Source organism: Oenanthe melanoleuca, chromosome 4 (assembly GCF_029582105.1).
Source record: "Oenanthe melanoleuca isolate GR-GAL-2019-014 chromosome 4, OMel1.0, whole genome shotgun sequence".
In the NCBI taxonomy this organism is placed as follows: domain Eukaryota; kingdom Metazoa; phylum Chordata; class Aves; order Passeriformes; family Muscicapidae; genus Oenanthe; species Oenanthe melanoleuca.
The window spans coordinates 46,118,585-46,185,385 of NC_079337.1; the positions used below are offsets into that span (position 1 = coordinate 46,118,585).

Sequence of the window (66,801 nt, forward strand, 5' to 3'; positions counted from 1 at the left end):
ACTCTGGTTTTGCCCAACATCATCTAAAAAATCTGTGAAAAATGTATGTGTTCTTTGTGCAGGATGTACAACTGAGTTCCACATCCAAACAGAGATTATTTAGGTGGTAAGCTGTGAAATTTTTCATCCTGTTTTCACAAAGAAAAATTTATGCATTTTCCACTTTTATCTAAGGGAATATTAAAGCTCTTGAAAGAGCCATGGCTTTATTCACAGTCTTTTGAAGATGTAGGAAAGATTAGTGTAAAAGCGTCTCAAAGGAATATGTTTTAAGGTAGCAGGTGTTCTGAGTACTAAACTTATTCAGTGATTTCTATTTGAATTAGACTGCAACATGGTGAAGAGCCTTGTTACAGGTGTTTCCTGTTAAATTGAAGTGTGCTGAGAAATTTAAGGAGTTGAACCATACTAAATTCAGACTGAAACCAGAATTAGACTGGATGCCTTTTTTATTTTTAAAGCTTTAATGTATGTTGGATGGTTAAACAGATTTTTCTCCTGCATTCTTCAATTGCATGGCATTGGTATCAGGCATTTGAAGATGTTTCAGGTTATATTTTAGTAACTACTTACACTAGAATATTCTCACATTGAGAATCACATTTCATATTTCCTATTTATGTTATCCCACCTCACAGAAGTTCTTGCTATTGTAACAAGGAAAGAAGAAATATGATTAATGCAGGCATCCAGAAAGGACCCAGAGATAGTAATGGAAAAATTTTTCCAAGTACTGGGGAAGGCAAGAAGACATGTCACTGCTCAGCTTGTAAGCTGCTAAGCCAGCTCCTTCTGAACTGATGATATAGACTGGGTCAGTTGCTGAACACCAAAAATGATGTTTCATACAATTAATGCATTTTTGTACCTGTCAAATATTGAGTTTTGTGTTTCTTCAGTAAATAATTTGTTTTTACTGGGACATTAGGTCAGATTTTTAGAATTTTTTTCTAATGTGCAATTACAACTCAATGTGAAATGAAACAAAAAAAAGCCAGATGATTAAATAGAACCAAGCTGTTACATTTGATGCTTTGGAAAGATGAGTATCATCTGTCACTGTATAAAAAAATGTTATGAAAATATGTGCTCTCCTCAGACTGCATGCCCTGAATAAACACAAAGGAAAAATACCTAGCATGATTAAAAATTATCTGTATTGGTAGGAAATTCATAGTGAAGTAAAGTAGGAACCCATTAAATAATCTTGACTGAAGATAAGCAGGATTTGAAGCTATGATTTTCACTGAAAGATATATTTCTATCAATACAATGAAATTCCAGCAATTTATTCTGGGAGATTACGATATCTTGCAAAATAGTTATGCTTACAAATGTACTTCATGTTATCTAAGCATTTTGCAATTGTGTTTTACCAGGGTATGATGCTACAGTCTTTCTATGTACCAAGTTCTTACTCCATGCAAAAGGGTTTTAAACTTAATGTTTTATAGAATTGGACATACTTTGAATATTGATGGAAACTGGTAGTTTCCTATTAATCATTTTGTTTCTCTCATAAATAGATGCATTATTTAGGTAGCTATTTTGATTATATTTTGATTATATAATAATGGTTATACACATATTAGAACATGCATTGGTAATTGGCATGTTATTTATTTTGTTCCATTTTCTCAATGCTTTCTTTTTTCCCCCTCTGGGTATTCTTTTCAGAATACCTGAGTAAACAACCCAAATGGATTCAAGAAGAAAAGATATGATGTGAAAGATGCAGAAATGGAGAAACAATGAAGTGGGTGATGGAAGTGAGGGACTAAAGCAGAGTTTAAATCTTTGTAAAGGAGGCAGGTGAGCCTGGCATTTATCCAGCTTATGGAAACAATGAGAAAAGCAACAAAACTCTGGGATGCTAAAAAATCTATCAAGCATAGTCCTTTTCATTAAGTTAGGAGAGAAATGTACACAGATCACACACTGGATTTGCTAGAAAAATAAAATGTAATTGTAAATAGGCCTTGGCAAGTTTGGAAGTAAAAGCTGAAATGGTGGATAATGATCAACCTGTTCCTAAGGAGTGCAGCATGCTGTCACCATGTCATTAACTGCATCCTCCTGGCCCTCTGAGGAGCCTGAAAGACAAAAGCAGCCAAAATAAGTGTGAAGTCTGAAACTTCACAAGTGGATTCTAACTGAAATTGCCATTGTCTGGCCAGATCCAACTGTTCAGCACTTCTTCCATGATGGACAGAAATTCAGGATGGGAAATTGAAGTCTTTCCTAGAAAGTCCTATTGCTGCCTAACATTTCAGGAGAGATCTGCCTGTATGCCAGTGGCATGGAATACATGAAAATGAAATGGCATGCTCCAAACCTGTGCTAAGAAAATAACACCCAAGAGTGAAAACTTGTTCTGAATGCAAAACCATCCTCAAACAGCAAAAAAAGCATATTTAAACAATGCAGACTGCAGAGCCCAGTATCATATAACTGGATTATGTGGGACAATATTTTCTTTAGACCAGAATTTCAAGAAACTTGAGAAGGAGCAGAGATCTTAACAAGTACTCAGTGTTGGCTCAATCTCATTCCCATGAAGATTGATGTAAGTTTTTCAGTAATATTAAAACAATTTAAGTGAATACTTTGAATATCTACCCAAAGTCCCTGGTGAGACAGAAGCAAGGATGACTAGTATCTTCTTTTCAATGTGTTCATATACTGAAGTGAATAACATTTTATTGATATAGGCTTCTACATTCAACATATTTTATCATTTTTTCAGGAGAGTAAATTTAAGTGGTAGTACATACTTGCTTAGACTTTCATTTGTTGCCTGAGCACATACTGCTGAAGTTGAACTGTCAACAGGAAAACATGAACTACTCCCATAAACCATTTCATACCCAAAGAACAGATGGTATTGAGAAGCAGCACCACAGCCTGCTGTTCCCAGAGATTTGATGAAGGTCCTGTAGCTCTCCATGGAAAGCAGTTTTATTTTGTTCACTTTATCCACTATGCCTATATTTCTATATTTTCAGAAACCTGCCCACAAGTTTAGTTAATTTAATTCAGACTTGAATTATTTTTACCCCCATTGCATGAATACTGGTCTAAGCTGGAAACCAGAGGCAAAAATCTCTTTATGTAATGAATAGTATTATTATCATTTTTTTCTAGCATTAAAGATTAATTATTCATGTGTCATGTGTATCCTATAATAAGTCAAATCATGCTTTTTGGGATACCTACTGCTATAATATAGAGCAACAATCAAAATTTCTGTACAACTGCCATTTTGAAACTGATTAACTATCACTGGAGAAACCTTATTCCAAATTCTTGGTTTGCATTTCTGGGGAAAGTGTGAAATATAGGAAAAACTGAGAATAGGGATCTTATACTCTGATTATCTGAATTTTACATCTCTTTCATAAGCAATGTCATTTATTCTACTGAAATTGGGAGCTTATTCTTGTCTTCAAAAAATATGAGACCTAGGGGAGTGGTTAACTTACACTTCAGAAGTCAGCAATGGAATAAGAATGCATTTTTTAGATCAATTTCCTTTAATTTCTCCCAGCTGGCATAGAGATTACCCATCTCTCTACAGATTAACTAACTCTTTATAATGTGCCTTTCTATATGTATATGAAAGGGATGTGAAATTACCATCAACATCTTTATAAGAGTAATTGTACCTGTGGGCACAAGATTTGATACAAGAGCCTTAGAAGGTATTTCATCTATTTTTATGAGTTGGGAATTTTTAAGGTTTTGTGGTTATATCAAAAACTTGAGATTCTTTTTTTCCTAATCCCCTGCTTTCAGTGGGATTATTTAAGCAATATCCTTAACATTTCAGTAATTAAGGAAGGAAGCATTTATAGTGATTTGCAGTGCAGCCTTTATGGATGAGGGAGCAGGAAAGCTATCTCTTTCTGACACTTCTGTGCTGAGTCTTTAGTTTCATTCAATGCTTTCTGTGAAATAGGCTTTAGAAATCAGCTGTAATTTCCCTGATGTACTATATCAGCTACCAGACAGAACTGCAAAGAATTGATCACATGAAAGTAAATGAACATTAAGAAAGTACAAGAATCCAGCTGGGATCTATCTATTATTTCTCTTGCACAACAGAATCTGTTCCATGTTACTTTTTTAATATATTTCTGGGACAGAATTTCTTTCTGTAATATCACAGTGAATAGTGCAGACTTTCTCCAAGAACTTCAAAAAAGAAAGAAAAGCCTTTTACATTCATCTTTTATGGAACATGAACAGAATGTACAGATCACAATTGCCAAAAATAGCATGTACTCTTGAAGAAATATGTAATTTTCATCCTACACATATGTCACTTTCAAACCAGAGAGAAAATCTTCATGAAAGAACACCAGATTGTTCCAACTGATGTCTTCTCAGAGAGCTGCATTTGAAGGGAAAACCTCAAACAACATTTACTTAACAACAACACCCTCGATAGCTAACAAATCTCGCCTGCACTAAGGAAGAGCAACAAGAAACAGAGTCTGATCATTATGAAATTACATGAGTACAAAACAGTGGGAAAGTTATTTTAAAAGGAGCTTGTGCTTTTCATATATTGGCTCCTTAACTTTCACTGGGAAAACAGATGGCCTATGTGACTGGTAGGAGGCAAAGGAAATGGAAGGCATATTGGAAAGGCTTGGAGAACAGCCAAAATAAAAACTGTAATTCTGATACCATAGAGTTGAAATGCAGTGCATACAGCAATCACTTTATAATATCTAGCTGGTGGCCTGCCTTAGCTTTAATTTCAAGACCTGGAACATTGTAAGCAATAGATCAAACCAGGTATGTGCTTTTGATAGGAACAGTGGATGGGCACTTTTCAGGTGACATTTGCTCCTTGACCTCAGTATCCAGCCCACTGACTTTCACACCAAGGTGAAACATCTTGGCTTGATGCAGAAGACACAACTTCTAAATACAGTATTCTTGTGAATATGTTAAATGTTGGTAGTAGGGCTGTACAGATGGTCCTCAGAAAAGAAACAATGGATAATCACCTGAGGCATTTACAGTCTAAAACAACCAATAAGATGACTCAGCAATCCATCTCACTGTGGCTCATTTTTGTTTATTTTGCTTTTCATATTCTGTTTTGAAATCTAATGAGTTTAAAAGACATGCATTCCAATGTATACCTATCTAATAGGTACCTGTTTCAAAGATAATCAGTTCACTGTATGTCTTCTATGAAGGGAACCATCTCTCTTACTGCTCAAGTTCTCTGTAGCTTTTCTGTAGACTGGGTAAAAAGGTCTGTAGGTATACGTGGATGAGTGTACCAAGCTGTCACTAGTACTTTGTGACTTACATAGGCTATAAAAAAATCATGAAACTCTGATCAAAAAATTATGAGGATTTATGCATCTTGTTTTTCAATACTATATTAATATCCCCTCTGCAATGTTAAGTCCAGTACCACTAAGAAAATAAGAGGGCTATTTCTTCTGTTCTATTAGTCAATCTGTGATTCTTCTCTAAATCATATTTTCTGGCTCTTAAAGAACACTATTAGTTCAAAAGCCTGCTTGCCTTCTTCCTCTGGACCAGAAAGACTCTAGGGTGAGCAGCAGTCATGCATTTACTCCAGAGATGATAAAGACTCAAATCCAGTAAACTTGGCTCTTGCTGTTACCATCAGTCACATATGTGAGGAAATATATTTATTTCACAAATACTTGGACGTCCCATAAAACAAAATGCAACTGATTGAATTTTTTTCCCAGGTACCAAAAGATGAAGTTCAATGAAGCCTTGCAAAATATATCCCTAATTCTAATCTATGTGCAATATCTTTATCCAAGACAGTTTAACTGTGCCTGAGGAACACAGATAAACAGTACTCCAGGTTGGATACATTTATTAATTCTTTCAGATATTTATCTGAGTTATCATAAAGCAACACAAACTCTTCAGCTTAATGCAGTTTTCCACTGGGAGACATCATTATGTTTTGACAAAAAGTACCTGGAATGAAGGAGCAATGTGTCACAGAAGGAATATAATGGATAAATAAATGGAATGAAATGTAATGTATGAGAAAATGTATGAGAAAAAAAATTGCAGGGGAGGAAGGTGATGAAGATATAAATATAAAACAAAGGTGAGTAAGAGAAATGAGTTGATTTTTCATGGTGGCAATTAGAAAGAATGAAAATGCTGTCAGTTTGGAATTAAGAAGAGATTTAATCTCACAGCTCAATTCTCAGATAAAATACAACCACCACTGCAAAGCACAATATTTGTTCAATGCACTAATTATTAAGGAGCGAAATAGAGATTCTAAGCAGCTTCTGAAGATTTTTTAATGAGCTTGAAGTTTTTGAGACATAACATCTGTTTTATTTGTTGCTAAAGGTAGCTGTGATTTTCATTTTGTTTTAAGCATGACGTTTTTGAGGATATATTTTCAGAAGTTTGCTAATACACAAAAGTAAATATAAGAGGCTAAACTTTAAGATGGATTTCCTTTCCATCATTTTGCAAGCTGGTAGTAAATTTGCTTACTCTAAAGTGTTTGCTAGTGTCTTCCACATCTTTCCCATTATGAATATGAGTAAGTGACTACTGGCAATATATAACTGTAGGCTGGAGCACATACAACCCAAAATCCAGTCTGAGCCCCTAGGTGTCCTCTGGGGCCTATTTGGGACACTAGGTTTTAAGCAAAACAAAATACAGAAAATGTGCATTTCAGGGGCATGGCATATGGCAAAGGACTTGGGCGTTTTTCCAGCATCCAGATTTCAGTTTGGATGTGGCCATTATGCTCTGAGGTGAAAGGATTTTATGTGTATGTTTGTAAAATAAATGGAGCAAGGATTGTATCCAAGGATGTTAGCTGATGTGTGCCATCATCCCCTGAAAGGGAATGCTTACCCCTCAGACCTGTGTGCCTTTCCTCTGCTCAAGATGATGAATCACAAGGCAGCAAGGTCTCACCTCTGCTGGGTTCTTTAGACCTTTCAGACAAGCAAAGGTACCTTTAGCACAGAGTTACCTAGAATTCATTAGAAACAAAACAACCAAGAGGGCAAGTATGGCATTACTCTCTAATATAGATGGGCAACATCTAGAACATTACCATTTAGTTGACAGTACTGGCAAAAGAAATAGATCAAATGATAAGGCAATTGGTCTGGAAACACAAGGCAGACAACTGATAAATGAACAGCAACAGCACGGGCCTGCAAAGAGCAGGCTTTTCCTCACAAGTCTGAATTACTTTTTTGTTCACACCCTGGAAAGAGGGACCAAGCAGAGACATGATACAAACCAGCCAGCAGAGATATGGAGCAAACTTCAGAACGACCCAACAAAGAGATTAGATAACATATCAGCAGATTACCAATATTTAAATGTTCATGGAGGTGTGTAGAGAAAGAAGCAATTTCACCTGCACAGATAGCTTTTGAGGTACAATACCCTGCTGTGTGAAGAAGTCAGTAGACCCTAAATTAACTTTAAAAAACCCTACCTCCAAACTAAGGTTTACTGAACATATTCTGTTGCTATGCACAACAGCTGTATTCAGCCTTTCTTCTTATTGTTCATATATCTACACCCAACCTCAGGATTTCATTTTGATATAATAAAGAGATCTTTTACAGTTAGAACAACTATTCACTAGAACAATCTCCCCAGGGATGTGATGGAGTCTCCATCAACGGGGATTTTCAACTGGACAGGGTGCTAGGTAATCATCTAGACTCCCTTGCCCACAAATGTTGAAATGGATGATTTTTTTGAGGCTTCTTCCAACCTGGGTGTTGGAAGATCTAAGATTCCAAGATCTTCTTACTCACATGCCTTTAATTAAATTTTACTTAAACTCAATTACCTCTAGCATAGGGAATGGTGTTTTCTGCTTAAAATTGTAATTATTCCCCAACTTTTCCTGACATCTCAAAGTTTATTAGAAAAGCAACTTTAGAATATGATTCTGTGAAAATAGACATCAACTGACTGTCACATATTTGACTTCAACACCTGCCTTGTTATTAATTTCTCTCAGCCTGAGAGAGCTTGGAGGAAATAATCCAGGTACTCCCTATTTAAATATCAATCATCTCATTGTCACCTCATTCAAAAGTCATTTCTTCAGAGTATTATCAATAATGTCTTCTGCTGGCTGTCCACTCTGTCCTGAGCACAGACTGGACTCAAAAAATGAGCAGGACTTGCTTCTGGGGAGAGGGCCAACAGAGCAGCAAGGCCACCCTTGCCATCATTCCCTGTCCCCTTTCCCATGTATGGCTCACTCCAGAGCTGGCACAGCAGGCTGCCTTTCAGCAAGGACAGAAGCAGCCTGCCCCCACACTGGACAGTGCAATCCCTGCCATGGCTTTGGAGCTTGGCCAGCTGCAGAGTGCAAAGCCTGTGCTGCCTGGTCTGAGCTCAGGCTTTTCCTCAGTCCCAAAACAAGGATGAGGCACCTGTTTATTCTGTGCAAGCACAGCTGTGGAGATTGATTGAGAGTGAGTTCAGTGTTAGCTTTACATCTTATTTCACCAAGTACAAAAATTTCTAATAGTTACCTGAGGTTTACTGAGCTTTGTTGAGTTACTTTTTCTCTCTGTTTGGCTCTTAAAGTGTGTCATGCTCTCCATTGAATTCCCCTGCTAACAGCTGTATCTAAAGTCACCTTACAGGTACTGGAATGGTGACTTTAGACACACATATTATCTGTATCTAAAAAACCAGGTTGGTATGTTTTAGGAGAAGGTCAGGGAGCTCTTATAGCTATATCTGAAAAAAAAAATGTTTAGACAGCACAAGATAAGCTGAGCTTTCCAGTTTCTAAGTGCAGATAAACAAGATGTCATAATAGCTGTCATGTGAAATACTACTTTTTACCTTATAAGTAAAACATCCAAACCTGGAGAGCCTTGTAATTTACTGGAAGTTTGGGTAAACAGTAAAAGAAAATAAAATCACTGGGAACATCACTTTTTCTTTACAGCTAGATCTTCTTTTGCAGCTTCTGTAGCTGCAGTGTGGCTGAGAACAGTTTCTACTCAGCTGCAGTGTCAACATCATCTTCTGGGTGCATGAGGAATATGTGCCTGGGTAACCCTGCACTGAGGACAGTAAAACATAAGTGGTACTACAAGCATAGCAAAGGGATTTTTAGTGCCATGAAGTTAGAAATATAAGAAAATATGGGTTTTATCATCTCTTTAGTCAAATCTTTCCTTTGAAGCCTTATGAAATCACAGTATACAAGGTCTTGTAAAATTTCTCTTCGTGAGTTTTTAATGGAGCAGTGAAAAATACAGTAACTACAATATTAAAGCAAGTGTGTAAAGGATGTACTTGACCTCTTCTTTACTAGTAATGAATCAGTATGAGTATTTAGGGCACAAGTGCAGAATCAGACAGACCAAAATCTTTTGCCCAGTTTCTCCCTAATGCCACCCTCAATGCCAGGCTACCTAACAGCCCCTTTCTGAATTTGCTGAATTTGCCTCCCTGACAGATGGCTGTCTGGGCATATGGAGAGAAGAAGATGGATAGCCTATGTTTCAAAAGGCAGTGATCAGCCTAGCAAAGAGCTCCATGCATCATCCAGGTTTTGCAGAAATGGCATAAATCCTTTTGTCCTCACTGCAACAAGACTGATCATGTGTCAGAGATCAATGAGGGGGTTCATCCAGGTAGTTTTACAGTTCATAGTTTCTGGGACAGTTCTGTTAGTTATTTGGAACTGATGCCTCAGGAAGGAGAAAAGGAGGAGGTTGGGCATTTGAGGTAGTTGTCTGATGATACAATTCCATATGCTGCAATCTCTTGCCATATAGTGAGGAAGAGAATGTCTGTCTAGATGATCTCAGAAGCATCAGCATTTTCAGATGAGCATTTTCAGAAGATTTTTTTCCTGTTTATTGCTAGCAATGCTAAGATAAAATGTGCTCTACAAACTGAAGATGGCATTCCTCACTAGAAAAAAATCTACATTTTTTCAAGTGCCCATTTGGCTCCTCCAGAGCATTTTCCATTTCTGAGAACAAGTATTATTGTGCAGTTAATTCTCTAGTACTGAAAGAATAAATGTGTCAGCCCTGTGAGCTGTCCTTGCTTGCAGAAAAGGTCTCAAGGAGTTCAGGTATGTTATAAATTTTTAAACAAGCAAGGTCATTCTCTCTTCCAGACACTGACCTGTCTCTTTCATAATCTGAACTGTGCCTTTGTGCTCAGCTTTATGTGCTACCTTCTGAGCTGGTTAAATCATGATTGCTTAGTTTCTTCCAAACCTTTTCTGTAGAAATGAATTAGCAGTGTCATCATTGTATGCAGTTGTTTTCTAGGATTTTTTTAACCTCTTTGCAAGAACACAATTACAATGCAGAAAGCTGGTACTAACTCATCAGTAGCAGGATTCTGAATGCCCAAATCACCTTTGGACAGCAGACTGCAAGCTGGTTTTTCAAGGGCAGAGCTACATTATCCACATTACCTCAATTCAGTCAAAATACTCAGGAGAGATAATAAGTTTCCCTGTTGGATGTGGCTGTGAGATAGACTTGTGAATGCTCTGCCCTTGATAGCACAATTAAGGGCACACCCCTGTGCAGTAAAATCAGGTCAGGATGACTCTGAGCTCACACATTTTCAGTCCTCCAGAAGTTGTCATTCAAGGCTGAGGCATTCAGACTCACAAGCTCAGATGCAGTGCTAGTTGAAAAATATTTATGCAGCACAAAACCAGCCTTAGTGACAAAGGATTTCTGTTTCCTCTTGGTTTTTCAGCATACAAGATATTCCAATAAGACTGGAAAGGACAATGTTCCCTCCTTACCTTGACAGTGCTGGTCAGGACTGGAATCCCAGCAGGGATCACAGTCTGCCTCACTAACTTCCCAGTGACACACCCTGTTCATCCCCCTTTTTCCTGATTGTAGGTTCTCCTATGCTGGCAGACTAGATGAAAAGGCCAGGATTGCCAGGCACACACACAAGCCTAGCAACAGTGGAAATAAAGACAGATAAATACTGTACATCTCTGTGTGATCCCAGGGCAATTTCTATATGGTTCTTCCAACACTAATGATCTGGGGCAAACTGCCCCTTTACAACCCCAGAAAGTTGCAACTATAATTTAACCCAAACAATGTAATTATCCACATAAAAACAGGAGCTTCAGGGTCTGTCTTTTGTCTGTTTATTTGTTTGTTTGTTTCTAAAAATTAACATAGTCACTCGAGCAATTCTCAACTTATGTACTCAAATAGAACAGAGCAAAGAATGCTGGGCACCAAGCTGTCCATTGTTTCCATCTGTGATTTGGGAAAAAGCAGTAGAACCTACATAATTTAAAATGTAATGTTTCCAAACACAGGAAGAGTGTGAAATCTTTTGGCATGGTTTGTCCTTTACAAAAAACCTTGATATTTAGCAATCTAAATACAACTTAGTAGGATGAGATTCAGTGCAAGTTAATCTCCTTCCCTTCTTCAACCATCCTGTCACTTTGTTGTGTGGAAAGGCTAAATGATTTGCTGTAGCAAGCTTTTCTTAACACTGCAGTAATTTGATAGCAGGGATAACCTCCAAGCCCTCTTGCTCTACAGAGACCACGTTCTTACAATCCATTATCTGTCAAACAATTTCTAAGTGCTGCCAAGCAGCTACTGCCTCATTTTGTCTAGCCAGCAGTCAGAAACAGACACCATGTGCATCTGTTCCAAGTACTGCATATAAGACAGCATCAGCTTTGCTGAACTGTTGCCATTAGTAAGTGAACCATGTCATGTCACATCATTTATTCAAGCCATCACATTAAAAAAAAAAATAAAGTTTCATACTTCTGTCTTGATAAATCAAATCTGTTAAGTTGAAAATCCAGGAAGTGAATCAGTAGCATTGAAACTTTATGGTTCCCAAATGAAATGCTTTGTTTTTCAAGGCCTCTAATGGGCATAGTAATTTATTTCACAGACTGTAATAGATTTACCAGCTAAATTAAAAGCACACATTGCTGGACTATGAATGACAATAAAAATATTGGCACTGAAACACTAAGGAAAGACATACTGTCTTCTTCTAGACAGCATCTGAACTCTGAATTGATATTGAGCTCTAAACAACTGAACTGAATTGTTCCTACACAACCAATCTATGTAGGAGTGTAGATCTTGTATGAACTTAAGAAAAAAAAGAAACCAGTTTCACTTTTAAAACAATACACTATTAAAGGATATAAATTTCTAAACCATTTCTCTGTGGTGATCAATAATAAGCTAATCATCCACATGCTTGCCAGTGCTAGAGAAAGCCAATGCAAGTCATTAGAGCAAGCACTTACCAGATGTCCAGGGCTACCTGCAGATACACCTACAGATTGCATAGTCAAGTTCATTCCAAAACTAAGATAAAAAAGCATTACCCTATGTTCAAAATCAACAGCATAAATCAATTCTTGACTCACAGAAATTCTGAAAGTCACACAATGCAGGGCAGCAGGAGTCCATTCCCTTATGGCACTTTCCTGACTTTGTGGTGCAGGATGAATTCCCATTGTTCAAATTACTGCCAGGTTCTCAAAAGTGCTTCTTCATGCTCACTCATGAGGGGATTAACCTATGTTTTATGACTTCTTAGATGACCCTTCCTTCACAGATTTGGCATGATTTTTTAAGTGATCTGATTTCTTTCCCTGCCAACTGGCATAACAACATGCCTGCTCAGTTACAAAAGATATATTGATAAAAAAATAAAACCTAAAAACAGGATTAAAGCCATCCACAAAATCAGTACTTGTAATAAAATATAAAGGTGATAAAATTAGAAATAAGTCATTGTTTTTCACACATATGCATCTATACAAATATTCTAATATTCTAATATCTAATATTCTATTCCATCCTAACTTTATCAATATATGCATTACCAGGCCTAGAAAGTTTACATTGGTAATATCTCAATACTTAGAATTATATTGCTTAATAAATAAGATGTTCAATTCTCCCTTTGTATGTCACAATTTTTTCAATCTCGAATTGCAGAGAACTAGAGGGATGTGAACTATCCCATTTTCCAAACTGAAGTTCAGATACAAGTGTGGCTCTGTCTTGAAGGTGTCTACTGCAACTAAAGCATCTCTCTTACAAGGAAAGGTTGAGGGAGCTTGGGCCTGCAGTCTGGAAAGAGGAGAGAGGACCTCATCAATATGCAGAAGTATCTGAAAAGTGGATGTCAGAGGATGGATCCAGGCTCTTCTCAGTGCTGCCAAGCAATAGGAAAGAAGCAATGGACAGAAACTGATGGACAGGAAGTTCCACCTGAGTATAAGGAAGAATTTCATTACTGTGCAGGTGACAGCACTGTGCCCAGAGAGGCTGTGGAGTCTCCCTCTCTGGAGATATTCAGGAACCATCTGAACACAACCCTGGGCCATGTGCTCTGGGATGAAGCTGCTTGAGCAGGGGGGGGTGGACCTGGTGCAGAAACAAGGACTCTCCAACCAGTCAAAGTTAGAAAGTGGTATGTTTATTACTGGGCAAACCTGGGAGAAATCTCCCACAGGGATGTGTGAAATACACACGGCTCTTGCCTTCTTTTACCCACAAAAGTCTTACATATTAAATAATTACCCAATACATCTATACATAGGCATTACCTAACCCTGTCCACCCCCAATTCATCATAAAATGAGCTCAAAGCCCTTTTACACGTGTGCAGTTCCTTCCTTCAAATGGGGCAGTGGGTGTTGGAAATGTTTGAAACAGGTCAGTGATCTTCTAGGAAGAAGTCAGGGAGTCTTCCTCACCTCCAGCTTTTCACCTTTGTCTTGTTGCTAGGCTCTCAGGCCCTTTGGCCATGTATGGTTCAAGTTCCCAGCCTGGTTCTGGCTGGTTTTGGGGCAAAGGTGCAGTTACACTTTTTTCACTTTAGCAATATCCTATCCACCCATCTTGACACAACAAAGTGATTTACTGTCTTAGCTCTACAGGCTCAGCCACTTTCTACATTGCTTCTACTTTAATCATTATATGTAGAGCTCCTATCCCTCAGCTAAGCTCTTAACACCTTGATTTTTGCTTCAGTGCCTCCCAGCCTGAACCATTCTGTGACTCTGCAAGAGCAGAGTGCTGCTACAAGATTCACTCAAGCCTGTAATGGTGACAGCACAAACTGGAATCTCCTGATTCTGCTAACATAAAAAAAGTATATGCTGCCCTACTGTGCATTGGTCAGAATTCAGCAGCTCACTGTTTTCTAACAAATTATTTTAAAAATATATATTTTTGTTGCCATATCTCACATTTTCTAATGCTGATGCTATCAGAAGAAAACTATGCAAACAAATTTAAGGTTGCAGGGGAAGAAGAGAAGTCATACCCTTCTTACTTCTTCTGGTAAAGAAATCCTTTAGTAGTGACAGTACTTTTAGAAGTCTAGAGAACTAAAGAAAAAATGCTAGCCTGTAATACTGTGAATAATAAAAGCCTCAGGTGCCACATAAGACAGAGAAAGCAGGGCCACACATGTGTGGTACTCTAAATACTAGTGTGACAGTATTATTTTTAGGATTTCACTCAAGTAGCATATGAGAGACTTTAAATTTAAATTGAATGCATTCAGCCAACACAGCCAGGGAGGGAAACCCAGAGAAGTAACTTTGAGATATGATTTGGGCCCCATTTATTACAGACTTGGTGAATTGAGGCTTTCTGTCTCCAAAAAGGCTGAGTGGGTACTACAGCAGGTACTATAGCAGGCAGGAAAAATGGATCTCTACAATCACTGTTTGCCTGGCTGCTGTTGAAACTAAAGAAGCAAGTATCAGTTTCATTAGTAATTTTCTGAACATAATCCCCAAATAAGATGTTTGTAGGCATTTGTATCACACAGCCCCACATGCAAATTCCATAAGAATTTTAGCAGGACCTGGGAGCTTAGCTACTCAGGACAGCCACAGCTTAATGCATTTTTAGGCCTAAAATAAAGAGATTTAGCAAATTTGAGATTATATTGCTCCTGTGGATCATTTGATTGATAAAAAATAAGAAAAAAAATTTCTTCTAGGTGCCAAAGCACTTTTCCTGTTTGAGTTCCTAAAATAAAGTTGCATCATTTTGTAAAGTACCAGGCAATAACAATTTTGCTAGTCTTATGGTAAGACAGAAATTCTTCTTTGCACATTTATTAAACTGTGTGCCATACCTTCCTCCTTGTAGAATTCCTAATTCAAAGGAAAGTGCTTCAAATTTAATGTTTTTTCCTCTCCTTTTTACATAGTCATTATATTCTAATATGTGACCTTAAATTTAACTTCTAGGCAGAAATTCTGGAAACAACTAATCTGATTTTTCAACTCTTCTACTCCATACATGTATACTTCTCCATTTTTCTCTGTCATTTACAACCCTACTGCTTTAGAAGTCTTACTTGAAGAAGGACTTTAAGATTATCTGAGCCTGGCAGCTGAGACTGATCTCTAAATCACATTCTGTGTTGTGTACCTGCCCTCAATGCCTGCAGCTGCAGCCACTGCCAAGTTCTCCCTCCTGCCCCTGGAAAAAACTGTTAAAACTGCCTCTGAAAACCTGTTAAAAGAGCAAAATAATACAGATTGGGTGAGCCAGGAAGCAGTAATGGTATTTTTTTTTGTTTTTTAACTTTCTAAATTGATCATTTACCAATCTGGGTACAATCAAGGAGATGAATCAGCCCAACTGAGGGAACCAACACCCTCTCAGAAGTGATGATGAAAAAGGCTTTGGAACTTCTTAAACCAAAAGAGCTGTAACATGGACCTGCAGTTTCTTTAATGCTTCTGTAGTACAGAATGAAACAGTGCCTGAGACAAAAATCATGGATAAAACAGTAATTTATATTCATAGGGTTTTATTATGTCTTTGTAGATGTGTGTCAGTCACTCACTGATCCCTATAAATTACATTTCAAAAAGCAGTTGGGCATGCAAATAGGTTCTCTAAGGGGAACTAGTATCAGAGCTTACAGATGGCATGAAGTGAAGCAAGTAAGGAAGCTATTACTAAAGAAATCACTACTTTTTAACTGCAATATTATCCACCTCTACAAGAAAAGATGTGTTAGATTGCTGTGGCTGAGGGCTGCAAAAAATGCAAAAGAGTAAATTGAACAATTTCTATTTTGAGATTTAAAGGTACATATTCTGGTAGCAGAATGACATCTCCCAGAAGTCTGAAAATGTGTTTTGTTTGTTATGCTGTATATACCATCAGATTAACCTGAACAGTCCCTTAAAAACACTGAAATGCCCTTATTTCCTGCTAAAAGGCAATTATCAGTATATACTGATGTGGAAAACCCCAAGTGAAAAGGATACAGTTGGCTAACTTAGGCAGCTAGAGCTGGTCCAAACTCATTTCACATTACTGCTACCCTCTTAGGACCTGTACCTGGAAGTGGAGATTCTTTCTCATCATTTTTCACAATTCTCTTTTTCACCCAGAACTTGTATGTTGTGCCTATCCTGTGATTAACAGTTCCCAGACATTTTCCTCCATGACATTGCTGTTTACAGGCCATTATTTTAAGGTGAGCCCAGATCACAACCTGGCTAACAAAAGAGGTCAGAGAGCCCAGTTTTTGATGCAGCACTGCTCACCCTGTGCTGTCAAAGTGTGAGCTTTACACAGCAATAACCTTAAAAGACCACATGAAATGGCTAGCTGCTCTCTAAAGGTCCTTCATAATACAAAATATTTCTGTGCAGTTTTCTTCTTCAGTGTGTGATGAAACAGTGTAGAAATGCCTGTGAGCTGAACTCAGGTGTCTGGCTTAGAAAGTGTTTCAAATTTAATGGCTTTACACTTTATTTAACTGCCAGAAAGTCCATGAAGTCTAGAGAGGAAGAATCCCAGTAACTGCACAAATCACTTTGAACTGAAGCCCCAAACTTTGTAATACACAATGGGGTCTGTGGCATGATCTCTCCAGCAGGGGAGAGGGAGTTATTAAGGCCTGAAGTTAAAACATAACTTCAATAACTCTGGAGAGAGTGAGTGTGTACAGTGCTTGTCAATGCTAACTGAACTATAATTTAGGATTGGCATAGCTGACAGACAGAATGGGAAGGGGTAACAGCAGCTATGCAATGTTTTTCTTGGCTTCTCAGCTGTATGCAGTCCCTGTAAGTAAAAAAAGTCTTCAGTTTTCTCCTTACTTGTTCATTTCATTCTCTTTCTCAAAAATCTTCTGAGGTCTTATTTTCCCACCCTTTCAAGCCTTCTAAAATGCTGCTGGTATGTTGGTGCTGCACTGAAACTAGACTTTCAAAGTTGTCCCCTACATTCTTAGTCCCATTTGTTCCTTTGCTTTCTTCCCTGCTTTATACAAACTGCCATCCACAGAATGCATTATTCCATTTTTCAGTTTGGCTCTCTCCCTGATGGGACATCTTCATCTTGAAAGTTTTTAAAAATTAATGCTTGTATAGTGTTTTGAAATATGTTTTTGCTCCATGCCTGGACCTTCATTAGCACAATGGTGGGATAGATGCATGTTGAACTAAAGTAGATTTAGTGCAGTGACTCAGTTCTATTGTAAGGTCACAACTGGATTTCATTAGAGACTAAGAGTAAAATTGCTGGCATATACTGTCATTGTTTGGTTCTTATTTAAGATTTTGAAAACAAAAATTAGCATTTAAAATGCCAAAAAATGTAAGTTACTAAGCCCGTGGCTACCAGAAATATCCACAGAGTAGGACTCAAGGAAGGGCAGCCTTTCTGGTTTACCCCTGGATTCCCACACCACGCTTGGCATTCTTCCCATACACAACTCTGTTGACATTAATAGCCAAGTAATTATGCCTTTGCACAGCAGTGTTACACTCAGATTGGATTTTCTCCAGCCACATTCAGGGCTGGCACCGAATCACTGCCACAGGGTGGCCATTCCTGAGGAAATCTCTGTTCAACATATCAGTATAACCCCTGTATTGAGAGGTGATGACACACCAGTGCTGAACCTTCCACTGACCTCAGAAACTTTCAATCTTCCTTCCTTTCCTTCCTTTCCTTCCTTCCTTCCTTCCTTCCTTCCTTCCTTCCTTCCTTCCTTCCTTCCTTCCTTCCTTCCTTCCTTCCTAGGTTTTCCTGGTAGAAAGGTAGTTAAAATAGTACCTTAATAAAGATTTCTGTCTTCTATTTCAGGCTTTGATTTTCTGTTCACATAAGATTAAGCAAGCTGTATGACTACATATTCAAACCATATGGAGTCCTTGCTCCAAGACACAAGTTTGCATAAAGCCATAACATTATTAATGACACTCGATTAAAAACTCTTGCCAGTGTTTCTATAACAATTCTGAGTCTCAGGGAGTACTCTCTAATCACAGCATTGTCCTGAGCACATGGGAGCAATTAAATATCTACATAAGATCAAAGTGAGGAAGACAGCAAAGGTGAGTTTTCCTAATTCTCAAGAGACTGAACAGACTGCAGAACACACCAGAAAGGAAAACAAGCTCTGGCTGGAGAGACATGAGTCAGAGGCTGAGTGTCTCTGAGCAAGGCACACAGATGACTGCTCTGCATTGCTTGTAACATGGAAACACATGATGTGAACCCAGGGCAGCTGCTGGCACACACTTCATTGCTGAAAAATGTGTAAGGAGAACATAAAGTCCCCAGATCAAAACAATTCTCACATAACTGAACACAGGTCACCCCCCTGCCTAATGCACCCTCTATGACACACTGCCAACGGTTTAGTACTCTACTCTTACTTTAAATATTGGATTTTTGGATTGTTTTTAAACAGAAAGGACTCCTCTAGAAGTACTAGAAGTAAATACATCGGAAGGAACAGAAGTTTAATCCAAGTGCAGCTTGGATTCATACATCATTTCTAGGGCACAGAAGAGTTAATATGTCAACTTCTTTATTTAGATAGGCAACCTGAAAGAAAATGATTGGTAGATTTCTGGGGAAAACTGGCACATATTACTTTCTCCTTGTTTTGCAGAAGTCAGTGGTCTACCAACTTGTTTTAGAACAAATCTCTGATCAGTTCTCCAATATGTACAGGTAATTCACATTTTTAGTTTTCAAGGATGATTCATTTCTATCAATATACTAGAAATACTATCATTTGCTTATTTCTAGATAGATCTTAAACTCAGTTTAATGCAGATTTTTAGCAAAGGAGTTAACTAAATTGCAAAGGCTGCCATCAGAAACCTCAGCTCTGCCCTTCAGAACAACACAGTTGATGAAAAGGCACTATCTGTGTAGAAATAAAACATTTGTCCCATCTTTTCAGTATTCAATCATGATCATCTTCTTCTTCACTGCTAGTGAAGTGGAAAGACCTGGAAATGGGTTCTGCTTCCTTTTTTGATGGTGTGAAGGAGTGATTTCATCTTATCTGAGTTTCACCCATTACTTTCCCTAGCTTTGTAGCTATCCTGAATCATTTCCTTCCATTTTCTGCTTTCACCAAGTTTAGAGAAATTGAAATGCTTTGAAGGATCAAACTTAAACACACTTGCACTGACACTTGCTGTTACAAAGCCTGGAAAAACAACTTTCCTCTCTATTTGGCACTCACAGAAAATTCTTTGTCAGGAAGAGCACTAAAGTTTCTTTCCCTTTCTTCCCCCCCTCTGGCTTTGTTTTCTTTCTAACATACACTTATTAATTCTTCAACAGTTGGAGAAGAACAAAAAACATTGTGGTTTTTCATCACAAGGTCAAAAGCCCTATATTTGTCCAATTCTTTGTAAGTGATTTGCAAGTAATTTTGTGACTGTAACTTTCTGTAGTTTAATCATAATTCTCTTGCAGAAATGTTGCAAGAACCAGAATGTTTCCAACAGAAGGCAGAAAAGGGATGGGGAAGAGAACCTGAATGCTGAGACTGTAGTTACCTCCCTCTGAGATATCCCATGCACTTTTCATTTCACACACAGCTCCTTCTTAGATGTTAAACTAAACCCAACATCCAAAGCTTGTGTGTTCTACTTTCTTTTTCTATGACTTTTGAGCAGTTTCTGCCTCTATCTTGTCTTTGTTAGATGGGTTTCAGAACCACTCAGAAAATTATACCAAATTATTATTGAACAGAAAAGGTGAAACATGATTAATATTCTGAACATGCAGCTAGCCAGAAAAATGGGAAAAGCAAGCTGTTTTCTTCCCTTACACAGAAGCAAGGAGAAAAAAGATCTATCAAGACTAAAAGGCTGTTTTGTCTAGGGATGGGAGAACTTAGAAGAAACATCAGAGTGGTCTTCAAAAAGAAGAAAGGCATCTGCAATGACAAAAGGAATCCTTGATGCCATGACCTCTGTGTAAGAAGCAAATGTAATTGCATCAAATTACACAAGCTGGAAATTTAGGTTAGACATTAGAACAGACATTACAATAGCAAGGATAATTGAGCACTGGAGGAGACTATGAAATAACCCACCAGAGAAAGTTTTAAAAAACAGTCTAGACAAGAAACAGCCTGGAAAGATACAGCTACAACTGAAGCTGAGTAATGGACTAAAATGCTCTATTTAAGATCAGTGCTTTTAATGACTCAGTGATTCTCTATAGACTTATGGCCTATTTATGCTCTCAATTATTCCCTGGAAAAAAACTAAACACCCAGAATTGATTAATCTGTATTTTATAGTAAAATAACAGATATGAAATTTTTCCTCCTGATCCAAAATGTAAGTGGGAAACCTTGATCCATGTTTTGCCTCTGGAGGTAGCAGCAAGCATCTCTACTCTTGCTGCTCACCTATGGCACCTACAGTGTTTTACAGTTTGCTGTGTTCTTCTGGCACAAAGACCTACCACCATGTTTTCCAGAATGTCTCATTTAGCCCAAAGTGGTTCAGAGTTGTTCCTAGAATGGAAATGAGGTAATTGGCAGAGACACCAGCAGAACTGTCAACAATTTAGCCATTTTATTAATGACTACACAAGTGCTTCATCCCATATTGTGCAACTGTACTTACAAGTGCTCAACTTCAATGACACCATAACAGAAAGGAGAGCCCAATACAATGGGAGAAGAAAAACAAGCTGTTCCTTTAAACATGATCAAATGATCTTGATTTCATGGTTGGGTTGCTGTTGTCATTGAAGGGATCCTTATCATGCTGCAAGTTATGTAAGCTAGCACTGGCAGCAGAAAACAGTGAACTAAAAATCTCTGAAAGAGAAACATGCAGAAAATTGTAGGTAGAAAAAGCATTTTAGGAGAACAAAACCCCCTATATTCACAAGAACAACATATGAATCTCTGGAATTCTTGCCTTGGTTCTCAGGAACTGCCAAGCACAGCTTTCTAATGTCTTGGTGTGCATTTTCTGGCTGGAACCAGAAAGTCAGCATTCAGAAGCTGCATCTCAGCTGTATCTCCTAAGTGCCCAGTTTGGTGGGCACACTCCTGTCTGCATTTTGCATTGCTGAGGGACTCTTGACCAGCGTTAACACATAGAAAAGTCCACCTGGCTACTTTTGACACCAAAAATGATGGGATTATCTCTGATAAAGCTGCAGAAAGGAGCATAGGATATTTTTGAGAGATTATCCCAGAGCATGTGTGCTCCAGGGAGACAGAGAAATGTGGGTGCAGCAGGTCAAGTCATGGTGAAAATCCTGAACTGCCTTGCACAGATCACCTGACATTTTGAGAGGAACTACCCACAACAGCCTCTGTAATTTCTTTCTTGACATTTTCCAAGGAAAAAAGAATTACTTTATGAATTAAAGATCTTATCTTAGAATTTCTGCTGCATCTCCAACACACAGTCAAAAAACCAATATTAACTTGGCCATACTTTCTAGGAGTCTGAGTAAGTTCCCATGAAAAATAACCCTCCAGCAACAGAGTGTCTGGAATGCTTTTGCCTTCCTACCTGCAAAGCAGCAAGAACAGTGGTGTGTGATTATGTGACTGTTTTCACTAGGCTATGCCTTCCCAGCTAGGTAAACACAGAAAAAAGATCAATTATGTCAATGTAATGGTCTCAAATGACTGTGACATATCGTGAATGATGTGTGCCTGGGTCAAGAAGAAAGTTTTTATTCTCATTGTCCAGTATTTGGCTTCCACAGAAATTCTCAAGTTCTGATCCTTTTTCTCTCCAACAGCTGTGAAAAAAAAAAAAACCAAAATAAAAAACAACAAAAAAAAACCCTCCACTCTTTTTTATTGCCGTACTTTACCTTTTCTTTTTACTTCAGAAATATCCTCCTAGGATGATGTGTGCATTCTACTTTTACTGTGATAATACATAGATACTGTGTCACTGTGATATTACTATGGCAGTGTGTCTGCCACAGCAATATCACAGTGACATGGCATTTATTGAAAATGACAGTCTGACAGATGGTAGGGCAAACCCTTTAATCCTAGCTCCTGACAGTGCAGTACATTGTACATTTGATGCCAAAGAATGTTTTCCTCCTGTATGCAAATATATATGCTCCCTGAAACCTTCAAACTCCTAAAGAAATTATGGAGGTATTTCAGTTGCAAAAACACCATTCTCCTGCAGATGGTCAATCAAATGCCTTTGGTTTGATAGGTATTACATGGTATTGCACCTTACTAGCTGAAGAGTTAGATAAGAAGAGGGAAAGAAAGAGAGATCTTGAGGAGAAGTTTTCAACAAGTTCCTTCTGTGCAAGTGTCAGGACACAGCAGCTGACTGCTGCAAGAGGCTACAGGAGATCACATGGCACATACAGGACAACCAGTGGATCAGGTCCAGCCAGCATCAGCTTATGAAAGGCAGGTTCTGCTTGACCAACCTGATCTCCTTCTGTGACAAGGTGACAGGCTGTAGATGCTGCCTAGGTGGCCTTTAGCAAACCCTTTTTAGCAAACACCATTTCCCACAGCATTCTCCTGGAGAAACTGCTCATTGCTTTTTACCCACTTTCACTGGGTAAAAACTGTCTGGAAGGCTGGGCCAGAGCTGGTGGGGAATGGAGGGACATCCAGCTGGCAGCCAATCATGAGAAATGCTCCCCAGGGCTCAGCTGGGGCCAGTCCTGTTCACCATCTTTACTGATGATCTAGATGGGAGTCTCAAGGGCATCCTCTGAAAGGTGGCTACTCCCAGGTGAAAAATGGTAAGATGAGAATACAGGCTCAAGTTGTGCCAGGGCAGGTTCAGATTAGATATCAGGAAAATGTTCTTCATTAAAAGGGTTTCCAAGCACTTAAACAGGCTTCCCAGGAAAAGTGGTGAAATCACCACCCTTAAAAGTGCTACAAAATACATGGATGTGGTGCTTAGAGACATGGCTTAGTGGTGGACTTGACTGTGTCAAGTTAATGGCTGGACTTGATGATCCTAGAGGTCTTTTCTAACCTTAATGATCCCATGATTCTGTGAGTAAAATGGTCTTTCATGGAACATATTTCCAGTCATGAAATGCCAGAATTAAGAAATCAGAAAAATAAGATGCACAAGAAATTTCTCTCTTCACTACCAAGAAAAATACTAATTTTTCCCAGATAACAATAATTAGGCTGAAAAGAAAAAGAAAAAAAAGAAAATAGATTAAAACCAGCAACATTTCCTTGTTTGGGTTTTTTTCCCCCACTTATTTCCATATAAACAATATGGATAAATTCAAAATGTAAGGTAGGCAATATAAATCACAAATGTTTTGACAATCCTTCCTCGGAATCAGAATTTTACTTCACAATTACTGTCCAAATTAAACTCACATGCTGAAATAGCACAGCATAACATATCTTTGTGATCCCATGCACTGGAGGATCATCAGAGGAATTTCCAAGCCGAAAGTTTGGTGTCTCCTGACCCAGAAGATATGCAGGAAAGACAGTGCCTTTCAAAATAACTTCACAACTATGCAGTGAAATGTGAAACTGTTTAGGTGCTGCTTGTTCTAAATCCATTGCTTTACCAAGGTGTCAGCAGTTGGGACTCCAGTCAGGAGTTTCAGATTTGGAGGGTCTCTTGCCCAACCCATTGCCTCTTACTGAAGTTTGCACGCACTTCCCCAAAAACCATGCAGACCAGCTGCCCTATGGATTTGGAGAGAGGTGGAGGTACAAGGCATTTAACCTGGGAATTGAGAAAGGAAAGGAAATCACTGCATTTTGGGCTTTGATGGGAAAACAGAAGGGTGAACAGGAAAAAGAGGTCTTGTGGGGAAATTAATTAAATGACATGGGGTAGTTTAAGAAGCAGAGTTAAACTTGTACAGGTAAAAGGCTCTGCAAGTTAAATGCATGTGCATGACTGAAAACCTGCAAGAAGTAACTTAAACACTGGCACAAAATTTTTTTTGACCACTGTGAACATAAATGATACTCAACTCATGCCAGATGAGTTCTCTGCTTTGGAGACAGTAGTTTCTTCATAGTTTCTTCACCTTCTCTATATCTCTGTATCTCTCTAGTGGTTCTCTACCACAAGCCCATCTTCACTTTTAGTCTCTCAGATTTCTTTGTATTTCCAGCTTACACTGCTTTATCAGGCATTAACCAACAATATGTTCTTCTCAGCTGGCTTCTTCTGTGTCAGGAATGTTCCCCATCTGCAGATAAACTCCAAGGAAACCAAATTTTAATTTCCTAATTAAATTTTAACTTTATATAGTCATATTAGTTCAATCTAATAAAATACAATATTTATTTGTATAGTAATATTTATAATTAGATTTTAATTTTATAATTAAATATTTTATAAGAATACAAGAACAGCTGCAATGAATCAAAGCAAAGGTCCATTTAGCCCAGTAGGTTCTATGATGGGAAGAGGAATTTAGCATTGTGGATGCTACTTGTTTTTGAATTGGAAGCAGCTAAAAGGGTGGAGGCAACTGCCCCTTATTCTTAGTCAAAGAGCATTTAACATATCTCCAGAACAAACAGAGAAAGTATTCTTTAAGCAAGGAACCATCTGTATGGGAAAAAAACATCCATGTGATTTGTTCTCAGTACACCCCTACCATCATCAGTGAATCTGTTATGAGCTGACTCCTTCCAACCGTTTGTGGCTCCTTGTTTGTGGATTCATGCCTTGCCTAAATTGAAATCAGCAGGAGCACCTACTCCTAGACATAATCTGGCTGTGTCAGTTGCCAACAGCAATTACAGGAACTCATGGGGAACATTGGCTGCAGGTTATTGAAACAGATGTCAGTTGTAACAACACAGGCATGAGACTGAATTTCAGAGTGCAAGCAACCCAAGGTGCTGTATGTAAGTTCCAACAGGTCCAGCCACAAATCGGACCACCACCTAGAAACTGCAATTTGCAACCATCATTCATATTAAGAGCAAGTCCTACTTTCATTTTGCCTCATGTAATCACAAACATATCACAGCATTAAGATGCTTTTTTATTTCCTATTAAGGCTTTTTAACCTTACCAAGAAAAGTAGAAAGGTGGAGATGTGACAACAAGCAATTAGAAACACAGACTCATTGCTATTGCTGGAGGACAGTCATTCTAGGAATAAGGCTAATAAAATTTAGAGATTAATTGTACTGGAAAATATTTTTTTAATTTATTGAATTTTAAAGCAGATGCCAAGAAATGTTTCTGAAAGTTTTTGCTATTATCACTCATAAATGTGCACCCTTTATAATTCCTATTTCTGCTCTGCATTGTTGAAAAGAGGAAAAATCTTAAAAATGCTGAATATGCTTATCCAAATAATCAGTACAGGCCTGTCTGCCACATGTTAAAACCTGTCCTGAGCCTGCCCCACCTTGTTTTCTCTTCAATCTTATGACCACCAGCAGAGTCCTCTATCCTTCCATGGCAAAAGCCCTGAAGGTGAGAGCAGGATCAACACAGCAGAGTGAGTTTTACCACATTACTTACCTTGCAGCACAAGTCACACCCGGGTCTACAAATCCTTCAAACACCTTACAAACCCACTTTGTCATCCCAGAGTACAGAGTATATCCTGTATATCCTCACAGTACCCCTTCTACCCTAGAGAAAGCCACAGATAATACACAGCCTGATTTATCAAAATATCCCAGGGGAGTGCTAGGGCAGCCTGAAGAAAACAGCTCTCCACTTACTGGCTGTTGTCCCACTACACACAGGCAATCTACCAATCTGAAACTTCTGAAAAGAGCTCAGCACAAAGTACATGTTTTCCACTAAGAGACAAAACATTCATATCACTGATAATGTACAAATTAACTGAAATGGGCCATTGTCATAAACACTGCCTATGAAAAAGACTAGTTTATATGTAACTAGGCAAATTGCTCACTGAAAACTGTGAGCTTTTCTGTAGCTCCTGTCTACATTGTTCAAACCAAGACTAGGAGAGGCCCCATCCTTCCTGCCAGAGAAGGACATCGAGCACTGTAAAGCCTTGGAAAGGAAAGAGTAGGAGAGGAAGGTGGAAAAATTGTGATGTTTAAGGATGGCACACTGAGCATGGAGAGGCAAAATCATAAAACTTAGCTGTAAAACCAACATACGGCTCCCAGTGTAGTGGAGCATTTTGCATAGGTATAGACACTAATTTATCCATTTTTCCAAGCAGTCTAAAGGTGTTTTCTGTGTGTTCGGGGGCGGCCGGAGCTCGGAACGCCCGGAGCTCGGGGGCGCTGCGCGGGCCGCTGCTGCCACCAGGCGGGCAGTAAAAAAATCTAAAACACACCCAAAGCAGCGTTCACTCAATACACCGATAATAGATCCGAACTGCATTTCTTGAATGTGTTTTATAACTCTGATCTCTCCAAGCTTTTATAAAAAAAATGCAAAGAGTAAAGTCCATGGCGCAAAAAAGCAACAATCTTAAATGGGACGCAACATTATTTTCTGTTCAAATACTAATAAAAAACACTTATTGATACTCAATGACGGCTCTGGTTAGCTCCCAGCATCTGCGAACACTTAGCATGAAACTTTAAATCCTGGTTTATTTTTGCACAAACACAGTCAAATGAGAATATTTTCATGAGCATTAAGGACTCACGAAGTTTCTTGATACTCATAAACAACCTATACCCAGACACATGCCTAAGCACCCAGCTGACTGGCACAGAATGGCCTGGCTACAAACACAGGGAACTCATTTCCCATCTGCACATCTGGAGTAGCATGGAGTATTAAACACATCCTGTATATTTCTGTGCCCTATCTAAAGCTTGTACTCTGAAAGGAACAGGCTTTAACAAGAGCTGAGAGCACTATCAGAAACTTCTCTCACCACCCTGCCTACATCAAGAATGTTCCACACTGCAGGGGCACAGCCAGCCACTGATACATGCACCCATACTTATGACACAGCTGACACATCAAAAAAGGGAGGGATCTGATCCAGAGGGAACCTAGCAGGCATCTTTGGCAGTGAGACTTGCAGGGAAATATCCTGGTACTTCAGCCACACAGGAAATTTATCAGCATCAGATCCCTCTACGTGGCAAAATGAAATAGTACCAAGTAGCAAACTCCCACACTGAACCCAAACTCTCAGAACTGAAGAGCTCACCTGAAAAAAGGTAACAGGGTGACGGTACAATAAACTCTTCTCATCACCTTTACTGTTTATTCTGTAGCAACCAACCCTTACATTCAGAATCAGCTGGTACTGAGTGTCTGTTCTGCTACAGACTCCACCAGAATCCATGTAGGAAGCACCAACACATTGCAAGAATAAAACCAGAAAACAAAAATATAGGGTACTTATCTGTTACTGTGTAGAGCTTCACAAACTGGCTCAAAGCCTTGCCTATGAAAATTAAGATGGTGCTAAATATTAGCTTTATTTGTGTCTCTGCTGACACTGTCCTGGCATCACAGAATCTCATGTTTCCTATTTCACTGGAAAATGGCTCCCCTGGGCTGGTTGCATAAAACATAATCCAAAAGACATCACATGCCATGTACCCCCCAGCTGATAGAAATGTGGTGACATCTAACCAGGGAAGTTTTGAAGAAAGTGACAAGTACAGAGATGTAATGCACATGTGAAACTATCTTCAGTCTTTGTGAGAAATCAGCAAAGCTGCCAAGGGGATTTGGTCCCCTCAGGCTTATGTCCAGAAGCAAAATGAAGATACCAAAAATTCAGTCTGCTTTAATGGCAGGAAAAGAGCAGGCTATTGACCTTGCAGCATTAAATGAAGTACCAGGGGTAACAACCACTCTCTTCAGATTCTTTCAGACTGGACACTAGGTGCTGACCAAGCCACTCTATCACTCCCATCCTCAGCAGGACAGCATGGGAGAAAATAAGATGGACAAAATCCTCATGGATTAAGATAAAGGCAGCTTGATTTAAAAAAAGGCTGTGCACAAAAGCAAATGAAAACACAAGATTTTTTCTCTACTTCCCATCAGCAGGCAATATACAGCTATTTCCCAGGAAGCAGGGCTTCAGTGTGTGCACCAGCTGCTTTGGAACACAAACTCCATAATAACAAAGGCCTGGCTCTCTCCTCCCTGCACACTTCCCTCCCCAGCCTTCTCTTAAATGTTGTGTCTGAGCAGTAATATATCATACATTACAGAATATCCTCTGGTCAGTGGGTCAGCTGCATCCCCTCCCAAGATCTTGCCCAGCCTCCTGGCCAGAGGGAATATGTTGGAGAGACAGCCTTGATGCTGTGGAGGGCTACTCAGCAGCCAACCAAAACCCTTCTAGCTACCAATGCAATGCACAGCACTGTGAGAGATGCTATGGGAAAATCACCCCACCTCAGCCAGACTAAATAGAAACATTTAATTCAGCAAGGTAATAAGAGTGAGTCCTTTTTTTAAAAAGTCTTTTCAGCAATTACTTGTTTTACAATATCTACATTTATTGCTTTGGCAAGTATTTTCACTGCAACATTTTGTTTTGTTCTTAGAGTCTTTCCTACATGTCAACACCCATTTGAGTAATTTTCCTTCATTGGCCCCCAGCTCTGTGCAAGATCCTTTGTTTTGCCAACTAAATCAGTGGGAATGTGAAGGAACACATTTAACTCTTGTTAAAAGTCTGGATTCACCAGAAGTTGAGGTGGTCCCCCTCAGGTAAAACTCAATGTAGTTTGGGCACTATTGAAGTATATCCAGTTTAAATTCATAGTTACTTAAACACAGGATTGAAAAAAGCAATGTGATCATAGTAGATGTATACAAATCAGATCACCATGAGTAATATAATAAATACTTAAAAGGCCATTTAGAAAACAAAAGAAAAAAAAGTCACAGAAAGACTGTTTCCAAAAACAAGAGATACTTATAATAAAAAATGGTGAGACTTTGAAATCTCTAGTTATGCGACTCAATGAAATGTAATAAGGAACTAAGATTTATTGTTTTTAGCAGTATCTTAATGGTGCAAAACACTATTCTTTAGGACCTTATAAAATTTCTGAGATAAAGACTCTCAGAAGAACACATATGAATTAAAATAGTTTTTATTAGAAAGTTCAATTCAAATGAAAGGCCGGGTTTGAAACAAAAGGTATTTTTATTGGCTGCCTGCTAAGCCCCAGAGACCTCAGAAAGACATTTTCCCTCACAAGCTTGCAAACACACCTTTCATGCCCCTGGCAAAGTATTTCTCAATTTTTCTAAACCTTGCTAGACAAGCTCACAGAATTACAGAATATACTGAGTTGGAAGGGACCTGCAAGGATGTGTCTTAAATGAGTGATCTATATGGGGATCAAACCCACATTAAAAACGTGGCATTATTAGCATCATGCTCTAACAAAATGAGCTAAACTCAGTCTTGCAAAACAAATAAAAATTATAATTATACTCATGTATGACTCCAGATTTCTTTCTTTTTTCTTTTTAAATACAGACTTCCTTTATTTGCTTCCCCTGTTGAACCCTTCAGTCGTGTTTTTCCTCAGTTATGCTCCTGCCCAGTTAATATATTTATCCTGGTCTTCTATTATGGTAAAGCATCAGTGAAGCCCACAGTATGTGCATACACATATATTCAGAATGATGTTGCATGCTCACTGCCCTACTCATTTCCCCACTCCATTCCGAAGCACCACCCTTTCAGACTATTATCACTTTACACACATCAAGATCTATTGCCCCATACCTGTTTGATTATAGCTTAGCTAAGGCTATGGAATTACATGACTGCTTTTAAAGCAAAAAGAGAATCTCAGAATTGTTGGGGTTGGAAGGGAGATCATCTGCTCCAACCCCCCTGCTGAGGCAAGGGTCACCTGGAGCAGGTGACACAGGAATGTGTCCAGGTGGGTTTTTCATGTCGAGACAGGGGAAAGTTCGTGACCTCCCTGGGCAGTCTGTTCCAGTGCTCTGCCACTCTCAAGGCAAAGAAGCTCTTCTTGTCAAGGTGGAACTTTTTGTTTTAGTAGATGGCCATTATTCCTTGTCGGGTCACTGGGCAGCACCAAAAAGGGTCTGGCACCATCCTCTGACACCCACCTCTGAGATATTTATTTGCACTGATGGGACTCCCTCCCAGTCTCTTTCCTAGGCCGAGCAGGCCCAGCTCCTGCAGTCTCTCCAGAGAGATGCTCCACACCCTTCACCATCTTTGTGGCCTCCACTGGACCCTCCCCAGTAGCTCTTTGCCTTTCTTGTCCCCAGGAGCCCAGAATTACACCCAGCACTCCCGAAAAGCCTCACCAGGGCTGAGCAGAGGGCCAGCATCGCCCCTATGGATCTGCTGGCCACACTGTTCCCAATGCAGCCCAGTAATTTATAACACCAGGATACCGCCGGCTTTCCGGGCCACAGGGCGCTGCCGGGTTATGGCCAGCCTGCGATTCACCGAGACGCTGGTGCTTCGCCTCGCTAGTTTTTTCCACGCCCGGCTCTGCATGGCGTAAGCACTGAGGTTGCAGGAGAACCTGTTTCCATCACATCCCCAAGCGCCCCGCAGCAGAGGCGCTCCGTGAGGACCCGGAAACGGGGCGGGAGCGGAGCGCGCTTCCCGTCCGCGCCCGGCGCTTCCGGGTCGCGCAGGGGTTCCGCTGCAGGCGGCGGGCGGGAGCTAAGGGCGGGCGGCGGTTCCCGTCCTCCTCCTCCTGCTGCTGCTGCTCTCCTTCCTCTTCCTCCTCCTCGCCGTGGTGCCGCCGCTGGGGCTGTGCGGGTGAGCGGGGCCGGGCGGGGCAGGGCGCGCCGCGCCGCCGGCGGGCGGGGAAGGGGAGGCCGCGGGCCCGGGGCTCCTGTGCCGGCGGCGCTCCGGCTGCAAGGTCTCTTCCTCTGCCGGTGTACGTTTGTCACCCCCTGCTCCACCAAACAAAACCGAAAAATGTGCCCTTAGCCGAAAATTGGCGGTGGTTCTGCTGCCGTCCGTGGGTCCCCGCTCTTGGAGAGCATCCGCGTATTCCCAGCGTAAAAGTGCTGGGATTTGTGACAGCGCCCGAAAGCCGCGGATCTGTTCCCGCTGGCTTGCTTCTCCTCTCGGGGATGTGTTCACTCTCTCGGGTACGTGTGGGATAGCGTGGCCTCGGCAAAGGCGAGTTTGACTTGTCACGGCTCAGCTGTCCCGGGAGATGGAGCGGCACGGGCAGCACACGGTGATGATCACTTTCCTCCTTCTTTAGGGGGTCAAACGTGGTACCCTGTTAAGTACTTTAATTCATATTTGTTTTGAAGCCAGCCGCTCATTTTGGGTCAGATAAAAGTAGTGTGGTCTGTCGTACAGGAGGTCCCAGGCTTCTGGCAAGTGTCTTGTGTTCTGGCTGATGCTGAGCACACCCAGACCTGGGAAAAGAAGAGGAACACATCCCAAACTGGTGAAAGAGCCTCAGTCTTTCTGGAGTAATTACCAGACTCTGCTAAACAGAAATTAATGGAAAAATGAGTTTTACTTAAATGCAAGAGATGCTTGTGTACTTCTAGCAACCAAGCTTGTTTTCTTGTATTATCTTAAAAGTTGATACAATTGCACACAAAGCCTTTTAAATTTCTGTTTATGTGGCAAAGAAAAAACGTGATATCATATTTTTTCCTGTGAATTGTAAACATTTAGAATATCTCTAATGCTTTAACTTTTTTTTTTTTGCAGATTAATTAACTTACTGAAGCATTGTTAAGGAGCTAGAATGGGAGTGAAAGGAGCTTGAATTATTTAGTCCCAATTAGGTATTTTGATTATAGAAACAGGGGATTACTCTGGGTCTTTTATTTTGAAGTTGTAGACATTCAACTGGTCCTAAGAAACAGGAACTAATCTTGGTATTTGAGTATTTCCCCTTTTCTGATGGTAACACTTGACAGAAATATTAAAGTTCAAAATGACTTGTTCTCATCTTGTTTTAGCTTTTTCCTATTAATTGCTTTAAAATAATCTGTGGATTTTAATAAATATTTTTACTGCAATCTTATCATTTGGATTCTGTAGCCTTTCTCTTGATTGTCCAGCTTGAACTAGCACTGCAAGAGCATGGCATGCTAATGCAAGTCATTGGTATAAAAGATGATTTTTTTATCTCCCCTGTAATCTAAGATAATGCAAACTACTCGCATGGTGCTTATTTTTAAAACTTCAACATTTTCTCCAGGTTTTAAGTTTGTTTTATCATACAAGTTCCTCACTGCCATAATGAGGCTAGTGATTCTTGAAGATTATGATCAGGCTAGTGAATGGGCTGCCAAATACATCTGTAATCGTATTATCCAGTTCAAGCCAAGTCAAGGAAGATACTTCACACTTGGTCTACCAACAGGCAAGTTTTATTCAAAGTCTTTGTAAATAACTAAGCCTAGAACACTGCTAGAAGATACAGTATTTAAAAGAACATAAGCATTATTTTTGGTAATATTATTTTTTTTAAAATATGGATTTTATTTCTGTGAAAAGTTGTGATAGTTTGAGAAACGGATAAATACTAAATGGGAATCAGCAGATTGCTTGTATGTTGAAAAGCACTGTAGCAAACTTTGACTGTGAAGACATTTAAATACACTGAAAATGTTGTGCAGATACACAGAACAGTAGAAAACCTTTATTTTACAGGGAGTACACCTTTGGGATGCTACAAAAAGCTGATAGAGTATCACAAAAATGGAGATCTCTCTTTCAAATATGTAAAGACTTTCAACATGGATGAATATGTAGGTAAGATGAGCTATTATTTGAGAGCATACTATACTATTTTGGGGTTTTTTTCTTCGTATGAAAACTATTAAATACTTTGTCAAAGAACCAGGTTAGTCTAGTACGTTTGTACTCCTGTATTAGACTGGTGTCCAATCATTTTTTGCTATTCCTTTATCTACAAAAATGCAAAAATAAACACTGGGCTGAATTCAGTGTTTCACGGTACCCCTATGTAAATTACATTGTCATATAATTGTAATATTGGGACTGCATTTCTGTTGAAGGCTTTACACTCTGGGATAAGATGTGTGTGGAGGGAATGTAAACCAGTTACCTTGTACATGCCAACAGGAAACCTTTCTTCTCAATGTAATTTGAGATCTTGCTTTATTTGACTCGGGTTTGCCTTGCATGCCGTGCATCAGTTACATACAGACTAGAATTAAAGCTGTTTGGTTAAATCTTGTCATATGGTAATTTCACTCTAAATGATTTCAGGGCTTCCCAGAAATCATCCAGAGAGCTATCACTCCTATATGTGGAATAACTTCTTTAAGCATATTGACATAGATCCGAATAATGCTCATATCCTTGATGGGAATGCACCAGACTTACAGGCGGAGTGTGATGCATTTGAAAAGAAAATTGAAGAAGCAGGGGGGATTGATCTGTTTGTTGGAGGTATGAGGAAATGCTCTATGGTTAGTTACAATTCCAGCATGCACACCAATTCTTTAATCACTGTTTCCATAACTTGACTAAAACCCAGATTTTTCAATTACTGTGTAAGAAAGTTCTGTAACTAACAAAGAATCAGTATAAATTCCAAAACAGATTGGTTGGTGTCCAAGTTTCTAATGACTTAAGTAAGTTTTTATTTGAAAATGGGGAACCAAAAGGAAAGTATGAGCCCTTTTTTATTTATTTACAATGTTTGAGGATATGTGTTGACTCTGAGGTCTGGAATGATTTATTTTTTTTAACTTTGAAAAGGCATTGGTCCAGATGGCCACATTGCATTCAATGAACCCGGATCAAGTTTGTCTTCAAGAACAAGATTAAAGACTTTAGCAATGGACACCATTTTGGCAAATGCTAAATACTTTGATGGAGACTTATCTAAAGTACCAACTATGGCGCTAACAGTTGGTGTGGGTACAGTGATGGATGCTAGAGAAGTAAGAACTCATTTAGTTCTAGTTGCATGTGTGTTTTCAAGATTAGTTGGTATTGATACTGGGATTGAAAGTAAAGAGACCTTTGTTTTGCAGGTGATGATTCTTATAACAGGTGCACACAAGGCTTTTGCACTGTACAAAGCAATTGAAGAAGGAGTCAATCATATGTGGACAGTTTCTGCTTTCCAGCAACACCCTCGCACTATCTTTGTGTGTGATGAAGATGCTACTTTAGAACTAAGAGTTAAAACTGTGAAGTACTTTAAAGGTGAGCACTGAACCAGGGGTCACGTGTTTACACAAAACTGACAGCTTTGAAATAATATTGATTTAAATCTGAGCCTTCCAACACTTTGCACTCACTAATGTATAATGTTATATAGTCAAAATATTAAATATTAACTTATTTCTTGTGTTTGGAAAATTGCCAGGAGGCATAACTTGTGCTACCTACATTCCAGAAAAATTTACTTGGGAAGAGTTATTTCCTTTGCTTCCAGTTTAAAACAATAATTTAGTAATCTTTAACTTCAAACAGCAGCAATCTGGTGTTCCAGAATACAGGTCTTAAGTATAGTGGAAAGTTTAGTTTAAAGGAAACTTAATACATTTATTAATCCTGATACATTTCCATGCTGCTTTTGCCATGTGCTGTAATGTGATGTCTAGTAAACTGTGATACTGACTTTGAAGCAACCTGAGGACATTTTTCATGTGCAATTAGCAAAACAATTTATACTGCCTTTGAAAACATAGCACCCTTTTACTGTGTGTGGTTTTCGTATTTGTAGTTGGTGTATTGGGGCAAACTTAAAGTAAGTCAGGATATTTGATAGTAATTGAGACTTCCTAGACTGAATTCTGTTCCCTGAGACAGAAGAAGCTGAGAAAAGTAATTTTCTCCTGACTGTATTAGTACAGCACCTGCAATTGTGTGACTCAGTTGTCTTTCTCACTAGCATGGGTACCTGTAATAGCTGAGGTATCAGAGATAAATATTGTAATTTATTAAATTCTTTCTTAGAGCATTATATCACCAGTGCTCATATATATTAGATTGCAGTTCAGACATTTCTGTGATTTCAATCCTGATATCTCTTGTGGCCAGCTTGTTAATTTTGGATTTTTCATTATGCTGTTCTCTGCTATGTATTTGTGGGGTAGGAGGGAGGGTTAGTCTTTTCCTGTATCACACTGCTAGATAGTACTTACTATTATTTTCAAAGATAAACTTCTCTAACTGCTTGGATAAGTTTTAAACATTATCCTGTATTTTATATAAGCAGAGGCTTTGCTTGGGAAATACACACTTAATGTAGAATCACTATGTATAAATGACACTGAACATTGCTTTAAAAAATATTAAGGGCTACAGTTTATGAATGTGTGCTATTGTGTCACTATTTAATTACCCTGAAATACACAGCAATAGAACTTTTAAAAAAAATGGTTTACTCTAAACTTAATTTTACCTATTTTCAAATCAGTGAGGTTTTTTTCCCCCTTATAAGATGGAGGAGAAATCAGTGTGGGTCAAGTTTGGAATTATTTCTGAATCTTGATCTTCAGGTTAGACTTCTTAGGGAAGCTAGGTAGTTCTTAATACTGCTATTTATGGTTGTGATTTATGGAGATTTTTCACCACTTAAAACTTGCAATTTGAAACTGCAATTTTTTTTGTTTTATAATCAAGTACCACACTGGCTGGTAAAAAGATTAACCTATTCCATTTTTTCTAACTTTCTGAAAACCTATAATAGGCTAAAATTATGAAGTGTGCTTATGGCCTTACTGTAAAAGGGAAATAACTTTCTTGAAGAGTGAAACAGAAAATCAGTTTTGAATTTCCTAATTTGCAGATAAGTTAGTTCAGGATAATTTCCATACTTACCGTGCTCCTCTTAGAACTGTGTGCAGAAATCTGTTTATTCAAAGCATACTTGAAAATACAGTGGGACTTTCTTTTGAAATGATTGTTTTGGCATCTACCAAGTCTGGTGCATTCCTTAAAAAATATCTTGTGTTTCTCACTGTTTTTCCTGTAACACTTTCACTAACAGGATTTAAATGTTCTTCATTAAGTATGACAGAAGCAATGCTTTGTAACCATTTTTCATGCATCTAGGAAGTAGGTAATTATTTCCTTTTCATTTCCCCTTTTTAGAAGAGGAAAATATTGGTAGAAAGTGAAATGTTTTAAAGCTCAAAACATGTTTCTAGTTTGCATAGTGTATGCAGCTGTTACTCTTTCTGGACAAATGACTTCTATGTCAAAATGTATATTTAGATTTTTGTCACTGTTAAGCTGAAAAAATATTTGACTTGATCTAACATCTGTATTTTATATTAAATAATCACATAGTGATTAGTAATAGATGCTGCATAAGATGCCTTTTTTATGATCACCTAGAGTAATGACCTTAGATTGTATAATTCACTCAAATTTCATGTTGCTGCAGTGACAATGTTGCCACCAGCTGCACCATGTAGCAAAGGTATTTGAATATTCTTTGTCATAGATTTTTGCTAAAATATGCAGTACTGTGAAATTTCTTTCATGGTTTTTAAGAAAACTATTTTTAGTGTTGCATATTTTTATTTTAGAAACGAAATCTTTTAGTTCAGTACTAAAATGGACTTTTATTTTTTGTATTGTGAACACTGATCATTACTGTTATTAATCCTCAAGGTGAAATGAGGTTAAAAACCTGCCAGTGATCCAGTGTCATACATACCTAGATGTAGGTAGCATTTTACTAAGTTATAGAAAAGTTAAGAAGGAAGCATCTTTTTATTAATTGCATTTCAGCATTTCCTAGAATTAAAGTAGTTGGAGAAAAAAAAAATAACCCCCTAACCATAGTTATGGAGGACTTGCGAATGAGTAGAAAAAGCCCAGCTAGAACAGAAAACAGTTCAACTGCTGAAATTCAGCCTGCACTAGGAGTCTGGATAATTTGATTTGATTTTGCCTGCCTAGGACCACAAGTGCATGATTATTATTACAAAGACAGTATTACCACAATGCTAGAACATTGCAAAAGAACTGAAGCTGTAGAAGCCTCATGAAGTGTGTATCTGATGTTTATGGCAAATTGTGGTGTGAGTGAATTATGTTGCTGTTATACAGTTTTTAATACACACACAAAAGATGTATTCAGTTCATTTGGAAGTATTCCAGATGTGCTTTTGGGTGTGTTAAAGAACTGTCTGGTCCCTGCTCAGCTGATACTGAGTATGTCATTAGTATGCAAGTGATACAGGAATATACCTGCTGTCTCTGACTCTGAACTACTTTAAATAGCCATTGTTGTTCCCTTCAATGAACTATTTAAAATGTGTACTTTGAAGCAAATTCCAAATAAAAATGTGGATAGAAGGACATGTTAACAAAGTATAACTAACGTTAACAAAGTATAACTAATGTAAAGCTGGCATTGTTGCTTTCCCCCCAAGGTTTAATGCATGTGCACAATAAGCTTGTGGACCCACTGTACAGTATGAAAGAAAACTGAAAAGAAGACTGAAGAGGAGCTCCATGTGGGTCAGCAGCAACAGTTTTAGGTAGCAGATGAGTTCACTGCTATGCAATATGCTGAAAACTGTTTAAAATGGGAAATCCTAGGTACTGTATTTTTAAAAAGGTCCAATATCCGTATATGCACATTCCATCTGTTTGCTGTGTTGTGCATTTTGTTTTAACATTTGGAGCTCTGCTGTTGGCTGGTACATCACTAAATGGAACAGAACAAACTTGGGAGAGACTGCATGTTATGTAGGGAGGGGAAAAGCAGAGCACTTTAGCACAGCAATGTATTGCATCTGCCTCATGGTAGAGATGATGACACTTCATTTCCCAGAATTCTTTATTTTTGGCTTGGTTAGTATAATTACATTTTGCATTTGTGTCTCTAGGCAGAATGGTTTTGGCCTTTGTTAATACTATGGACTTGTAATAGTTGTACAATTTTTACTATGAAATGTTCTGTTTACATATATCTAATGTACACTGAGCTTTTGCACTTGGTTGCCTTAAATTTGTCTTAAACAGTTTTTGGGCATCTCAAGTCCTGCTGTATATTTCAGGCAAATGAAGATACAAAAACAGTGCCTAAAAATGCACCAAATTCTTCGAAGTTAAAACTTGCTCCATGGATAAAAATATTAAACTTCTACAATAGCACTTTTTCTTCTCATGTACTTCAGATTACTTTAGGATTTTTGTATTTTTGGTAATCAAGCTTTATACATAAGGAAAAAAATCTCAGTGTTCCTTCCTGGAGGTATCTGGTCAATTATATAACTGATGTCACAGTTAAATGCCTGAAAAGAGAATTTACAGGGCTATAATGTTTGCAAATAATCATTTAAAGCCAACGGTTAATCACTTTTTCTTTGTATCATTATGAACATTGAGCTGTTACAAGGAATGTTATTTCCTACTTTAAATATAAGTAAAACTTAAATATAAATCTCTTAATTTCAAAATTGTTTCATTTGTAATATAAATTGTCATGAGTAAATTATTCAGAATTTCAGAGAGTGATTAGGCACCAAAGGAGAAATAAGAATTTGCTGATGAAGTAAATTTTTTGGGAAAGCCCTTGTATAAAATACTCCCTGCAAAAAGTGCAACTAAGTGTAACTTCAGCAATTTTACTTTTCACCTAAATGACAGGAATGTAGTCTTTATTACAAAATCACATTATACCCCCAGGGATGTGGCAGAGTCTAATCTAGGCTCACCTTTCTCATAAATGATTTTTTTATACACAGGGTCTTTTCTAATCTGGACTGTTCTCTCATTTGTGACATTACAAAAGCATGGAAGAATCTGTCTATAGCAGTGTATAAGCCAGGCCTAGTGTTTTCATTCTCAACAGTACATTGAACATCCATACACTTAAAACAGCTTTAAGGCTCAGTTTATGCACATGTATTTTTGAAGCCCAATGCAACATTGTGGGGAAAAAAGTTGAAAAGACTGCCTTTCAGAAGAATGTTGTTACAGGTAATGTATGATTCAAAATGCAGTGTTAGGTTTGCCATTAGCCTTTATAGCTAAGCAAGTTTATAAACAATTCTATAACAAAAAGCGTGAAACTAAAATTAGTAATGACTTTAGGTCACATCCTTCACGTGGCAAAATGTAGAATTCTATTGAAAGAATATTCATGTTCTTTATTCAAGCACATTTTTCAGTCATGTGCATCATTTGGCAACCTTACCCACTAAAGCCCTTTGTGTTCTCAGGACATATGCGATCACAGAATTATTATCTTTTCCCCTTTTTAACTGCTCAACCTGTGAAACACACATCACTTTAAATACTGGTACAGCAAAACCTGTCTGTCCTTGAGTGGGTCTGGGACCGTTTCTGCCTCTTTAAGAACTTGAATGCCTCTTGTTTTTTGGTTGTTCTCCAGCTTGTTTCTCTTGTTACGCTATTTTTTTTTTTTAATTATGAGCTCTATAGGATTTTAAGAAGTTTCAGTAAATTACTTTTAAGTAAGTTTTTTTGAAGTACTACCACACTGTTTCCATTATTTAATTCCTTAAGAAACTTTCAGTCATTTCAAAATACCATTTCTTCAGGAGAGTACTTTCCAAACTTGTTAACTACTAATAGCAACCCTTTCTGTTGCATAAAATTTAACATGTTACTCTGCAGTAATGGCAAAGCAAGTATTTTCAAGTTCAGTAGGTCTTAAGAATAAATTCTAACTTAGCCTAGCACATAAAGGTTCCATTTTATTCTTTTTCTCATTTTAAGGTATTTTCAAAGGAAAAGGGGAAAAGGAAAAGTAACTACTTAGAATCAGGTACTTTGTGTCAAAAACTAATACTTCATGTACCGTACAAGTACTAGCCAGTTCATTTACAGTTCTTGCTGTCAAAACTGATGTATGTACAAGTCCTCTCAGAATTAAGTCTACAATTTATATTTTTTTTCTGCCTCAGTTGACTATAGTAAGGTTAAAGCAGATTGTCAAGGCAGCTTTAGACATCTATTTAATTCATTTAAGTAGGTAACATACACTTGATGTGTCACTCAGCAAGGATATGACTTACTGTTTGGATAATCTCTAGCTTACCTTTAGCTTCTGCTTTATTCCTTAGTACAGAACCAGTGCTTTCTTACAGGTCTAGTTCAAGGAGTGGGGGAGGACCCCATTTTAGCTCCTTTGCTCCTAGCATTTATCCCTGCATCTGTAGTTCTTTAAATGCTAGCTTTTACAGGGCAGGAGTAATAAATATGTTGGAGAGCTTTATCCACAGCATCCTTGCCTCAGGGTGAGTAGTAGCAGCTTAGGTACCTTTATTAGATGTACAGATACCTTGTTGACATCCAGATCTTTTGTTTTTCAGTGCACCTGAAACAGCTTCAAATTAAAAAAAAAAAAAAACAATAACAAAAAAAACCACTAAACAACCGCAACCAAACAGAAAAAAGCTCCAACAAACCATTAAAATATCAGAATCCCCCCTCCCCTTTTTCTGTGCTCTGAAACTAATACAGGTTAAAAGGGAACATGTCCTGAACATATCATGTTCAATTCCATCCCTCCAAAGATTTTCTCAATTCCTCCTTGTATGCAGGCTGAAATAAAACAATGATTATGATTAAAGTGTAGGTTCAAACCTAAATTTAAGGGCAGACTTCCCTGGTGATTGAGTACTTTAGTAGGTATGACTAGCAATTTGTTCTCTAAAATATATTTAATAACAAGAAATTAATATCTGTGAAGAGTGAAAGTAGTCCCTGAAGATAAAAAAAAATTTTAAAAATGCAGCTTAAAAGCTTTTGGAGGTGGGTAAGCAGTTGCAAATACAGTATACAGCAGGGTCATTAACTTATGTGTATAATTGCTTTGTGTACACTTTGAAAAGTTACACGCACTACACTGCAACATCTAACTGAGGACACACTGACAAACTTTAGTATGTAAACAGTATAAGTAAAACTACACCAAGACATGCTGTAACCAAAACTTCATGTTAAATAAATTTTTAAGGCCTGAATTGGTCTTACTAGTGGAACAGTTACAGATCCTGTGTTTTAATAAATTAAAATTTATCATTTGCCTGGAGATGAGCATAGCTATGCTGAACTGATGGTAAACTTACACACTTCAATCAGTTTAAAATAAACAGTGTGGTAAATTTAAAAGTTTCGATTTTTTCATCTGATGTGGTTTCCCAGAATCACATTTTCCTGACAACATCAACTTTAGAGAAAGTAAAACAGGAAACAGCTTGATACTTTTGTGCCAACAGTTCAAAACTTTAAAAGGAAAAAACCAAACCAACACAGCATTGTTTGTCTATACATACCTTTAAATTATTTTTATAACCTTTCTGCCATCTAGCTTCTCTCAGAGAGACTTGTAATGCAAAAAACTCCAAAACTGTGTTAATTTTAAGTGTTAAAAGTATGAAAACAGTGAAATAAAATAAAAAACAATATCATGTGAGCTTTTAGATGCAGTCAAGTAACTTTAATTTCATAATAATCTACAAATATATGTACATTTTTAAGTCCTTTCAATGCATCTTCCCACAGAAACTGAATTTATACCATTTAAAGTCAGGCATGTTCCCTCTCACAGTGATAAATCACTTTTTATCTCACTTGGCTACTGTCTGCAAAATGCTGACATGATTGCAATGATCAGATGTCACTGATCTTTATTTGTCAGTTTCTCTCTTTAGAACACGTATAAAGGCATCCCTTGGAACCTCAACATTGCCAATTTTTCTCATCAACCTCTTGCCTTCAGCTTGCCTCTTTAAAAGCTTCATTCTTCTTGTAATGTCTCCACCATACTGTGAAAAAAAAATAAATTGCTAAGCCCAAACTACAACTGCAGTTACAGTACATTCCAGCAACACAAAACTCAAGGGTGTAAAAATAGTCAGAAAGGCTCATTATATTTTGACAAAAACATTATTTTATACTTCAAATGGTTTGGCCTAAAGGCCACTAGTTAAAAAGAATAAGGAAGCAAATAAGCCCATTAATTTGGACAACTGAGTGTTGAACTCTGTCACCTAAATATATACATTTCTGTAAGTCTGGGTGACACTAGACAACACATTAGATCCAAATCCTCTTGGAACAGCAGTAGGATGCCAGCTCAGATAAACTGAGACATCTTGACTAGTGTTAGATGCTTCCATCGAGAAAAATGAACTAAATCCTTGTTCAGTGTTGAACAGACACCATCCCACAGCTGTGCCTAGCAGAAAAATTCTATTGCAGTTGTAAAGAAGGGACACTTGTTTAGTATTTTCCAATATGTTCACTTGAGAGAGTTAAATCCAAGCTAAATAAGAGGCATCACAGTTTACCAATAGCTTTCTTGAGTCTTGTCTATAGTCAACTGTTGCACATTCAAAGCTTTATTACAGTGTATAACTGCAAACCTAAGTAGAAGTCTAATCACAATCAAGTCTGTAAAGAAGCACATTTATATTTCCTTCTACAGTCTGAAAAACAATTTAGGAAACACAAAGGAGACATGAAACCTATATGGCTCTGTACACACACATTTACTTTGTGTCTACAACTGTTAGAAAATAGTAAGGAGATGGAAGTGAACAGACGCACTCTGGTAAGTGTGTGACTGAAAAAGCCATTGCTTTGTCTGATCCACTCTTCAAGCTGCAGCAAGGGGCTACAAGCTTATTTTATTACAAAGTAAAAGCTTTAAAGTATCTGTTAAAATTCCACGATTAGGAGTCTCTGCTGGGTTTCTAAGAAGAGATGGGCCTATCATCTTAGCAGGACTCTAAGGTTTACAAATGTCAGAAACATGAAGAAAATAGAAAAAATATACCTACACATTTTGCCACAACATTTTTTCTGTAAGCTTTCAGCCTGCAAAATAAAATAACACATCTTAACATATAAGAATATTTGCATGTAAAGCTAAGTACTTGAGTTGTCAAAATGTTACTTGTTTTTCTACTAGTTTTGTAAGGTACTTTGGCATCATAACATTTTCAGGTTTTGTATACAAAAGATGGAAGTTTTAAACAGAAGTTGTAATTCACAGTTTTCAGTTCTAGAAACATCCCTTAAGGTGTATAATATGTACATAAAGAAATCACAATCTTGCCTTTTTATCTGGAATTTCTGCTATGATTCACAGTAAGTGTTACATCCATGTGTATATACACATATAAACAAATTCTTACAGCACCTCTGCCTGAATTCTGAGTTTAAATTAATTTACCACAACTTAAATCCTGTTTAAATAGCAACAGAAAAATGTGACAAGAGACACAACATCAAGGAAATGGTTTGCCTTAAAGAAACGTGCTAGGAAAATTGTGTTCAGCTGCAACATATTTCCTTTGGAATAGCACAAATCAGTTATTTTTTTGCTGACTCTCACAGAACGTATTGCACAACTAGCTAATTTTTTCAGTAGTAAGGAACTTTTTCCACTGCCAAAGAGGAAGTGGACACATGGGTGTTGCAAGTTACACTTTATCCACTAAGTGCAATTCTGACCACCAGCAATCTAAAATAAAAATAATTTTTTTTGTATACATTTCATTCAAAATGTATAGTCAACAGTCACTGCTCAAATGTGTTCTTTTTCTTCAAGTAGCTATACAAGAAAAATACAACTTTAAAGCAAAATGAAAGTCCTGTGATATATAAAACTAGGTAAAACTTTACAAGTCTGTATTCTACATATCTTAAAATATGGACAGACTAAAAAGAAGGGGAATAGAAGGGCTCTACTTACGTTTCTCTTGCAATGATTTTCTTGCCAATGGCAGCCTGGATGGCTATTTCAAACAACTGTCTAGGAATAGTCTCTTTTAAACGTTCACACAGGAGTTTACCAGCAGCATATGCTTTATCCCTGGAAAAAAAAAGGGGTCAGCCACACTAAAAATATATCCATCAAACTGTTTGAAGGATTTTAGAAATTTTCCTCTTCTTAACTGAGAAGATAAGCTGATCAGATCAAATCTTACATCTAGTAAGTGTTCTCTGTATGTCACCTGTTTCATACTAACAGGTGATAAGACTATTAACCTCAGTATATAACACCATGCAAAATATTTATAAAAAACACCCTGACTATCCATCATACTGAAGACATTTTGAATACTGCCACAGCTTCAAGTGAAATTTTAAAGCAGGTCAAGGAGAATTTTCATTGATCATTGGCCCAAGTGATCAAAATATACATATTACAGAGTGCTTTCAAAGTCTGGTTTCATATCACAAGAAAAAACTAATATACTTCTATCATCTGCTAATAAAAATTATCCAACTATATTCAGCATCTGCATATGCTTCAGGTTTTGGAAAGAGAAAACAACAAAAGGTCTAAAGAAGCTATTAACAGATACTTTCATAAGCCATTAGAAAGGAATGGGTCAATTCTCTACAAAAAAACCCATATTCAGCACACATTTTTTACCAACATGCATGTTTTCAGGTAGTGACAATGTGACTCCTTGCTATCTGTATAGAGCAAACAGTTTAAACATGAAGTACCTAAGTCATGTTCTTTGAGCATTATAGTTTTTAGAGGTCCATATATTTACTAGCACAGTAAGAACAAATGATTACTGTATTAATACTGAGCTTACAGTAATCTCTGTAATGCTTTATCTATAAATGTAATTCAGCCTAATTCTTACAGATAGAGTTTTTACAGTGGGAAGACTGAGAATACCTGCAGCAAGAGCAGAATGAATGCAACTACAAGTTTAAAAAAAAGCCCCAGCTGAAATCTAAAGCCTGTCTGAAAGGCTGTCAGTTTTAGTGAGTTAAATAGTTCAGGGTACAGGCTAAATTGATAAAAAATACATGTTAAAGCAATAACTAACTTCTGCAAGGTATCCCACTACATTTTGCATCTTTTCAGAGTAGGAGATGCAGGTAGATAGCTAAACACTGCAGGCTTATGAGAAATTAACTAGCAATTGTATGCAAGACAGTTACTCCCCTTCAGCCCTATGATCCTTCTGAACAAGGCAAGGAGTTCATTTTACAATATCAGCCTTCTGGAGTTACAGAATCCCATGGATTTCAATATTGCAGTTTTGTAAAAAAATATGAAAATATACAAATATTTAGCAACTACAAATGAGTATTTTAAGAAGAAAAAGCAAACAACCCACAAAAATTTATCTAGGCATTACTGGAAAGGCATGCTGAAGTTACAGAAGGGAGCCTTGTAAAAACTTTGAGAGAACATAGGGGACAGGCTGGAAACAGGAAAGGCTTTATTCTCACCTCTAATGCCTGAGATACTCATAGAAATTGAATCATTTTACCAAAAAAAATCTGAGGTAATTGCATTCAGTAAATATCTACATTCTCCTGGTACTCTGTCTGGAAACAAGGTAACAACAAACTTCTATGGAACAAGAATTACTGGGAGAACAAAATAGTTTTTTGTCAGCATTAAGTACCATAAATTATTCATTTGGCATCTCTGAGATTGGTCTGTAGTTAAATTTTTCCAGCCCTTTAGAAGATTAGCATTTTACATTTATTACTCTTTGCTCTTTCCACAAAAATATTATATCCAGTACTTAAGCTGAGAAAGGGAGGTAAAAAATTGCTATTAATTATGGTATGTATTTCCTAATTTTCATAGTACAAAATGCTCCTCTTTTTCAGTGGTAATGAAGGTGGTCATATGGAAGAATCTTCAATGCTCAAACACATTTGTCATATTAAGAGTAACACATATACCTAGAGTCATTTAGAATCATATAATCATTTAGGTCAGAAAAGACCTTAAGATCAACAAGTCCTATTAATAGACAATGTTTTCATTGACTTATAACAGGAAGTCTTATTTATTTTGAATAAGGAATCCAGTCAACCTACTTGTGTATGACAGTTGCCAGTTCTTCAACTGGATTTCCATTCACAAGAATATCCATTTTGATTAGGTCTGCTGATTGGTAACCTGCATCTTCATAATCAAAACTAAAAAATAAAAGCAATTAAAAACACAGTCATGATATTGTACAAATTATATTTTGCATTCTTTGTTCCATAAATTTTATAGACACATTTCTTAATAAAACACTTGAACTTTTTAATAAAATGGGAGTACAGTTTTAATAGTTTCTTAGTACATACAGAAATGTACTGCAATGCAGAAAGATGTCATCTTGACTTCAAGGATGTCTTTCCAATCTAATGGGCAATTAGAAATCTACATGCTTAATGCAATCTTAAGGAACCCTTCAACACAGCTTTTGAACAGTCAATGTCCTGAATGTCAAAGGAATCAAACACTAACCCAGGACTGTCTTCTTTTCATCCTCTCATTTGACAAACATTTTATGTGACCCCTATTATCACTGTCTCTGACAACTAAGTTTTCCACTTAGTTTCCAAAGCAGATTTCTCCTTTGGTAGGTGTGGGCCTTGCTGTCAGTGTGTTAAGTTTGCAAAAAATTCTTAAAATGCAAGAGATGCAGAGGTGATTTATGCAATAGATAGATGCTAGACAGACAGACAGACAGATAGATAAATCTTGTGTGTATGTATAAATGTGGAAGATCATCAATACCACTGTAACTGGATCAAATCTGAAATATCAGAAGAGAGGGGGAAAACCATGGATTATTTCAGAGAACTTCTATCTTAGTTGGCTTAATAAACCACAGATGTATGAACAGATCCATATAACAGAAATATGATTACTGAGAGCACTATCACAAACAATATGAAGGAATCAATTAGGAAATGAAAACAAATAAATAAATGAGATAATTAAACATCATTGGCAATCACCATTGAGTCAAAGGAAACCCAGCATAATTTTGCTAATGAGATAGGTTCTTGATAATCAAGTTTTATGTAGTGGGGGAGGTAGATTCAGAGAGGAAATTAAATATTTCCATCCCTCTGTTTCTTCTGTCTTGCCTCTCCACTTTTACTTAGGCTTTTACTGCATAGATATATAAACTTGGGTAAAACACGTCTTTCTTATGTTTATAAGACATAATTAAAGAAAACATAAAATCAAAAATCTCAAATTCAGACCTTCAATAAAATTCATTTTTATGTTTATAAAATAAATAATGTAATTAGGTTCCTATTGTGTAACATATCTCATTAATGACATCTCAATATACCAGGTTTGTGACAGATACTGAGCTTCCTGGGGCACAAGCTCATCACCATGCAACATTTTCCCTTCCATGAAATTCACAAAGGCTCTGCACAAGCATCTGAGCACTGCGCTAGCAGCCACCCACAACAGAAAATTTTGTCTCAAAATACACACAATTTTCTTTTTTCACATAATAAAGCATGTAGGTTTGTTTTAAATAACACATTGTTTCTACTAGCTTTAAATAATCAATATGGTTATTTTCCTTTTTCCACCAAGACACAGTTCATTCAGAAAGCACAGTTTCAGTGATTCCACTGAAAAAAATTGCACAGTCTCACTTCAGACAAGGACAGACCATTTAAGTCTTATATATATGACTTAGTGCCACTCCAGAGGGTGCCACTGAAAAATTCACACATTGCCAAAGACAATGATTATTTGATGCACTTTTCATGTTTTTCAGACTTATTTCTATCCATTTTCACAGTGAATCTAATCCATTCAAGATGAAGAGAGACTAGTTTTGCAGCACCATCATAAAGGATTATTCTTCACTCGTGCCCTTCCACAGCTGTTCCTCAGGCCTTTTTTCATTATGCCACCCCTCTTCAGGGTCCAGGGTAGGGAAAGGAGAAGGGGGAACAGGAGAGGTAGTTACCTTGCATAGCCAGAAGACAGAGACTTAAGAGCATCATAAAAATCCACCACAATTTCATTCAGTGGAAAGAGGTATTTTAGCATAACCCTGTTTTCATCAATATATAGCATATCCTTCTGGACTGCCCTGCGATCCTAGACAAATAAAAATTGTTTCAGTTTCCCTTGAAATTTTGTACAAAAAATACAAAACAAATTCAATTAAACAGCAATCAAGCTAGACAAGAGAATTCCTGTATTTAAGCCCCAAAGTAACTTTCTTATTGGTAGTTTGCTGAAGTCCTAGGACAAATTGCAGCACTGAAACAAATGAAGTGGTTATAACTTAACTAGACATACAACTCAAGCCTTTCCCCTCTAAAAGCTAATTTCTGAAATGTTTACTGCTGCCACAGTAGGACTTGCTGGCTCATCTTTCCTCCCAGGAGCGTGTTCCTGAAGTTATTTTAGAAATTCTTTTTGATAGATTTTATTCTTCACTGTATCAACATACAAGTAGTATACTGCTTTGTATTACGCATTTTGGAATGTTATAAGCTAAGAAAAATATTGTGAATAAATAATACAAACACAATATGCATGGCAGTTAAAACATTTTCCATTAGAAGTATTCCAAATACAGTTAGACAAATGTGTTTGGCCATCACTATCCTAAATTTACTTTCAGCAAAATACTGAAAAAATACACGGACACATAGTCAGAAGTGTTGGCAGAAGTTGTATTTCCATGAATATACTTCTAAAAAAATCAGTACATCTTATTCCCCTGCTGCAGACTTTTTATTAGCATTAAGTACTAATATCTATTATCATACTATCTAGTGTCTTTACTTTAAGTATGAGGTGAAGAGTTTAAAAATGCAAAAGACAAATTAAAACCATACACCAACCTGACACAAGGTAATTATTTTCCCAATATATTCATGAGGTGTTACAATAGTACCAAGAACAGTTGGCTCCAAATATTCTGATACTGAAAGTTTATCAGGAAACTGAGCAGGGTTGATAATAGTAATCTCATCTTTTCCATACTCCTGAAAACAAGCAAATAAACCAGATACTGTAACTTTAGAAGTAAGTAAAATGAACAGCAAAGGAGACAAATATAGCATTGAAAAAAATGCTAAAAAATGTTTCAATTGCCTGAAAGCATTGGTGCATTATGCAACCCAAGTTTAAGACAAGGATGATTTCAGAAGAGATTTCTATAACACATACAGAAGTCCCTTATCAGTTTATCCTTAAATATCATTATACAGAAATTAGCTTTTTACTTGGGAAATACAGAAATGCAAAAAACCTTTATATCCTTTCCAGGTCTCCCTCTCCCGTGTAGACTGAGGATCTTCCTCCTCGTCCTGATCCTCTCAGTTACTATTACACAGTTTCAACAGAAGACCTGCTCTAAACACTTTAGAGTTCAGTGGTGGGGACTTTGTTCTCTAAGTAGAACTTTGTGTTCAGGCTCCCTCACATGCTGAAGTGGACTTAGAAATTAAGGTTTTGATTCCTGTGTAAGTGCTTTCATTACCTACTTTTTCCAGTCCAACATGCCAGTAAGGGCTGGAGTTAACCGTCTGAGGTAAAAGGAAAGTTATGCTGCTTATTGTGTTAATATAACTTCCCTCTCCTCCAAAGCAAGTGATTACATCACTTCCACTGACAGGAACCCAATTTCCATTACTGTTTGAAAATAGGGACCCAATTCCCAGTACTGTTTGAAAATAATCCCCCATCAGCAGTCCAGAATCACTTGCACATCAAAGGTGTTGACTACTTCATTCAGAGCCGCTATACTGCCTGAGTAAGAATCCAAAACAACCAGACAGATAAAAGGTCTATGCCTCACACCTTTCAAGTATACAGCAGCCTTTGTTAAACAAGTGTTTAGTAATTTACAGAATAATCAGCCAGTAGACTTGCAGCCTCCTCTGTCACCAGATGCTCTAAGTCCACCTCTTTCTTTCTCAAAAACTCAAACACAGTAATTCTATTTGCATCCAGTTTAATGAAGTTAGCACATGGCCATTTAATTGTGATCAAAAAATCTCACTTTCTTTCACCAGCCCCTGCCAATCTACAGTATCATTACAAGCTATTCCTAGAAACATTCATGTTTTCTGATGGACAAAGCCTGGAAGATTATTTCACCTGCTTTTTATGCAGTCCAGTCAGTAAGCACTTAAAATAATACAGCAAGGTAGGTGTCCCTATACTCTCGTTTGCAAGGAAAAGTATAAGACATAAAAAGAGAGTGCTTGAAATGAAAGCAGAAAGAGCAGTTAACATGCTTTAAAAAAATTAAAAATTATTTAAGTAATATACTGGCATTTCTAATGCTTACTATTAAATACATATAAACCTACATTTAAAAAGAGACTCTAGATGTTTAATATAGGAGGCTTTTAAACTGCTATTGACATAATTTTTAAATGAATTTAACATACCTTTATCAACTTTGCTGAGGAAAGAACAGCTTTATATGGAACTGTAGGTGCAGTCAAAATAACAGACATGTTATACTCTTGCTCCAAACGTTGATTAAAGACTTCCATATGTAGAAGCCCAAGGAAACCCAATCTGGAAAATAAATACCCAGTTGGTAAAAGGATTTGTGTATCCCCTGGAATTTCACCATGGTCTTTATCACCCTCCAGCATGTTTACAGTGCTAGTATGGCAATATCAGGCAAAACAAACAACATCCAAGGGACCAGATAACCCTATAGTTGAATAATATTAAGTCTTGGAGAACAAAAACTACTAATCACAAAAAAATTCATTCTCTGTGCAAACAGAGAATGTAAGAAAATCAAATGCATTTGATCTTTATTATTAATTTGAATTACAGCTCCTAAATTTGAAATGTTTAATTCTACCTTCAGTTTGCTTAAAGATGTATTCTCAACTTATGAACAGTTTCAAAAATGAAAGCAGCACAAAAACCTCACCTCCATCCAGCTCCTAAGGCAAGGCTACTGTCACGATGAACAGTTACACTGGAGTCATTCAATGTCAGCCTTTCCAAAGCACTTTTGAGATTATTATATTCTGTTTGATCTATTGGATACATTCCTGTCAAAACATATTAAATAGAAGAGCTTTAGCTACTGTGTACCTGGATTTCAAATATGCCACTTAACAGTAATAAAATCAGGAGTAGTTACTTTCTGTTCCATCTGTTTTTAAATGTGAAAAACAACATAAAGATTCTTTATTCCTCAAAAAAATTTAGTCAAAACATAAAAATGTTTTAGATTACCTCAGTATTAACATCTAAACCATAATGGTAGGACAACTGTACTCATTTAATCCTTCACATTTATGGAGGAGTTGAGGTATGACCACTGTCTTGCAGTGCAAATGTATAGAATTCAGTGAGATGTTCCCTCAAAGCTAAGAGTGAGTGAAAAATAAAAATCATCATTTCAAAGTTGCAAATATTTCTCTATTCTTTTGAAATTAATAAAAACAGTTGTTTGTGTAACTACTGCTTGAAACAGGTTCTACTGTTTCACTTTCACATCCTTTTATGTTCAGAAAATGTCATCTACACCAAGAAGCAACACACAAACACAAAAACATTATTTAAAAGATTACACTTTTGGACACTCACTAAGAGACTGCCTTGTCTCCATAACACAGTTCAAGTGACTTTTACACACTGATTCAAAATCTAGAAAATTATTTACAGAATTTTTTCCTAATTTTTTTTCTTCTGTAGCATTTGCAGTAGTTATTGAAGCTAGTGGCAACAGCTCAATGGAACTATTCAAGCTCACAAAGTCAAACATTTTACAGGATCAAAGTATTAGCTCTGGCAGTTTATCATGTTTAACAAAAATGAAACAGCTGCTAAGTTTTAAAAGAAGAAAACTCAACACAATAGTTACAGAAACCTGATTATCATGACAAAGAATTCCTTCTTTCTTTATTTCAACACTTCTTTTCCAGCTGTTAAGAGTTTACTGGCCTTAGAAACAATAATCACAGGCAAAAATACCTGTTTGTATTACAAATCCTGTTAAGTCACAGGGAAAACCCACAAATCTACATAAGTGATGCACCTCAGCTACAGTGCTAACCCTCCCAACTCTTAATATACATGTCTTCTTTTAAAAGCTCTACCAGCTCTTACTCTTGTCACTGAAAAAAAAAAACCTCCACTTTATACTGATTTACTCCTCACCTGCAAAAACCATTGGCTTCGCTGACTTAAAGCCAGGCAAAGGCTCCACTGGCTGTTTATACAAAAACAGTGTGTCTCCTATTTGGGCTTCCGTTACTTCTTTCATTCCAGCAATCAGGTACCCCACCTGTCCTGCATAGCTAAATAAAATTGTTATTATATGGACATGACTGTTGGCATTAGCAGTATTTCTACTATTTTCCTACTTGATTTAGCTCAGCCAGAAATTCAAATAAATCACCCCTTAAAAGCCCATACCCAAAACCCAGAAGTGAGATTTAAGTTGTTTCACCTCTGAGTTGTGAACGGTCTCAACTAGTTCTATTTCTGTTACAGCTGAACAGTACATTTATGATCCTGGATTTTGAATACTGTGTTGCTCCCAGTTTAAAAGCTGGAGCTAGACCCTTTAAGAAGCTTTTTAAGGCAAAGAAACCAGAACAGTTCCCTGCTGCCATCACAGCAAGTTTCATATACCAGCAGGATGAAACTAAACAAACACTAAGCATAATAGGAGGGGAATACATGGTAAATATTGAGTAAAACACATTGTAGTGGTTTTGGCTGGGATAAAGCAGGTTTCTTCAAAACAGCCCTGTATGAAGCTGTGTTTTGGAACTGTGACTAAAACAAGTGTTGGAAACATACCAATGTTTAGGTATTGCTGAACAGGCCCTGCAAGTAAACAGACTGGGGGTGGGCAAGAGACTGGGAGGTGACACAGCCAGGACACCAGACCCAAAATGGCCAAAAGGGCATTCCATACCACAGAACAAACATCATGCTTAGGAATAAAAAAGAAATGTACTCTTTCCAAGGTAGCTTTTACTTGTACACTAGCAGGAAATCTAGGATGTCTGCTTGTGGGAGGTGGTGAATAATGGACTTTGCATCACTTCTTTTTATTTCTTTTTTTACTCCTTCATTTATTAAACTGTCTTTATCTCAATCCACAAGTTTCCTCCTCAATTCTCATCCTGCTAGGGTTGGGGGAGTGAGCAAGGGGCTGGCTGGGTTGGTGACTCCATTCAACCCACCAGACACAGTAATGTAATCTGAGAATGCCCCCAGTAAAGTCATTAACATGTATTTGGATGCAAACTGGTAAAACTTCTCCACTGCCTCTAAGTACCTGATTTTCTTCCCTCTGCTGCCATTGAGAAGCCAGTTTCTGGAAGCTGTTGCATTCATGGATTTTAAGTTTTCCACCCTCAAAATATGCTGCAGCAATAACTAAGGTGAAGCCCCATTCCCTTCCACTCTCAAACAAGGCAGTTCCTGGAAATGAATTGGACAGCTGAATAAGAATATAGAACACTAGACTTTAAACACCTAGCTGTCCAGATGTTCTATATACTACAGAAGATAATGGATTCCTCCCACAGCAATGCCCAAAAAGCACTTCCTAAAACCTTCAGCCTCAGCATACTCAAAATAAAAAATGACACAGAGCATTAAATTGCAAATAGTAATTATAAAATTACCCACCACCAAAGATCAAGAACAAAAACCTAGACATCTCCCAGTTTTTACCTCTCAAAGCAAAAATCAAACAGAAATGCAGGATATTGTTGCTTACCCCATTATATAATTTGTTTCACTATGAGAAGTTTCTACTTACAGCTTATGTGTTGGCTGTTCATTTGGAGTCAGAATTCCGACTTCATTAACTTCGTATCTTTTCTTTGTGTGTGCAGACACAATTTTCTGTCCTTTTGCAATCTCCCCACCAAAGAGTGCAATGTTAGCTATAACACCTCGGTAGTGGTCAAAGGTAGAGTCAAATACTAAGGCTTTCAATGGATCAGCAGTGTTACACTGGGGTCTGTCACCAAAAAAATTTAAAGCAATATATTATGCAGTGTGTTTTCGTTCAGTATTGAATGAGCAAGCACGCCCACCCCAAACACTTTCATAGAATCATACCAGGTTGGAAGGGATTTCAAGGATCACCTGATCCAACCTTCCTTGGCAAAAACACAGGCTTATTAATATGGCCCAGTACCCTGATCAAACAAACCAGAGTGTCCAATGCTGGGGAATCCACCACTTTCCTGGAGAGATTATTCCAATGGCACTTTGTAGCTATTGTTTAAATATCAGAACATGGCAAAAGGTCTCCTTTAAGCCTTCTTTTCTCAAGGATGAAGATGTCCAGTTTTCTCAGCCTTTCCTCAAAGAACAGTGTTATCATCATCTCTGTGGCCCTTCTGTGGCCCCTCTCCAGTTTGTCCACATTTTCTGCACAGCAGAGACCAAAACTGAACACAGTATTCCAGGTGTGGACTGACCACCAGTAAGCAGAGTGGGATAGTGAGTTCACCTCTGCTGGTGATATCCTTGTTAAGGCAACCCAGCATGCTGCTGTCTTTCTTTGCTGCAGCAGCACACTGTTCACTCATACTGACTTTGCTGTCTGCAAAGACCTCTGGGTCCATGTCCATAGAGCTGCTCCCCAACTAGGTAGATTCCAGCCCCTGCTGCACTCATTATGTATTCCCAGGTGGACAACCTTTGCCTCTGTTGAATTTCATAAGGTTCTTGTTAGCCCACTTTTCCAGTCTATCCAGAAGTGCAAAGTGGCTTCCCCTGCAAAGTGGCTCCTACTTTGTGAATTATCTACTTCCCCTCTCAGTTTGGTATTGCTGGCAAACTTCACTAAGGTACACATCCCAACTTCCACATCACTTATGATAATATGAAACAGCATTGAGCCCAATATTGATCCCTGGCAGACCCTACTTGTGGCCATTCTGAAAAGGAGCTTTTTACCACCACCCTCTGGGTGCAGCCTGTCAGACAGTTCCCCACCCACAACACAGACCACTCCAGACTGTAACACAGAGGTTTCTCCAGGAATCTCTGAGAAACCTTATAAAAAATCTTAAAGATCTGGGCAGAGAGAAAGCCAAGTAGCCAATGTCCACCACTCACGCTACACAGCAGGTTACTCTGCTGTAGAAGGTGATCAGGTCTGTCAACCACTATATGCCCTTGGCAAATCCCTACTAGCTTTTCCCAATCACTTACTTTATCTATGACTTGTGACAGCCCCCAGGAGGATTCTCTCCATACCATTTTCAGGAACTGCAATAAGACTGATGGGCCTATATTCCTGGATCCTCCTTTAAGCTCTCCTTGTAAACTGGACATTAGCATTCTCCCAGTCTTCTGGGATGTCCCCTGATCTCCGTGACTTCTCAAAAATTAAAAAGAGCAGCTTTGCAAGGACACAGCCAGCTCTCCTACAATCCTCAGGTGGATACTATCAGGCTCATGCATGTGTAGGGGTCAGGCTCCTGTAACAGTTCACATACCAATTCCTTTGCTGACAGTGGATCTGTGCATCAACCTGCATTTTTGCTCCACAGGCCTAAAGCCCAACAGTGCTGGTAAAGACAGAGGTGAAGAAAACGTTCCTTGCTAGTGACCAATCCACCTCTCCTGTTTAAGTGCAAGTCACTATTTTCCTTCTGTTTCTCCTACATCTCCTATAAAGTATTTTCTCTAAATCAGATGCATATTAAGTGTAAAATTGCTGCCAATACATATAAATGCAACTCATGATTTCCTAATTATGTCGCTAGGTTAATTAGATAATAATTAATTAAATACAGACTTACGGTGGGATCATCTCAATAACCTTTTGAAGAACTTTTTCAACATTTGTTCCTTGTTTAGCAGAAATCTAAAACAAATCAAACAACAATTTTGTAAGACAAGACACATTAATTAAATAGTGTCACTTAGACAGTTTTGGTGGCCACCCACTCTATGGGCAGTACTACCCATAAAAGTACTCAAAAGGACACTCAAGAATGCTACTACTAAGAAATGTTTTTTGGATTGTAAATTATACTGGTTTTTTTCTTTTGTGAATGGCAATTATTGTTATGACAGAAATAAAAACCATTTATGGACTGACAGTGAGAAATTATTTAAAATCTCAGATTCCATTCCTCAAAAAATACCAGAATTTTTAGCTGAAAGTTAATCTTCTCCCCTCTTACAGGAGACAAGCTTTAAAGAAATTCTTAGGTCAGACAAAAACACACAGCACTTAATCATGTCATTCATTAGTTACCAAGCAGATATATTATCAGCCATGTTATAAAACTTAGAGATCTTACCCTTATACATTCATCTCTAGGAATATCAAAAAGCTTCTCAATTTGTTTTTCAACTCTTTCAGGGTCTGCATTTTTCAAGTCAATCTGCAAAACAACAAACTGCTAAATATACAAGCAATCACATCTCCCACATCATCCAGTACTGCAGTTTTCAAAAGTACAACAAAGAACCTTCATGTATTTATGAGAAAATATTGTCTGTCTTTAGGAAAACACCTTTCTACAAGAGTGCTACCTACACTGCTTATAGGAACAAATATTAAGTACAATATAAATTTACAAAAAGCAATTAACATAAGCTGAGAAGTAATTAATCTTGTGATTCCAATAATACAGCCCTCAAAATTAGAAAATGACACTTAGAACTCCATTTAAAATTGACTCCACATTTTAAATATTGAGCTCCTACTCATGTCATTTCCTCAATATTTAACATCACCAATTCCAAACATAAACCCAAAGTCCATCACTAAGCAAGTCCTTAAGTGCTACATTTTTTAAATACCTAAATGTATTTCATGAAATTAAAAATGTCACAGCAGTTACTGTAAAATTTTACACAGACAGCAAACACAGAAAATTCCTATTACATTCTAGTAATGTTATATGTAAATCCTATAAATATTATTATAAATATTTTTGCTATATATTTCTCTTCAAGGTTACATTTCTGAGCAGCACTATACACATTTAAATAACCCAAGTATTTAATAGAAAACACTGAAAACTTTATTACCTTATTTATGACAGGAATTATTGAAAGCTGTGCTTCAAAGGCGAGATAGAAGTTTGCCACTGTCTGAGCCTGAATACCCTAGAAAATAATATTGTAAAGTTTAACACAGAAACCTCCTCAGTTTTGGTGTGGTTTTGGGTAGTATTTTTAGGCATACTATACAATTTAAGATTACTTTGCTATCCTATCAACTCTTTCATTTAGGAGATGGATAAATAGAAGGTAATTGCCTATATACAAGAGTTTTAAAATCCCATTACCCTTTTTCTGCAGCATAATACATTCATGGAGATAAGACCAGGGGAAAAACCACATAATTTAGTTTTCCTCTAGCTTAAGGAAATCCTGAAACACTAAATAGACAACAAGAATCAAGTACTACACCTCATTTGCATCCACTACAAGTATGACACCTTGACAGGCAGATAGTGACCGTGATACTTCATAGCTGAAATCTACGTGGCCCTAGGGAGAAAACAAATGTTTACAATTTCAGGTATTTTTGCAAAGATTTCTGTACCATGTTGTTTTCATTTGTATATATGTTCACTTTCTTATAGAAGAGGAATTGAATAAACAAAAAGAAGCCATAAATCACCTACTTTTAACTATAAAGACATTTAGATTTGTGTGATTTCAACACTGTTGATATTTAACTTACAGGTGTGTCAATTAGATTTAAGAGGTAGTTTATTCCTTCATGATTGTAAAAGAGAGATGCAGATTGGGCTTTAACTGTAATTCCTCTTTCACGTTCCACTTGAAGTTTATCCAGTACTTGTTTATTGTGGTCAGTTTTAGAAATTGTTCCTAAAATAAAAAAAATAAAAATAAAAAAAAGCTTTATTACCTAATTTACTACATAAATCTTGAAAATGTCATTGACCAAGAGCAAATGAAGCTTTTGCATACAATTAAGCTAAACTAAGATTTTCAATCAAAAGCAAAACTGCACATCAACTCTCGACATTTGTCAAATAAAGTTTACACAATGAAGTTACATAAAATACCATTCTGAATAAGCCAGATAGAAAACATCATCTAAGAGATTAAGAAGAAGCAAACATTCCATTCAGTTGTAAGTGATTCTGATATTTAAGGATATTTCACCTCCTATCACTGGAAAGGAGTGGCCCACAGCTTTCAGACCAATCTCAAGTGCAAGATGAGCATTAGCATAGAGTGACAGACCTGAATTCAAAATCCAATCCTATCACAGGCATCAAACAACAGTGATCACTATGATACATGGGAGGTAATCATAAAAAATAACTTTGATCAAAGTTTCCCTAGCTTCCCTGGTTTTGCTTCATTCACCCTTAAATGAGTCCAGAACTCCCAGGTCATGACAGTCCCACCCCTTCTGTCAACCTCTACCACCAGCAGTAAACACCATAAATTGGAATGACAGAAGTGACATTCTGAACAAGGAAGTAAACTCCTTTTCAGTCTCTTTCCAAAAGATACACTTCTTTAAATGAATTACACACTTCCTTATGCCTACATGTAGGTAGATCTCAACCACAAAGTCCATATATCTGTAACACTGCACAACTGAGAGCCTAAAAGCACAAGCAACACTAGAAGAGCAAAAAATTAGAAATTTTAGTAATAATCAAAGGTGCAGAAACTTAAGATGCCACCTTCCATGTCAAGAAAAGGTAGTATAAAATGAGAATGCTTACCTGTAATTTCCAGCAATCTGTCTGCTAGTGTACTTTTGCCATGATCTACATGAGCTATAATACTGAAGTTTCTAATGCTTTCAACAGGATACGTCGACATATCTAATTTTCCCTGTAAAACAGGAATTTTTTTTCATGAATCATGGTTACAGTCTCTATATACAATATGACCTCTTTAAAATAACAAGTTAAAATTTTTAAAATTAATTTTTCTCTGGAAGGATCACAAATTTAATAGAGATACAAAAACTTAAATTGTCACCATTGTTTAAAATGCCAGTATTTCACTTTAATCATACAGACATATTGTTTTTTATCTCTAAAAATCATGAAGTATGCTGGAAAGTGTGTGAAGGGTACTATGTTTGTATATAAATAGGGAGCTGGAAAACTGTTTTACAGTTTTACATTTGTGAAACTACTAAACTTAAGGATTAAGAAAACTGGATTCAGGGGGCCATTAAGGACAACATTCTTCACAAGCATGATATGAATACAGAGCCATTACCTAAGAGACTCAGGTGGCAGTGACCTTATGATAAGGAGCAAGCAGACTGTGAAAAAGAATGGTGGAGTTAAAACTTGCCTTGGCTAAATTTTAAAAAATGCAGAAAACTAGCCTGACATAGAAAGGTCCAACACTAACTTTTGTTTTTGTTATTCATGCTCATTCCTAGCAATAAGACATTTTGAATAGAAGTGGCTTCCTTGCTTTTCAAAGCTTTGAGCTTCAGGGACCAGGAGACCTCTTAGAGCAATCAGCAACACTTTGCTGAAAAACTCTGGCCACCAATGTTAGCAACACACAGATCTCATCTCTCTACTGTGGGCTCTGAACACAGCTCTGGGCCAGCAGGGAATTAGTGAGCCTTGTGGTCTTTGCTACCATCAGTACACAGCATTCATCAGCATTTTCTGCCAATCCCTCACAGGTGTCTTGGCCTGGAAAAGCAGGGTCTGCTTTTGCCACAGGGACACAAGATCCTGGCAGCAGGAAATCCCTACTCCAGGAAGAGTGTTGTGCCAACACAGATTCTTCCACACGGCGTGCAACATGCCGATTCACACACAAAGTCAAAGCACTTGACTTATTTATTGTTCTGAGCAGAAAGGGGCATTGGATGAAAAATCCACAAAACCAGCAAACAACTATCAAGAGTTCATACTATTTATACATTTTAGCAAACAAAGGCATTAATGCTCACTGCCTAGAAGTTACATAGTTGTCTCATTAATTAATATTCTACTGGTTAAAAGATTCCCTCACTTTTTATGCTAGTTATGCATGGTCTCTTTCTCTTCAGTCGGTGGGCTCCTTGGGTGTGTGACTGTGATGTCCCCCTGCCAGAATTACCTTTTTTACCCAGTCAGAGCCCATTTCAGCACACTTGCCGGGTTGGCTGAGTTCCTCCCTTATCCTGGGAGTTCTGTCAAATGTCCTTCTGGCCCGTGAATTCCGCATTCTTTATGTCCACTACCAGCAGTGCACCCCTCTCCCCAAGCTTTGTTAACATCCCTAGCACTGAGACCACTGAGACACGTCAAGCCCTACACCTTGGCGAGGCAGTTCTCCCAAGGAGCAGCGTGTCCCTCACGCATCCTGCCGGCTCCGCGGGCGGGGGCCGCGCACTCACTCCCTCACAATCACTCACACTCACTCACTCACACACTCACTCACTCATGCACTCACTCCCTCACCTCGAGGCCGGAGCTGTAGCGCCGCTCGCTCCGCGCCGCGGGCAGCCAGGCCGGGCGGCAGAGCGGGCCGGCGGCGGGGCAGGGGCTCGGCAGCCGCGGCCCCCAGCGCAGCGCCGCCCGGCCGGCCAGGGCCATGGCGCTGGCGGCAGCTCAGCCCAGCTCAGCCCGGCCCAGCTCCCCTCAGCTCCGCTCAGCTCTCCTCAGCTCACGGCCGCTGCCCCGAGGCCGCGCCCCGGAAGGGACGCGCAGGCCGCGGCGGCCGCGCTGTGACGGGCGGAAGCGCTGCCGGGCCGCGGGCCGAGCCCGGGGCGCTACTGCCGCGAAATGGTGCTGTGAGGCATTGCAGGCGGGTTTATTGCATTGCAGGCGGGTTTATTGCATTGCAGGCGGGTTTATTGCATGGCTTATACGGCTGCTGTGGCCGTCAAAGCTGTGCTTTGTTAAATTCTGGAAGCAGACCGATGTTGTATCCTCAGATACGTTTTCCGTGTGGTCCTCTTCACAGTCTTTGCGAGTCAAATAATGTGCCAAATAATGTAAGACAATAAATTTTGAGGGCAAAGTCATTTAAAGGAGATTTAATTTCGGGGTATCAGTATGAAATTCATGTTCCTTTTTAAGTTAGAAGGATTTGTCTCAAAAGTCAGTGCAGACAGCATGAGTGGGATTGTGCGGTAATGCATTTGCTAACAGTTCACTGCTGGGCTGATCCATGGAATTTGGGTTCTAATGGACAAAGACAATCCTTTGCCAAATTCATGAAAATGTATAGGGAGGGAGAAGTTTTCCTTGAGTGGTGAATGAATGCAACAGGAACCAAGAATCCAAGGCCATGATCCAGAGTATAGCAGCTGTATTTGGAAGAAAACATTGTCCCTGCTACACAGACTAAGTTTGATCCACTGTAGGTATTGACTTTTCTGTGTGCCATAGCAGAGAACACATATACATGCACACAACATATATAACAACATGAACACAACACATATACAGCAATTCTGTAATTCCTAAAGGGATAATGGTCTTCACTGTCCTAAGGTGTATGAATATCAAGAAATCTAAGAAAGTGCTCTATTAGCACTAATATGTTTTACATACTGTATTAGAGAGCACCCTCTTGAACTGAGCAATTTATATAGATGGAAGGTTTCAGCAATTCCAGAAGAACAGCAGCAGGGGTAGCTAAACCTCGTGTTCACACACCAGGACGTGTAGGGACATGCAAAAATCACAGAGTCTCAAAAATACCTGAAAAGGCATAATTCAGACCAAATAGGTTGCACTTGCACTCCATATCTACACCTTAGAGAACAAAGACTTGTGTTTGCACCACATGCACGCTCAGCTGGCTGGATTCAAGGAGCTGTGCTGGAGTAACTGAATGAGAACTTGTTCTTGTCCTGTTGTCACCAAGTGAACACCTGTGGAGTGACTGCTGGTGCATACAGAGAGACAGCAGTCCTTAAGTAAAGCTATTTGCAGGTCCATACATTTTAGAGTTCTGAGATAAATGAAGAAAAACTGGAATAGAACTGCATTTCAAGCATGACTCCTAATCATATGAGCAAAATATATTAACTTGGATTTCAGATTGGAGGTCCATCATAAGCCAGGATAGAGCAAAAATAGAGTAAACATTTCAGTCATCTATCTTTATTTTCACTTCTCAGGTCATATAAATATATTCATGAAATACTAAGTTTTTGATCAATTTGAGCTCTATATGCAATGGAACACGTTCACTAGAAATATTATAGAAAGATGTACAGTTCAGCAGAATAATAAATAATAAAGTATTTATGGAACAGCAAGCCAGAAGGAAGAAACATTAATTTTCAAGTGATCATTTACATGTCAAAATATGATGGATGGATGCACACATTTCCTGAACTTCAAAAGCCATTTGTTGTAATGAGGATAAATTAAATGTACCTGTCACTAACTGCATTTACTAATCCTGAAGCCAAATATATAAAGGGTAAATTCAGCTATTTACAGATTGGTGACTAAAAATGTGAAAACAAAATACAAACATGAATTTCTTGTCTGATTCCCAAGTATCTTGTTTCAATTACACTTGAATTCAGGTGCTGAATGTCCTATCAATAATCATTTAAGTTGGAGACATAATGTGATTGCCATGAATGCAAACCAGTCGGTGTTATTTTTTGGCAGTTGTGTTTAACAGAAACAAATATGCTCCCTAATTGACATGGTTTCATAGCCTGAGTTTTAACAGGAATTTTCCCATAAAGTGAAAAGATTGAAAAATTAAGCATTTACCCAGTCAGGGATCAGAGTCATCTGATAAACTTCTGTGACAGTCACACAGGGTGAAATAGCACACCCTAGTACAATGAATAATATAAAAGGTAAAGAAGCATTTCCCTGATAGTGGAGTATGAGCTGATAAAATGCAGCTAGGATTTCATATTGTAATATATATATATATATATATGCATGCAGGAGGACAAACAGATCCATAATCAGTGGTATCTTTGAAGCACAACAGACACTGTACCACTTCCTACTCAATCATCAGTGCACCTCATTTGGCAGCAATCTTTGGTAGCACTGTGAGATTGTGGAAATGCAGAAATAACAAAGCAACATTCAATAGATGTAGTAAAAAAAAAAAAAAAAAAAAAAAAAAAAAAAGAGTATTTCTCTATTTCATTGGTGAGGATTTCTGTAACAGATTTCTATTCTCCACAAGTACTTACTGTGCAAATGAAATAGCTGTCACAAAAGCCTTTCTTGTCACTGGGTAGCACTGCTGCCAGCAGATGCTAAAAGGGAATCACTACCTAAAAGACAACGTTGGCAGAAATTTGCCCATCTGTAAAATACATTCTCCCAAGCTAAATTCAAAGACTTCATATTGCACTGTAATGACCTGAATTAAAAGGACAAAGTTTACCCTGAAAAAACCCTGAAGTATTAGACTAAACACAGTGCAGGACAAGTCACTAACATTTGTCTTCTAAATAAATTTCTATGTGGCAGTGAGGTGCCTGAACAGACACTTAATTAACTAACCTGGTCTCCCAGTTTTTTAAAAAGTTTTGTTAAAAGTTTTGTATGCAAATTACCTGGATACAGCTATTTTAAAACCGAACTGCCCAATGTCTCCCGGTATTGCTATTAGAATGTAACAAATTTAACCCTCCTTCTTGTGTTATACATATATAAAGATTGCTGGATAGAATTTTGACAAAAAAAGAAGAGTTGTCTGTAGTAAATAGTATTTTTCTTCTAAAAAGTGAATCACCTAATGCATAAATATGATTGGAGGTTTTTTCTCCCAAGGAATTGATTTTGTTCCCTGAAAATATTGCAGTCAGCAATGAATCATCTTTAAATTTCCTAAAGAACTCTCTTACCAAGAATCTGTAGTTCTCATCTCCTTATTTACAGTAATTATTGCTACCTTACACCTTCTTTCATTTCTTGTCTATTTTTTTCTTATAACTCTTCTTCCTTTCTAAGATTAGTGGTTTATTGAATCAGTCTGGCCTCTGTCTTTGCTGAGGCTCTTTGGGCACTGGTTATTGCCAGTGTTCTGATTGCCACTAGAGCTCTCTATCCTAGGCCCATATATTTATCCTTTGGTTTTTAAGAGGAGCTAAAAGCATAGCACCCTGCAAGTTGCTTTGTTTTAAAATGTTAGTAGTTGTTTTATTCTCTCAAAAATAAATAAAATTTATTTTTTGTCAAGGCCACCCAGCCTTATCCATTCTCTAAGGAATCCCAGTTGTAGAATTCTACTCTGCATTTGTGCATTTCCCCATCCTTTCCAGAAAGGTATAAGAATATTTTTGTTTCCCCAAAAGCCATTTCCTTTGTCCTCCAGCAAAACATAAGTGCTATTGACAGAATTAATTAACCCAGATTCACCATGTAGACCACTAGTAATTGAGTCATGCTGAAGCAGATATAGTTTGATTAACTTTGTAGTTCTGTCTTCTGTTAGTGTAAGTAGATGAAGGTCAGCAAAGTCCTTTTCAAGAACATCTTAAAATGCCTCATGAAAATATTGTCTCTACACCTTGTTTTGTTTCTAAGTTGTAAGGCCATGAATTACATAACCTGCAGATATAGTGAAAGAAAACTAGTTAAAAATCCTAGCAGGCAGATGAGTAACTGTGGGATTTTTATGGATTAGGAGGTCTTAACTAGGTAAATTACAAAACAGTTAATTGAATATTATATTTACCTTGTATTTTCTTCCTTCTGTGTGATACTGACCAAAGTTTTGTAGCTTATTAATATAGGACCATTCCTGCTCTTTCTTTTTCATAAAAATGTTCTGTTTCAGTTAATGTTGTGCTATTTCTATAGTACAGCCATTATTTGTCTGAATTAATATTTAATAGGAATACTGCAAGAGACATTCTGTAATTAGGCATGAGTAAACAGAGCTTGAAAGGCAAGAGATTGGCTTGTTACTATAAAAGATTGATTTTCTGTGCATGAATACCTGGTTTGTATAACATTGAGATGTGCCTTGGTCTACCACAAGTGTTTTTTTAACCATTTAATAAATATCCTTCTTAAAGTTTTAAAAAACAACTTTTTTAAGAATGTGGCTCATAAACATTAAAAAATTGCTCTCTATATTTTTTATAGTTCACATATTTTACTTATCATGCACCAAGGTGGAGGAAGTGTATTACTTTTTTAGACTACTTACAATGAACCTGAATTTTCCCAGATTAGTCACTCTGATTCTGCTTTTTCATGGGGACTTTCAACCAACTTAAGACAGTGTGAGCTAACTTGAACAAAAATAGGTTCTTTGTGTGAAACCTATTTTACATATATATTACCACAATAGATGCCTGGAAATCAAGTGATTCAATGATAATTAGAAAGCACCAAAAATTAGTTAAGCAAACAATCAAAATAGTGTTGTATGTATGAAAAGGTAAATAAATATTTTTGTTTAAAAATATGGCTTCAGTTAGAGAGGGTAAGTCAGTGAAGCAGCAATATCTTTCAGGTACCAGCAGTATATAAGAATGAGTGCCTGCTACTTATAGATGTGAGCCATATAGCACCTATAGCATCAAAGTGATCATTATTTCCACAAATTTGTCTTATTTAATACTAAATCTGGAGCGGGGAGGGGTGTGGGGTATGTCTGTCCCAAGTTTGCCTTTGATATAAAATTGCAAGTGCCTCTGTACATGTGGTGATTTTAATTACCTCTGCTTCAGTGAGAGTAAAGATTGCTGCTAAACTGGAATATGCTGTATGCCTTGTTATATTATATAAAAGACCTGCAGATGCATTTTCAGGATGCCAGAGGTCTGCTCAGTGATGTGTTGATCAATCCATTTTACCTATTCCTAAAGCTCCTTTCCCATGGCACTAAAAGAATGAGGTTATGAGGGGTGAGAGTCTAGGGAAAAGATAGCTCATTATTTGCATTATTACTTGTCCTTGAGATGTCATCAAAGACAGGCAGTTCTCCTTAGAGAAGGACAGACCTAACAGCAAGAGGAAAGCCTAGTAATCACTCACTTTGATAATCAGAAATATATTAGTGCTAACTATTCAATTTGTAATGCCCATAAAAAAAATTTAAAAAGGGATGAATTAATGGAGAAAGTTAGGTCAAGTTAGAAAGCTGTCTTTTCCTTTTCACAGACTACTTGACCTGATGAATACAGAAGAAAAAAACAAAGGATTCAGCTTACTTTCAACTTCAGCAAAATTTTTGACAATCTTCATATAAGAAGATGCAGCTACATTATCAAAGGCAGTGTTTCCAAAGCTCAAGTTTGAAAGCAGATGGGGAACTTACTGCCCCTGTTTCCATGAGCTTGTGTATTTAGAGTTTATATTGACAGCAGTCCTGTGAAGTGGGCCTGGTCCAGCTCTACCTTCAAAAGACAGTTTCTGAACAACTCCAGCCTGTTGAGCATTTGGCATATTTTTGTTTTAAGACCTAGGCCTTTTGGCCCAATTTGTTTGAAGTCTGAGCAAATTCTGCTCCTGAGCTATTCAAGAAGTAGGCATTTCCTTTGTTGTTGCTGTAAATAAGTCAGTCGCTGTCTGCTGCAGTATCTAGTCCATTTGGCTTTCTCCCAAGGCAGATGTCTGCTGGCTGTCCTCATTTCCTGAGCTCCCTGACTTTGTGCTGTAACAAAATGTCTTGTGTGCCACGTGGAGTGTGGCATGCTATGGCATAATCTCATGTCCCCATTTTCCCCACCCTGGGGTTGTTCCTTTTCTATGGTTGGATCCATTCCGTTCTCCTGCCCATCTTCTACCTGAGGTTAACCATTTCTTTGCATTAAGTAGTTATAAAACAATTGCATTAACTGGGACTATTTGTGGGAATGCAATACTGCTGTTCTTCTACTTCCCTCAGTATGGGTATCTCAGGGACTCAGTACTTCCCCATGAC

At 37.8% G+C, this 66,801-nt stretch overlaps 2 protein-coding genes across 11 annotated transcripts; one reads left to right on the top strand and one right to left on the bottom strand.

The window, feature by feature from the left end:
• The first annotated feature begins 30,888 nt into the window (after nt 1-30,888).
• GNPDA2 (glucosamine-6-phosphate deaminase 2) lies at nt 30,889-40,612 on the top strand. Of its 9 annotated transcripts, XM_056489345.1 has the most exons (8): nt 30,907-31,043; nt 31,965-32,041; nt 32,461-32,625; nt 32,916-33,017; nt 33,498-33,680; nt 33,993-34,177; nt 34,271-34,445; nt 37,634-40,612. In XM_056489345.1, the coding sequence occupies exons 3-8, from the start codon at nt 32,502-32,504 to the stop codon at nt 37,690-37,692; spliced, it is 828 nt and encodes a 275-aa protein (XP_056345320.1). In that variant the 5' UTR covers nt 30,907-31,043; nt 31,965-32,041; nt 32,461-32,501; the 3' UTR covers nt 37,693-40,612. The 9 variants fall into 9 exon arrangements, with proteins under 9 accessions (XP_056345319.1, XP_056345320.1, XP_056345316.1 ...); XM_056489344.1 differs by lacking the exon at nt 31,965-32,041 and having other exon boundaries at nt 30,889-31,043; XM_056489341.1 differs by having other exon boundaries at nt 30,917-31,043; nt 32,461-32,629; nt 32,920-33,017; nt 33,993-34,445.
• A 1,042-nt stretch (nt 40,613-41,654) lies between these two features.
• Nucleotides 41,655-60,613, bottom strand: GUF1 (GTP binding elongation factor GUF1). 2 transcript variants are annotated; one of them, XM_056489334.1, is made up of 17 exons: nt 60,387-60,613; nt 58,689-58,800; nt 57,665-57,813; nt 57,388-57,468; nt 57,004-57,081; nt 56,268-56,351; nt 55,761-55,825; nt 53,759-53,962; nt 52,138-52,277; nt 50,900-51,023; nt 50,397-50,529; nt 48,840-48,983; nt 47,951-48,084; nt 46,050-46,151; nt 43,939-44,058; nt 43,022-43,058; nt 41,655-42,004 (listed from the first exon to the last, which is right to left on the bottom strand). In XM_056489334.1, exons 1-17 carry the CDS (start codon nt 60,519-60,521, stop codon nt 41,867-41,869), a joined length of 1,980 nt encoding a protein of 659 aa, XP_056345309.1. In that variant the 5' UTR covers nt 60,522-60,613; the 3' UTR covers nt 41,655-41,866. The 2 variants fall into 2 exon arrangements, with proteins under 2 accessions (XP_056345309.1, XP_056345310.1); XM_056489335.1 differs by lacking the exons at nt 53,759-53,962; nt 55,761-55,825; nt 56,268-56,351; ... (3 more) ...; nt 58,689-58,800; nt 60,387-60,613 and adding an exon at nt 53,270-53,409.
• Nucleotides 60,614-66,801: the final 6,188 nt, after the last annotated feature.

Bases quoted from the DNA above. Each gene is read 5' to 3' on its own strand.
- GUF1 (XM_056489334.1), bottom strand. From the start codon at position 60,521: ATGGCCCTGGCCGGCCGGGCGGCGCTGCGCTGGGGGCCGCGGCTGCCG. The intron at 53,963-55,760 runs GTAAGTCTGTAT...TTTTGGTGACAG, and splicing joins GTTATTGAGATGATCCCACC to ACCCCAGTGTAACACTGCTG. The intron at 42,005-43,021 runs GTAGGTATATTT...TTTTTTTCACAG, and splicing joins AAAATGTTGTGGCAAAATGT to TATGGTGGAGACATTACAAG.
- GNPDA2 (XM_056489336.1), top strand. From the start codon at position 32,409: ATGCAAACTACTCGCATGGTGCTTATTTTTAAAACTTCAACATTTTCT. The intron at 32,630-32,919 runs GTTTTATTCAAA...TTTTACAGGGAG, and splicing joins CTTGGTCTACCAACAGGCAA to TACACCTTTGGGATGCTACA. The intron at 34,446-37,633 runs GTGAGCACTGAA...TTTCCCCCCAAG, and splicing joins AACTGTGAAGTACTTTAAAG to GTTTAATGCATGTGCACAAT.